This window comes from Chelon labrosus (genome assembly GCF_963514085.1).
Source record: "Chelon labrosus genome assembly, chromosome: 10".
Lineage (NCBI taxonomy): Eukaryota > Metazoa > Chordata > Actinopteri > Mugiliformes > Mugilidae > Chelon > Chelon labrosus.
Window position 1 is genome coordinate 1,869,953 of NC_140360.1, and position 72,089 is coordinate 1,942,041.

Sequence of the window (72,089 nt, forward strand, 5' to 3'; positions counted from 1 at the left end):
TCGTCTCTGGATGAGCACAGAAAGGACCCTGTCTGAGTCCTCGGGCCGGAGACTGAGACTCCTGCTGCAGAGTCCACAGTGACCCAGTGATGCCCAGGCCTCTGGTGACCACAACACCAACAACCTTCCCCCAGGCCGGCCGTGAGTCTGCATTAAAGAGAAAGACACCCAGTCAGTATGAAGGGACAGAGGAGGAGGAAGAGGAGGAGGAGGACAAAGAGCGAATCGAGATTTATAAAACTGAAAAGAGAAAATTAGAGGACAGCAGAGAAAGAAAGAGAATCAGTGAAGATAAAGACTTCGTTGTGACATGGCCTCCAGATGCCCTCTCTCTTTTTCACTCCATTTAATCTTTGGTTCTTCTTTCTTTGACCCCTTATCCTTCTTTCTTTTGTCTCTCTTTTGATCACACGTCATCTCTGTAGCAAAGAACTTCTTCTTCTTTCTTCCTTCATGCTGACAGCAATGTTGAAAACATCTTCTCATCCTTCTCCCTCTTCTTCTTCTTCTCTTCTATTTCCAGTAGATGTGATGCTCCTCTTCATCAGTTCTACACTGACTGATGTTCTGATGTAAACACATTTAGTTTCCATGGAAACGGTTCATCTCTGACCACAGTCACTGATCACTGGTTGGCGACAGACTGACTTTGACTCACCTGTCCTTCTCGCCGCGGCCACCGGATGGCGCTTTAGCTGCTGCACAAGACAACTTGGAGGGATGCTTTTATTATGTGAGGACGGTTTATATCATTTCAGAAGAAGAATATGTTGAATAGAGACTCACAAAGAGAGAGAGAGAGAGGGAGAGAAGGGAAGGAGAGGAAATATAAAACCCTGAATGGATGCTGCAACTGATGCTGCTCTCGACCAATCAGAGTGGTCCGTATCCCCTCCTCCAGCATCCAAGCTCTGTGATTGGCTGGCAGGAGCAGGGATGCAGAGAGCTAGAGAAAGAGAGAGAGAGAGAGAGGAGAATTAAGAAAGAAGAAGAAACTGTCAGATGAGGACAGCTCTGTTCTTCACACCTCTCTCTCTCTTTCTCTTTCTCTCTCTCTCTCTATAGCATCTCTGCCTCACTCGCCCCCTCTCTCTCTCTCTCTCTCTCTCTCTCTTTCTGATTCCTGAACAGAGACAGGAGGAGGGGGGCTAAATGCGATGGACCTGCTGCCCACCGACTGCTGTTGCTGTTTACACCACGGCATCATGGGAGCTGTAGTTCCCTCGGCAGCGCAGGAGGACAGCTGATTAGCCGGGGATTGTGGGTCGTCAGAGTTTGAGAGATGTGAGCTCTGGTGGGCGGACGAGGCTCAACAATCTCTCTCCCCTTTCTATTCTCTCTCTCTCTCTCTCTCTCTTCTGCAGCTCCCTTCCTGTCTTCTAACCTCTCCATCTTCCTTTTCATTATTTCTTTTCCTTCATCATTCCATATATTTTTTTTCTTTCCCTCCCAACTTGAACCCGTTCGAGGAAAAAGGAAGGATGGGTTGCCGTTTCACTCGGACCAAGGTGAGTGAGCTTCTGCAGGTGTGTTTAGGGATGAGGAGAAAGAGAGAGAGAGAGAGAGAGAGAGAGAGAGAGAGGGATGGTGACTAGGATATGGAAGGAAGAGGAGGAAGAGGAGAGGGTGGATGGACGAGATGTGATGGTTGCCAGGATGACCTGCTCCCCGTTAGATCCCTGTAGACATGCAGCATGCACACAAACACACACTCATCCCTAACCCAGATAGTAGCAGAGAACCCGGACGATGGCCGACGGCTAAAAGCTGCTATCTGGTTTAGAGAACACGAGGAAACAGCTGAAAGACAGAAGCTGCAAAGAGACGACGTGTTCACACCTTCACATTCACATCCATCCTGACTGATCTGGTCTCTAGAGTCCAGGTGTGAACACTGATCTGGTGTCAGTCCACATGTGGAGGTGGTCTGGGACACATGTGACCTCCTTCCTTTGGTAGTGTGGACACACAATGAGTTCTGGGTCACATTAAAGACCAGCCAGGGTTCAAATTACAGTCTGAGTTTAGTGGAGGTCTCTAAAATAACTAACGTCTGGACGGAGATCAATAAATAATATCTAGTCAAAGTCATGATGCACACACAGACAAAAATGGCACAGTTCATGGTTCTGAAACAGAGGTAGGTCCAGAGATCCATTGTTGTATGATGCTGATGACAGTTTATTTAGTTTATTTTCATGCAGAGCGTGAAACTGAGATTGGGTAGCTGTAGTCAGAGTCTTGGTTTAGCTTTCCATTGAAGCTCTTCCAGCTTCATTCTTCATCACTAATGGTTCACACAGTCAGCGAGAGGGCGACAAGCTGCATCACATTTTTAATGTCCAGACTTGTGTCGTTACGTGTTTTTGCAAAAAGCGCAACATGTCAACCAGTTGTGGCTTTGACAGGTCTCCCTGAGTATGATGCTGCTGCCACCATGCTTTACTGTAGGGATGCTGTTGTTTGGAGCTTGGTTCATGTCTCAGGAGATCAGAGAATCTTTAAATAACTGTGTTCAGTCCATACAGGCATTGTTGACAGAGGTTCTCTGTCGCTGCACAATCCTCTCTGCTCCACTCTACCATGCCGGGTGTCATTTGAAACTAGAGAAGCTACCCTTTCCATTGATGCTAGCCTCTCAATATTTCATCAAATCCAAAAACAATCCGGAACAAGTACAGCTGATATTGTTTTTATTATCTTCTCTGGTCCTTTAGAGTCTATCCACATGATTCTACATCAGCTATGCACCACATGGTGACTTACCTGACAGAGTCAGAGCACTCTTCCTCAATTTCATGATGATGTGATGATGTCCAGGATAAATAAAATCCAAAGGTTGAATTGTGTGTACATTGTCTCCTGTAGTGGAATCAGTAGGATTTTGTAGCCAGATTCCCTTTCAAGAGGTAAAAACTCAATGTGGAACACTTTGGGTTCTTTGGTTCTCCACATGTCCAAATGGAGAGTGGGCCTGGTTCTATTTTTACTAGAACCTTTGTGGTATTTCTCTAAACTCTGACACCAAAGTCTGACCTATCCATTGAGACCAGGGTCCACAGAGACCAGGGTCAGGGTTCATAGAGACCAGGGTCAGGAACATGGGCCTGATGGTTCAGGAGATAGTCCTGATTTATTTGTTGTTGTTTTTTTCAGGCGAGACTTAGCTGTTGTCACTTCATTTCAAAAACCTTCTTGTCTCTTTCTGAGTCAAATGTCGTATTCTTGATTTAAAGTTACATAAATTAATATCATTTTGACTTCACCTGTGAATCCGTGGTCAGTTATTTGCTGCAGCTGAACATGAAGTGATCCACATCTGAATGTTTCTAGCAGGGTACCGCCCTTAGAGCTATAACAAGTTATTATAAAGATCCAAGGATTCTTCCCTAACCCAAATATCACATCAGCATGTAATTATTGTCCTTCAGCACAAATCATGACACGGAGCTTTGACTCTAATAATATCAGACTTGTTGACTAGTTGTCAGTGGCTCCTATGTCCAGTTTTACTCTGTTTAGTTTAGATACGTTTAAGTTTGGTATTGGACCATCTGAAATTTTTATTGTAATTTCACAAACAAATACAAAATAATTTAGTTTATTTTCTTACATTTATTATTTTAGCTATTTGCCAAAAGTGTGAATATATCTGTCAAACAATACATATAGTTCAACTCTACAGGTTAGTCTTCTTATGTGTCGACTACATCTTCCAGTAGGATCGGCAGTGACTGATGAAAAGACATTATCAGTCGACATTATCAAAGCCATGAGGAGTGCTCCGGCTCCTTCACCTCCACAGATCAGTGCGTCCCTGGGAGTTTTTCTTGGAAAGTGTTTGTCTTGGTAACTGAGCTCTCCTCCTGCCTGTTGTAGCGTGAAGCCACATCTCAGTAATTGCTGTCAGCGTCGAGCTCGTAGCTTTGCCATGTTTTCATTTAGCGCTGCGTCTCCTGGCTGAACGCCTCCTCGATCAAAAGGCCTCGTCGCGCTATTTATCTGAAGCTGAGCGATGGGCAGTGACGACGGTGGCAGCATGGAGGTTTTTCTGGCACATGCTTGTCTCAGTTCTCTGGAGCAGGAGATTATCTGGCTACACGTTGATGCTGTGGCGCATGGAAACGACACTCCTTATCAGATGAGTTTATAGCGAACGGCTCAGTACAAACGAGCAGAGACTAACGCAGGAGGGAGGTCATAACTCGATCTGATGGCTGCTGAGGTGAAGCCACCTCTGGACTCACAGGACATGAAACACAGGACGTCCACGGACAGTCACTGCACATATCAGTCAACACTTCATGTCGAGATGAGAGAGAAAAAACAAAGAAAGAAATCCACGGTCATGGGCTGCATGAGGGAAGAAATTTAACATCCACGCAAAGACAAAAACAAAAGATATTTTGCAGAATATTAGTCTGAATAATAGAAACACACAATCAGGATGTCATGATGAGGAGGTTCTCAACCGATACAGAAAATAAAAAATACCTCTGCATCAACTGGATAGTCTTCCAACCAACCAGAGAGATTCTGTTGTAAACTAATTCAACTTCAGTCCATCACCACATAAAGACTATGTAAAACTGGCTAATTTTCTCGACTAAACAAATACTCCAGGATAATATTTCTGTTCCATGCTTGCTGATGTCGTTGAGTCATTTCTATGCACAGATGTAGAAAATTCTGTCGGAAGTAAAAACTTTTCCACTGTTTTTATCTGCAGGTTTGTTCCAGTCTAGATCAGATGGTTTGTTCCAGATTAGATTAGATGGTTTGTTCCAATCTTGATCAGATGGTTTGTTCCAGACTAGATCAGATGGTTTGTTTCAGATTAGATCAGATGGTTTGTTCCAGTCTAGATCAGATAGTTTGTTCCAGTCTAGATCAGATGGTTTGTTCCAGTCTAGATCAGATAGTTTGTTCCAGTCTAGATTAGATGGTTGTTCAAGATTAGATTAGATGGTTTGTTCCGGATTAGATGAGACGGTTTGTTCCAGATTAGATTGGTTGCTTTGTTCCAGTCTAGATCAGATGGTTTGTTCAAGTCTAGGTCAGCTGGTTTGTTCCAGACTAGATCAGATGGTTTGTTCCAGACTAGATCAGATGGTTTGTTCTAGATTAGATTAGATGGTTTGTTCCAGTCTGTATCAGTTGATTTGTTCCAGTCTAAATCAGTTGGTTTGTTCCAGTCCACATCAGATGGTTTGTTCCAGTCTAGATCAGTTGGTTTGTTCCAGTCTAGATCAGAAGTAGAAAATTCTGAAGGAAGTAAAAACTTTTCTATATCTGCAGGTTGAAGCTGAAGTTTTGTCTCAGAGAGGATCAACAGGGATCTCCTCTCACCGCTGCTGGAGCTGCATGTAAATGTTTGATCTGTCTACACTGACGGCATTTCCACAGAAGAAGTGTTCTTCTCTCTGGGCTCTGCACCGTGCACTTTATTCATAAAGAGAATACATAAAATCCATAAAATAAACCTGGACTTGGATGGAGGATTTCAGACATAGATGCATTAAAATAGAGCAACAGTTCAAATACCAGAACATTCAATCTGACTCTTTCATAAAATCTGATGCTCTTTGTGTGAACAGTACAAAAGAAAATGTGACTAATTTTCCACTTCACTCAAATCACACAGCTCACAATCTCCATCTTCCTCCTGAACGTGTCTTAATGTGTCAGAGGAAGAAGTGGCGTATTTAAGAACGGAGATCTACAGTAAAAATATCCTTCATTTCTGTTTTAACGTCATATTTTCTAAGATTTCTTTTCAGTACATCAAGTTATTTAATCAGATTTCTGGGTTTAACTTGTCAACAAGAAGCAGAACAACACAAGTGTTCATGTTTAACAATGTCAGCTGTTGTTTGACTGAGTGTAAAAGGCTTGAAATAGCAGCAGCCATCTTAATAATCAAGGACAAGACAATCATCAGATGTTGGAGGAGGATTGTGGGGTAATATAATGTCAATTTATAAAGTTCATTCCTTTCATCGTGTCTTTACATTTCCCACATAAAGTTACCCGGTCATTAGCGTGCTAACTGTTAGCCTCGGTGGCTCAACAGTTGCCTCCCAGCGGTGTTCTCATGACTCATGGTTGAAATTACCTCTTGAATACCAAACATTTAGTGTTCACAACTTACCAACCACGAGCTCACGAGTTCAAACCTAGGTCAGTCGGTCTTCCTGTCTGACCACTTGGTTTGTTCCAGTCCAGATCAGATGGCTTGTTCCAATCTAGATCAAATGGTTTGATCCACTCCAGACCAGATGGTTTGATCTAATCTAGACCAGATCAGATGGTGTGTTTCAATCTAGATCAGTTGGTTTGTTCCAATCTAGTTCGGATGGTTTGTTCCAGAGCAGATGGTTTGTTCCAATCTAGACCAAATGGTTTGTTCCAGATCGGTTGGTTTGTTCCAATCTAGATCAAATGGTTTGTTCCAGAGCAGATGGTTTGTTCCAATCTAGATCAGTTGGTTTGTTCCAATCTAGATCAAATGGTTTGTTCCAATCTAGATCAAATGGTTTGTTCCAGTCTAGATCAAATTGGTTTCCCACGCTGTTCGCTGCATCATTTAATGTGACTGATATAATTTTAATTGTCTGTTCTGTGAGTTTGAATCCTTCCTGTGAATCATTTAAAAATTAAAAGAATCTCTAGTTAAAGACAGAGAAAGAGAGAGAGAGAGAGAGAGAGAGTGTCTGTGACATTTTTGATTGACCTGACAGAATCAAATCCAGCTTTCTAGATTTCTTTTTGCGTGCTAAACACGATTTTGTGCTGAGACCTGAGAGTGTCGCATTGTGCAGAGTTTTGCAGTTTGAGACTGAAAATTGAGTCAAAGCATCGCAAACAAAACGAGGGAGAAAGAGGAAGAGAGGGAGAGAGGGGGAGAGGGATGGATGAAGAGAGGGATCAGTGTTGGTTACTGTCAAAGTGCAGTGGAGCGCGACTCACTTCTCCAGGGTACAGCAGCACATCACTCTCCCACCGCTCTCCCTCTCGTTCTTTGTGTGTTGCTGCGTTTGCGTTTGTGTGCGACTGAAGCAGGTTTCCACATGTATGAACCTGTGCGTTAGTGTGTGCACGTTGTTCTAGTCCATCTGTGCTCGTGTCTGTTTGTTCCTCTTTGTGTCAGATGGGCGCCCAGGGCTTCTCCACAGAGAAGAGTGTAAAGACTCCTCTGCTGATCCAGGGGTCACGGAGCGCTGCATCCTGACCTACATGGAGCCTCCTTAACTTCCTGCATCTTCACTTTCACACGTGACGCTGTAACGCCAGCCTCCACCATTATACCGCAGTTGCTGTCATCTCAGGGGACTCAGCAGACCTAATGACTGACTCCCCTCCAGGGCCCGAGCTGTCCTTTTATGTTCAGAGTAGACCGTGGACTTTAGGTGGTCCCTTTGTTTCTGAGCTCTCTAAATGTGAGGGACGAGCCACAAATCAAAACAGGAATCAACCGCTATAAAATAATTCAGCCTCATTAGTTGCATGTTTTCTCTTAAAGCAGAATATTTGCCACTGCTGTTCGTCACATGGGGGCCCCTTAGGGAGGTCTCCAACTGTTAGCAAAAACTCAGCACATTGCTTAAAATCTGTCAGACGAAAGGAACTGTCAGGAAAAGTCTTCTACTGTTCGACACATATCGCCACTGCTGTAGTTTAAAGTTGATCAGCCCTCAGGGGCCCTTTAAGGAGGCCTCCTACTGTCAATAAAAAACACATTGCCACTGGCGTAGTTTAAAGTTTGTTGTGTCAGGTTTGGACCCCTTAAGGAGGTCTACTACTGGCAGTGAAACCTTAGCCTGTTGCCACTGCTGTAGTTTAAAGTTTGTCAGGTGGGGTCCAACAAGGGAGGTCTCCTATTGTCACTGAAAGTTTTGCTTGTTGCCACTGCTGTAGTTTAATTTGATCGGGTGAGGACCCCTTAAAGATGTCTCCTACTGTCAATAAAAACACATTGCCACTGCTGTAGTTTAAAGTTTGTCATGTCAGGTGGGGGCTCCTTAAGGAGGTCTCCTACTGTCAGCTTATTGCCACTGCTGTAGTTTAAAATTTGTCATGTCAGGTGGGGGCTCCTTAAGGAGGTCTCCTACTGTCAGCTTATTGCCACTGCTGTAGTTTAAAATTTGTCAGGTCAAGTAGCAGAATTTATTCTAGGAGTACCCTGGAGGCATCCTCACCAGATGCCCGAGCCACCTCAACTTTAGTCCTCCAAAATATTTTACAAGATTCAATTAAGGAAAGTGGTGTTAATAAGGTCCTATGAGGGTCTCTTCAGCGTCTCCATCACATTTCATGTTTTGTCCTCTGGAGGTAGAACGGCAAAAAAACATCCGTTCATTTTTTATCTATCCAGCATTTTTGTCGGTCTGGTGTTTAATTGTTTAATTAGAACTATGTCAATCTGTAATCTGAGAGCTTGGAGCCACAGAGGGCCATGGCATGGAGATTTTTATTTTTTATCACAGCAGCTGTTTCCACTAATGAACACACCCTCAGCTGGAGGAAATAAATCAGCTGGACCACAAACATGCAGCCTCGTCTCTCCTGGTATCCAATGTTTCTTTAAAAATATTTTTATATAAGGATAGCGTGAATCATATGCCGCGTTACGCAACACAAATTTTAGTCAAGCATGCTAAAAAAAAGTTTGATCCAAAGACCTTGGTTTGGAGAACTCCCCACTTTACCTCTGCACATTTACTCAGTTTGGTTCAAGATTGGTTCTAAAGTTTTTCTTTTCAGCAGGCAAAGACTCATGAACCCACTCACCACCGACATGTCGAGGAGCTGCACTTCGTGGACGAGTATGGCCAGCCGATCACAATGCAGATGGAGGGGAAAAGGGGGCGTGGACACCGGAGGAGGCGGTCCCGGTGCGCGATTGAGTGCAATGCCCCGACAGAAAGGCACTGGGAGGCCCTGAGAGCCATGGGGCTGATGGAGGGTGAGGAAGGCCAGGGAGACGGCTACGGGGCAGGGTAGGTAGCGCTGGATGATGGATGATGGATGATGGGGGTACAATAATAATAATAATAACAATAATTCCACTACTATCACTTTATGGTCTTCACAGGTTCATGCAGGTTCATGCAGGTTTGAGAAAACAAGATTGATCCAGTTAAACAAGATGTTCTTGTTTTACTGTCAAAGGTTTTGAGTCCATGTGTGAATAATGAGTTCATTGCCACTGATGTAGTTTGAAGTCATCACCTCAGATGATGTGTTGTGAGACAAAAAGTAGAATTTAAATTTTGATGTGAAGGGAAAAATTAACTTTTGAGTAAAAACTAAATAGTGTTGCATTTGGGATCAGGTGTAGTGATCCTCAGGTCTATTTGGGCCTGGAGTTCCTCATCAGATTTTGAGTTTCTTGTTTGAAACTTTTCAAAAACAATCAGTTTTCCATGGATCCAACTTGGATGTGATGTTTTTTTCTTCTGTGAATAAATATAAGAGACAAGAAGACCAAAGGATGGTGTTTAAGTTTGAGGTAAGTCTTGTAAGTAGGTTACCAGGTAGAAGTTTGGGAGTTACATAAAACTGTAGGACTCCTCTACTAGACAGAAGTATGGACAGTGGAGTAAAATTGAGACGATGCTTGGAGTTTTGGAATCGGGGGTTAATTTGTAGACATGGTTCAAATGTTAAAGGGTATACATTTGGGACAATGGTGCAATTATATGGGATCTTGGGTAAAAGGTCATCCAGAACTGGACGATTCATCCAAGTCTTCAGTTGTAAGGGACTGGTGGGGGTTAGAGTTTAAATAGGAGGAAACAGGAGCTTAACGTATAGTCAACCTTAGTTGAAGGAAACTGTTTTGATCCCGTTTCCCTTCCTTTCAACGATTCATTCTAAACGACCAGAAGCCAACGTCTCAAATTGTGAAAGGATTTTGGGGACAGGTTCCAGAATCAGATTTATGGTGTAGGAGAAAAAGATTGGGAATATTCCACATCACCATCTGAAGACTTTAAATTTAGAGACCATATTTTGTAATGGACCATTTTTCACTTGAGCATTTGAGGGGAAAGTTTGATTTTCAAGGTGAGTCTCTCCTCATAAATATTCATGAGAAGAGGTTTGTTCTGCTGATGCTGCTGCTGTCACTGCAAAACCTTTAACGATTATGAATGTAGATGAAGATTTATATAAATATTCATTGAGGAACAAATCAGACTCGTCAGACCAGGTTCATGCTCTGTGATCCGAAGACCAATCTTACTAACACGACCTGATCTCTTCCCCTACACAGGCCCTACTATGGTCACATGACCATGTCACCTGACTTATACTCAGCCAATAGTCATATGATGATGTCACCTGACGTGTATCCGCCCAATGGATACCTGCCCAGATTATCCAATGACCAGCACCCGGGGAACAGCTACCTGCCCAGCGTCTCCTACAGCTTAGACCACCTGGACAGGCTGGACTACCAGGTGATTCATGTTGTTGTGTTTACTGCTGCAAGGCTACGAAAGTAATTGATCCACTGCTCTAATCTTTAGTTTCTATAGCAGGGTCCAGACATGTTGCCCTACCAACCAAACTCAGAGAGCTGTCTGATTGGCTGCTACAATTCAGAGGAGGTGGAGCCAAAGAGTTTCCCCAGACAGGTAGCTAGTTTCAGAGTTTCAGCTGCACATTCATCCCCTTTATGCTCTTCTGTCTCTTTCATTGTTACGGTTTAATTATATATGAATATTTTAAATTGTACCACTATAAATGTAGAGCATGTTCTTCTCTTCTAACGTTTAAATGATTTCAGTTCTCTCTAACTTTCTCTTTAGTCCGACTATCGTCCTCACTGGAGGTCCGACCGTCTACTCGGCTACCTTCCCTTGAGTGAGCTTGACAGTGGGTTAGGTTGTGGTCCTGACAGTCCACACCATCGGGTCGCGCTCTCCGAAGCCGAGACAGACGCCATGTCGTCACTGCCGGGCCACACCCCTTCCTCCCAAGGCTCCTCCTCTTCCTCCGAGTCCCTCATCTCCTCTGAACCCAGCGACTCGGGTTTCCACAGCGTCAGCACCGGGGAGCACAGGCGGCTGCACAAGATGCACGGAGGCCACACTCAACGACAAGCCCACCATCTCCGCTCGGGCCACTCCCCTCGAGAGCAGAGAGGACGATGGGATTTGGAGTCCATCCCTGAGACGACGCAGATGACCCACCCTGGAGTGCCACAGGCGTCCCGCTGCACCGTGGGCAACAGCACGACCACAACAGTTCACTTCCACAGAGCCGAGAGGAGCCCCACTTTGCCTCGTCATCATTCGCCACCCTCACCCTCAGTCGGTTAGTAGAAATGATTCGTTAAAGGTCATCGTAAGTGGTTCAACTTGAAGAGATGCCTTCTAGGTATACTCCACCTAGAGGTTTATTCTTTTTCTTGTTTACGACATTTCAGTCCTACAGGCTGCAAATTTATAGAATAGCATCAGTTCACTCATGGTCATCGCGTTCTTTCAAGAGATGATTGGTATTTTGATTGAGGACGTGCACCATTGTATAACAACGACCATCAAGGAGTGGCTTTAGAAATAACTGCCTAACTGAGCGCTACACTCAGTTTGACACATTCAGAACTAATAATGCAGGAAAACACTTCAACAAATGCCATTCAAATGCCGAGTGTTTGAAGTGTGTTTGACACCAACTAGCTGCAGGTCAATTCAGACTTTAAACCTATAAAAACAATGGTCCAGGTGTTTGTTTGTTACTAATTTGAATATTCTGGTTAAAAAAATAAATAAATACAAGGGACAGTCAAAATGGAACCCAACATTACCCACAATGCACTCCGCTCCACTCTGCAATGCTGGGTGAAACCAGAGAAGCTACTCTTTCCATTGATACAGTCACATACCTGGAGCTAACCAGCTAGCCTCGGCTAACAGAGAAAGCCTGCAGCTAAACGTTGAATTTCAGTCAGTGTGTTTGAATTTGAACAAATGCAATTCATATTGTTTTTTATCACTTTTTGTGGTCCTTTTGAGTCTATCTAATTTGAGTCCAATTTCGCCATCAACTATGCACTACTTGGTGACTTGCCGGAAAGAGTCCGATTCCTGTGCATCAATTTCATGCATGGTCCTTTGTCTCCATCTAGTGGACCAGTGGTTGTAGCACAGATGACAAACACAATACAGACATTTTGTGGTGAAAGTTAGCTTAGCACTGATATGTAGCATGCCTTGGTGACTGTGTGAACAACATGGAGGAAATCTCAATCTTCTTCTGGATTGTATAATGTGCACAATGGTACAATGTGATGATGTCCAGGCTAAATAACATGTCCAAAGGTTGAATTGTGTGTACATTGTCTCCTGTAGTGGAATCAGTAGGATTTTGTAGCCAGATTCCCTTTCAAGAGGCAACCAAATGGAGAGTGTGCCTGGTTCTATTTTTACTAGAACCTTTGTAGAATGTGTGTGCTTTGTGGTATTTCTATAAACTCCTGGTCCAGTTCTAGTCAAGGGGTTGCTGAATGAGTTCAAAATGATATCATTGTTATTGCTATGGAGAGAGACCTCACAGCACTGTAGGGACTCAGAACTTTCTTCTGTCTACAGGTTGTCGTACTGAGCCTTGCCAGCGGAGGGCGCTGTGGTTGGAGCAGCAGCAGATCGGAGGCGGGATGATGGAGCCTCCGGGGAGGAGTCAAACAATAACCGATTTGAGTGAAGGACAGCGACGGCGCAGGGCGAGTCACCCCAACATGACAGATCCAAACGCAGTCCAGAACGGTCAGCCAGGTACGACCACCAAGGTGCTGGGGCCGAGGAGCCGGGCCAGTTATCCCAGTAACTGTCACCCCACCAGTCACCTCAGCATAGACAGAACCAGCCTGACCGGTCATCTGAACTCACCAAGGAACAGCCAGAGCTCAATCCGCAGCAGGGAGGAGGACTCCCTCTCCAAGAGTCCCGGTTCTGGATCCAGTGGAACGTCAGACTGGCGTGGCTTTCAGACTCTCGGGAATCACACCGGCAAACCAAAAGGTCCCTGTGTCCCTTTATACAGCACACTGGGGGCCCCGCAACGAAGCCCTCACTCTCCACCCTCTCCCCGCTCCAGACTGTCCAATCAGAAGTCGGTCAGGAATCAGCTGCTCAAAGCCCGAGCTTACCGACTGGCCAGGGAGCGCAGCGAGGTCACGACGGACGAGGAGGTGCGAGGAGACGGAGGGAGGGACGGCGATGAGGACGGCGAGGACGGCCGATGGGCAGGGCGATACTGGAGCCGCACGGAGAGGAGGCGTCATCTGGCGTTGTCACGGCAACACCGGGAGAGGAGAGGAGGGGGAGGAGGGGAGGAGCAAGGCGGGGGAGGTCAGGGGTCGCTGTCGTCTCAGACAGTGCTGGAGCTGAGCCACATGAAGCAGAACCGACTCAGGAACAGCAAGCTGCTCGACGACTGGACGACGGTGGAGGAGCTGCTGACTCACGGGACTCGAGTGGAGAGCGACAGTCAGCTTTGTCCAAGTCCTCTGCTGTCAGTCACCACGGTCTGACGGGAAACACGATCACGGACCGATAGCGTTGGTTACTCAGGCGCAGATTCATCAAAGCTTCACTAAAACGACCGACTCAGAAAGATTGTGTAAAAGATTGGCAGCGATGTGTGGTGTTAACGAAATTCAGCAAGTTGCAGTCGTCACCGCAAGTTAGGTGACAACGATATGAGTTCTCCAAAGGTTTACCCCAAGGAAAACACTGTCCACGACTTCGATTCACCCCCGAAATTCACCGTGCCAATAGTCGGTTGAACCAAGACATGGCAGTGGTGTCGCTGATGGTATTTTCTTTTCAAATAGAAGAAGAGCTCCGTCCACACAAGAGCAATATTCTCATATTCAGCTTGTTTCACTTACAGGAGGGTTAGCTAGGCAACAAGAGCCTTGAACATCCACTTGAGACCAAGGGCGTTTATCAACATGTGTTCTTGTCTGTTATTGTGAAACGGCATCAGTCGCTGTCGTCCCAGAATGAACGTCCTGCATGCTACCGTCCTCCAGAGTCTGTACTTCAGAGTCAAACTTGTCAAGGTCGAAATACCAAGAACGCAAGTCTGATGTTTGTGTACTCTGTATTGATAAACACTGATAGAGGTCGGGGCATTTGTAAGTATGTGTTGTTGCTGCTTACCATACAGCATCCTCCTGTTGGTCAATGTCAGAACTTGACATGATTGATTCCGAAGTACAAACTACAGAGAATGCAAACTTCGGTGCGTCTGTTTCTTTTGAAACCTAATCAGTCTTTGTCCAAGTTCTGTTCAAGTTCAAAGAACCATCCGACCAAGAACAGTCCAAATACCAGGATGTGTTCTTGCCCCGTCCGTTTATTCGAGGGCACATCGGGAGGTAACTTGTGTGGACCTGGTACAGCCAGGTATCCCAGAATGCATTTCATAGGTGTCATTATGTACGCTGCTGTTCCTAATTACCAAATGGCCGTCCTGCGTCCCTCCTGTTCTTCAAAGTCTGTACTCAGAGTCGAACTTGTTTAGAGTTTGTGTTTATTGATAAACGCCCCGACTCTCAGCTACAAATAAATGATCAATAAGAGAATTTCTTTACATATTGACGCTGCTTAACTGCCCAACATCTCTCGGTTCCACAGTATAAAATACTTTCTTTTGGACACGTCTGAGGACAAGACCCAATGTTGGCAACACGACTGTCAGCGACTACTGATTCTCAGTGGGTTTAGGGTTAGGGTTAGACCTCTCTCTGCAGATGGTCATGTGGTCGTAAAGTTTGAAAAAACAAAACAAACCGACCCACAGGGTTGTCAGAAGGTAAAATTGCAGAAGGAACATATATTAATTGGATTTCCACTGCAAAGCTAGTAAATTTGGATATCAGCTGCGTTATTAAGGAGGTGTTAGAGCTCATCGCAAGAACTAAACCATCATGAGCCTGACAATCTCATCAAACTTGAGTCAGCCTGGGTTTCAACCGACGCTTTTTTCATTTCAGTTTTATTTAGAAAGCGCCAGTAACAATCTTACAAACAATCTGAAGACTCTTGAGCCTGAAACCTGCAGTGCTTTTTGCTGAGGAGAAACCTTGAGCAGCTCATACTGGAGCCTCTAATCAACGCCTGCTACAGACAAGACTTTCTGCAGGAGTCTAAGAAGATTTATGAGCTTCAGACTCACTAACTGGACTTCACACACCAGACTGTCTGTGAGTGGCATCGAATATCACACGACTGGTTGTGTTGCCTTTGTGGAAAAGTGTCACCATCCCCCCTTCTGGTCGACTGCCTTTGGTTTGTTTTTTTGTTTTTTGTTTTTTGCGTCTCTGTGCCATGAAATGTCAAAGTCGACTGTGAAATTATATAAAACTGTTTCGGAGGCTCTGCTCGCCATGAGCTCGTTAGAGGATACCTGCACCTTCATGATCAGACGGAGTCTTCTCAGATGTGAGGATTTGTTCATTACAAATAATAATAAATGGACTGTTTGGACGGTCCTGTGAAGGGTTAGAATTGAGAAAACAATAAGCACATTAACCGAGCATTATTTGTAACAGTATTTACCCCATTATACACCGTCGCCTTAAATAATCACAAATGTCTGAAGATCTCTTTAATAGTTATTTTCATCATCAATTAATCAGTTGATAATTTTCTCAAATAATCTTCAAATTGGATGTTTTGAGCAGCCAACAGTATTAAAAAAAGAAAAGAAATTAATTTCCTTTTGAAAAGCAATAAATTCTGACATTTAAAAAGCTGGAATGTAAAAACAGTTGATAATTTAAAAATAATTTATGAATCATCTAAATTTTCTGCTGAACTTTTGCTCTGTCAGGCGACGGTGCCAAATAGTAAACCGGGAACCATAAATCACTACACATTATCTTTAAAGGAACACATACATAGAAAGTAATGTTAGCTTAGCTTAGCATAAAGATTGTAAACAGGGGGAAACCACTAGCCTAGCTTCGTCTAAATGTAAATAAATTACATCTAAATCTCACTTATTAACATCTCGCACAAAAACAAAAAGGTAAATGCTAACTGTCCCCCCATGTTTCCTGTTCTTTTGCTAATCTAAGCTAACATTAACTCTCAGCAAGAGTTAAGCTAACCTTCTCTCAGTTCTAGCTCCAAATTTCGCAAATCTGTTCCCTCAATACGTTTCATTATTAGAGTTAGCTTAGCATAAAGATCATAAACGGGGGTAATAGTTAGCTTAGCTTGGTCTGAAAGTAAATAAATTACGTCTAAAACTTAACACCTAACATATCTCTTACAAAAACAATTTAAAATTCAACAACTTATGGTTTCACAGGGAGTTTTCTGATTGATTTACCAGGCTAACTGTTCCTCCGTTTTGCTAATCTAAGCTAAAAAAATCACTAATCTGTTCCCTTAGTATGTTTTATTTTCTAATATAAAAGTTTGGAAGTCACAACCAAACGAGTCAGGAGTGAAGTCTCTATTACAAAGGGCTGTTACAAGCCAACACGATGACAGACACGTTTGACTGGAGGAGGTGAGAAACGTCAATCAGGGTTAAATGTTATGATGTGTTCATGTGTCACATGATGAAACTGTTCAATGCAATTTTGTTAAATAAGAGAAAATGTCTGTTTATTTTCATATTTGTTTTGTGAGCGCTGGAGGAAGTCCTGTTTCTTATTCTAAACTACTGTAAATGTTTGTGTGTTTACGGGGGAAAGAAAGTTTGATGCTCGTTAGTGGTGATTAGCCAAAGATATTGTGTAACTTTGGGATGTGGACAATCTAGAATAACTATCGATGTAAAAGTATATTTTCTAACCATACTAGTTTTATATATTATATCATTTATTTTGCCTGGAGTCTATTACTTCTGTTCTCCACCAACATCCTGCTATACTAGTGTGTGTAAATAGATATTAGTGTACAATCAACTGTTAGCATAACCAAGCTCCGTTATTACAGTCTAAACCTAGCATGCTAACTACCGATTAGCACAGAACAAGCATTTCAAAGACAAGGCCTGAAGTGTCATTAGTGCGGAAGTCGTCTTGTGTTTCTTTTATTTTGACAAACAGATCTCAGAGGACGGGACGCTCTGCAGCCACATACTAAATGGAAGCATTTAAATGGAACCATTTTTGCTTCATCCTAGCACCAAAGAGAATTCTGAAAAAGGGAAATAGTTTTTTTTTTTTAAAGAAGTTTCATAACTGTGATTTCTTAAAATTTTCTTCTGTTGCTGCCAACTTCAAACAGCTCATCTGTTTCTGCCCCAAAAACCTGTTGCTATCAACGTGGTTGGCCTAGCTTAGTGCGGAGAGACTGGAAGTATTGGAAAGTAACTTGTGCATAATAACAACAACTGATGGGAACTTGTGCACATGATTTTGAAATTAACGAGATGCAATTCCGCAGATGACCAGCAGGGGAAGAAACAACGGTTCCCGTTTATGTTACACAAAAGCCGAAGTTCACAAAGTTCTGTTTTGAGCCCTGACCGCTCACCAATTCCATCCGGAGCTCGAAGACACCAGACGCCATGAATGTTGATAAAATTCAGAGAGTTGTAGTGATGATCGGAGAAAAACAAGACTGTGGAGACGCCGTCCGCCATTTTGGTTCCTATCAACAAATGCACCGTGCTGATGGTTGGGAGAACCCAGATGGAACGACGCTGATGGTATTTTCTTTTCAAATAGAAGAAGAGCTAGCTCCGCCTGTATACTAGCAATATTTTTACATCCGGAAATATACAAGAGGGTTACCCTGGCAACCAGAGCCTGGGACGCCAACTAGACACCAACTGGACATAGCTTCAAGCTAGCACATTATTTAATCCATGCACAGAGGAGCTTGCCGTTGCAGGTTGCCATTTGTTGAGCACAGGTCGACAAGACGCAGTCACATCAGAACAAGAGATAGCTCCAGGAACAAGCTGGTGTGGATTAAAAGGATAAAAAGTACTTCTGTTTAGATCGATATTCAGTTCCTTTTCTGGCTCTCTGAAGAAAAATAATAGTTCCAAGTGTAATGTGACAGTCTAAAATCTAAGTTTACATTTTTTTTTTGTTGTTGTAGCGTTTCTATTCGGGAGCTTCATGTTCTCCAGGTTTGGTGAAGCTGTCTTGTGTCAGGGCTGTGTGCAGTAATCAGAGGTCTGGTTCCCGCTGGGCTGCAGTCTGTCGCAGGTCGGCGTCCTCCTCCACTACGATGTCTCGTGCTCTGGGTGTGTCTCTCCGTGACGACAGGACAGAGTTTGTGTCTGCTGAGCTCATGGTGAGGGAGGGGGTGTCCTGGCTATGTAGGTTTTTTTTTTTTTTGTAATTCAGTTTTCATGCACCCTGTGACCTCACAAATGTAACTGAAAATCTGGATCATGATGTCTGTGAAGCTTAGTGAAAGATTTCCAGAACTCGTGTAAAACAAACGTCAGTAAACTGTGAGATTTTAAAACACTTGTTGTGAGTTTGACTTTCTGTTAAATGAAATTCTAAAGTGCAGCGATCAACATCCATCCTGGGAAATCTGATCTCACCTGTGTCTCCACCTGGTCTTAATATAAATGTGTCTCCACATGCGTCCCCAGCCAGCACTTGAGATCTGATCTCAGTTTGTGTGTCTGTAAATCAGCAGCGCCATCATGTGGTCAGTAGAATATTGTACCAGCTGCTGTCTCTAATGGATCTCTACCTACCGCTGGATCAGAACCATCAACAGCTGCTTGTTGACTTGGAGACATGATCCAGATGTTGGAACAAGATGGAAAGACTCTCACATGTTAAGATTTGATTTACTTAAGAGACAAAGACTCAGATTAGAACTGAACCCTGGAAGCTTCCATCCTCAGAGGAACATCTCTCTTTTTTTTTAAAGTACTAAAGTTTTTTTGGTTCCCATTTAAATAATATTTGGTCAAGAACCTGACATACTTTATGAGGAGCTAGAAAACACTCCAGGTTGCTACAGCGACCTGACTTTGCACAATGAAAATGGATGGATGGATAATTTCTACTGTCATCTCAGAGCTTTCATTCCGTCAGATAACTTCAGGTGTAGCCTTCACTTATTTAAGAACAAATCACATCTGCATTTCTAAGACAAACTGAATGAAACAACACAGTGAAAAAGATAAAAAGATCTGTGTCTGCAACTTGACAAGGTTGACATTTCAGACTCTTTTGTTTCTAGATTTTTTAGACATTCAATCATTTCCCTACAAGTTTAGAGGATTTTCTATGAATATAAATCTGAATAAATTCAAAGGCCATGGAAATAAAAGTTTAATTTCTACATTTGTTCTGTATTTTTTAGCAGATGTGTTGTTGGACTTAGATAGAAGCAGGTGTCAGCTCTTTCCAGGAAACACTGATTCCTCTGACTCAAACAATAGCCGGTGTTTTATTTAGCCTGTATATGTTGTGACTGAGCCGTGCCTCATCACTCTCGTCATCCTCGTCCCAATCATCATCATCATCAACGGTTGCCATGGCAACAGCGACTGACAGCACTCCCAGATTGGACGCGCCACTTTCCTTTTCGACGACCACGATGGCGCCTCAGTGCTGCTCCCTGACCGTTGCCGTGGCAACCGGTGTTCCCACGGCAGCGGATCGCTCAGCTTCTTGGCCTCGTCACCATGGTGATGTTGGAGAGGAGGGGAGGGGGGGGGGGGGGACAGAGGGGGGGTGGTCCAGATGTTTTTCCACAGCGAGGATGAACCGTCAGTGATTAAACTCGTCCTCCACGTCAGACCTGAGGAATCTGAGGAGGCAGCTGCGTCACCACGGCAACAAGAGATATCACCAACCAGCTTCCTCCCACTGGGATGCGATTTATTAGGAGTGATGTGACTGCACACTCAGCTGCCACTTCATTAGGTACACTAGTCCTGCTCTAAATCTGGTCTCCATGAAGGGTCTGGTGTTTGGCTTTAATTTCTAATAACTGAGAAAGATGTCGATTCAACTGTGTTTTCATTTTGTAGAACCACTGAACTGAGAAGTGTTCTTATTATTTTGACATAGTAGTCAGTGGGCTAGGCTAAATAACATAAACACTTAATTTAATCCAGTTAACAGCAACATAATGATCATCCAGCTGAATCTGACGCTGTTTCAACATCAACTCAACTTTAAATCAGAATGACTTCACCAGTGTACATAAGGTCATCATGACTGAGTATTTGTTAGTGGAGCATCACAAATGACATTTAGCTATTTGTGTGATCATTATTGTGAATTAACACTCGTTAAACATGTTTAACACCCAAACTGAGAACGTGCTGAAACGAGGTCATCGTTAACCGTTCATGTGTCATTCAGTGTGAACACTCAGAGTGACAGAACAGTGAGTGAAAACTAGAGAGAACATTTATCAACGATGTTCCAATCAAAACTTTAACTGAGGAGAAAAGTTTACAGACCTCAGAACAGAAATATTACATACATACAGACTAAAATGAGCCAATATTACAATATTACATATCAGAGAGGTGCTAAACCTGATAAAAATCAAGAGTCCATGTGTTCTGAAGTGTTTCCATCAATGTAATGAGACTCAGGTGTGGTTCAGTTCCTGGTTTAGTTTAAATAAATCAGGGATTTGTCTCAGTCTGATCTTCACAATACATGTTTGTGGACAAAGGAGCTTTCTGAGGAGCTCAGAGAAAGAGTTGTTGTTGCTCATCAGGCTGGAAAAGGTTCCAGAACCATCTCTAAAGAGTTTGGAACCCACAAATAATCCACAGTCAGACAGATTGAAGACGACTGTTCCCCTCCACAGGAGTGGTCCACCAACAAAGATCACTCCATAATAGTCTGAGAGGTCCCAAAGGAGCCCAGGGGAACTTCTAAGCAGCTAAAGGCCTCTCTCTCATTGGCTAATATTAATGTTGATGAATCCACTGAACAACCATGGTGTGATGGACAAAGACACTGCTCTCCAAGAAGAACATTTCTAAACATCATGTGGACAAGACAGAAGACTATTGGGACAATGTTTAGTGGACAGATGAGACCAAAGTAGAATAGTTTGGTTTAAATGAGATGATGCATTCCAGCATCAGAACCTCATCCCTCCATCAAACATGGGGGTGCTAATGTCCTGGTTTGGGCCTGTTCTGCTGCATCTGGACCAGGACGGCTTGTCATCATTGATGGACCAATGAATTCTGAATTCTACCAGTGAACTCTAAAAGAAAATGTCAGGACATCTGTCCTTGAGCTGAATGTGAAGAGAAACTGGGTCATGCAGCAAGACAACGAGAACCAAGAACACAAGTGGTTCTACAAAAGAACGGTTAAAGAAGAACATGAATGTTTAGGAACGGCCAAAACTCTACATATAAAAATAATTTCATATGTCAGGCTTCACATGGTTAAAAATAATCAGCTGCAACTCTTTATCTGATGTTTATCACAGCGAACCACGCTACTGTATTTCTGTATCAGTTCCTCAATATGTTCACCAGCTACTCTCCGACCGTTAGAGATGAAAATTATGCAGAGAGAACTGAAACTTTGGGGGAGGGCTCCCTATTCGGGCCCCAACTTCAAGACTGAACAGTGAGATAAGCCAAACAGGTGGTTGTAAAGATTTAGTGTGAAATGTTAAAAAGGAATTACAGCAACAATAACAACATGTTAAACTTTTATTTTTTATAAAACTCCAAAGATGTCTGATTGTCGTCTTCACACTCGTACTGGAATAAAGCCACCGGTCGATCAATTCAAGACAAATAAGCCCGGAACACATCTGGACTTAATCATAACATTTATTCCACAAAATATACTTGTATAAAGCTCTATAAAGCAGCGTTGCTATAAACGTCAAAATCCACATCTTAAAAATACATGGAGTTGCATTTCTGATAAAGGAAGTCAAACCAGAAGACGAGGAAACCAGGTTTGACTGTAGACTGTATAGACTGTATATAAAGATGGACGATGAGTCATCTGTATCACCCCCTAGCAAGTGAAAGCTAATGTAGATGTTATCAGATGTAGGCAGCTGGGAAAAAGATCAGGCTCAGACACAGAAACACTGCAACTAAGAACACTACCAGTGCAGAAAAGTTGTTTACAGTATATGTCGCTGGCTAACTGATTAGTAACTGCTAACTCTCAAGATAGCTAAAGAGCTAGGAGTAAATAATCAGCTAGCAAGCCAGGTACATATAAACAACTTTTTCCCACTGGTTGTGCTCTTTGCTCAAATATTAGCTCAGCTGCCAACATCTGATTAGTAGTTAAATAGCTAGCTAGACGATTAGTATCAGATGGCAGCATCTGCGCTTGAGATTGAGTGAAAAACCAATGCAAAACAGTTGTTAGCTAGCAGATGGGATAAACAATGAGGTAACAGCACCACAAATGTGGCTAAGTCGTTGATATGTAGCTGGCTAGCTGATTAGTAACCGCTAGCTCTCTAGCTAGCAGCTACTAATTAGATGGTGGAAGCTGGGCGATGTAAAGACTGAAGGGTGTGTTTACATTTTAGTGGAACAGGAGAGGCAATCTTCATACGGGACAATGCTGCACAGTCTGGATGTAAATAACTTTAGTTCAAGATGTCAGCCCCTGTCGTTGACAGCCTTGTCTTCATTTTCAACAACTTGCAGTAGTGATGTCTTACTGTCCATCTTTATATACAGTTCATGATAAAAACATTTAAAAACAACACATCTGAGTTCACATTAGGACCTGATTCCCGTAAAACTGAAATGACCACATTTTAAAACAAAAAACTGACAAAAAACAAAATGATTTAGTTCAAATAAAAAAACAGACAAATCTGTCAAATTAATGCATCATTTAGATCCATTTTACATCCCTTTTACTATTTTTACTGTATGCTAGTCCGAAGTTATGATGAGAAATGACTGCAGTAAAAGCTCAGCAGCCGGAAATGAATGAACCAGATGTTCAACACATCGCAAACGGAGTCAGAACATCTTTGTGTCTGAACCTTTCTTTTTTTTTTTTTTTTGCACAGGCTGGATTCATGCCACCAAGGCACCGAAGGTAAAACTAGCAATAAACACCATCACATCACTGAGTCGCCACAGGAGAGGAAAATATATTTATATTATTCTTTCTAATCTCAACCTCAATAAAACTTTCTACAACCCTGTCACCAAGAAATTATGTTTTCCTAAATTACATAAAGGAACTATCTAATCACTGGCTCATTTTTAATGACAGGATAAAGTGCAGGAGGAGGTCGGGCTCGATGGTGGGTGAACAAAACATAACGAAAGCTAACACATTATCTTACTGAAATATATTTGATATCTTTGGTTGTTCAGTTGCATCATTTCTAAAAGACAGGGTTTTATTTTCATTTTCAATTTATTTTTTATTTTTTTTTAAAAATCGACATTTTAAGCTTTTCTAGGCAAGTTATTTCTTTTTATTTATTTATTTCTCAGGCGTCTCAGTGAAGGTGGACTTAATCCATCATGCTTTCAAAAATCTTCACAAGATCTCAAACCACCCGAAGTCGACAAAAAGGTTCAACATGTGTGACTGAGCCACGGTCGCGTAGTCCCGTTAAACCGAGAGACGCCTGGAATAGCCACTCACTTAGCCAAAACATTAGGTACACCAGTGCCAACAGTGCTAAATCCTCCTTCGTGACTGTTCTTTAAGATGTGACACAGCTATATTAAAGTTTGACAAGGGTTGAGGGACAGATCACAGTTTGGCCAATGTTTTCTTGACCCATCCATCCACCCCAACCTACCCAACCCAACCAAATAAAACAGGATGTGATATGTAATACACTCACTTGCCAGTTCATTAGGTACACTAGTGAATGCTTTCTGATCTAAATTCTCCTTCATGACTGATCTGATGTTCTGGTGAAACAGCGTCAGAACGGTGGTGATTCAACTGGATGATCATAGTGGAGGATGGAGTCTGTGGTGCAGTTAAACTGGATTGAATTGTCAAAATAATAGGAACACGTCAGTTCAATAGTTGTACAAAATGAAAACACAGTTGAATCAACATCTCTCTCAGTGACTAGAAACTAAAGCTGAACACCAGATCCTTCATGGAGACGACATTCAGAGCAGGACCGTACCTAATGAATTGGTAAGGGAGTGTATATGTGCTCTAATTACAGGGTTGATGGTTCAACTCCCTGGTGACTGAGTGAGTGCTGAGTGAATGAGGAGCGCAAAGTGCAACAAACATATAACAGAAATCATCACGGACCGAATCTCTGCTGCGAGACTATAAGCAGAATATGTAGAAGAAATGAAACAAGCGTAATGAGCCATAGTTTGCATAATATTGTGCTTGAATAATGATTTTAGTTTAAACCTCCACAGTCGTGACACTGATCGGAGGGAAGTAAACCCTAAAATTAATAATGGAGGCACTGGTGTGACTCCCTCTCAGAGTCATTAATGTGCCGATAACTCGCTCCTCAACTACTCCTCCTCTTGCAGATGTAGATCGAGCTCCTCGCGTCTATTTCTAGTCGTCCACTCCGGGTCGGCGGAACCACTAAAATCACAGGTATCCATAGAAACAACATCCTCAGAGCAGCAGTTTTGTTCTTTTTTTTTTGTTTGTTTGTTTTACCTTGAACCGATTGAATGTGTCTGCTCTGTTCAGTCATGTGTAGGAGGAGGAGGAGGAGGAGGAGGAGGAAGAGGGCTCTGAGTGTTTTGTGGTTACCGCTGATAAAACATCCTTTTCTTTAACCCGCCACAGGCTGCAGGTGAACACAGACAGTCCAGTCACTTTTAAAATAGTGCAACAAAATTCAATTAAATTGGAATCAAAATGTTTAACGGAGTGAGATATCCATCAGATAACCCCGGCCGTGTTCAGAAACGTTTTGAGGAGCGTTTTTAAGCAGCATCAGTCTTTCCCTTACTTTATAACACAGAGTGCTGATTGTCTCACTGCTGGGTTGATTATTGCTGAACAATCTTTAGCTGAAGGTAAAGGCCTCTGTGGAGATTCTGACCTGCAGACAAGTCTATAATGCCCCGACTAAGGCAGAAAACAAAAAGAAGTAAATGCGGAAATTCAGCAAATGGATGTTAGGATCCTCTGGTGCCGTTCAGACTTTACATCAACATCCATCCTGATCTGAATCTGAATCAGTCCTGATCTGGTCTCTAGAGTCCAGGTGTGAACACTGATCTGGTGTCAGTCCACATGTGGAGGTGGTCTGGGACACATGTGACCTCCTTCCTTTGGTAGTGTGAACACACAATGAGTCCTGGGTCACATTAAAGATCACCTACTCAACAGGGCTGATCTGAGGAAGAGGAGTTTAACTCATTCATTCAACCACTATTAGAAATGATCACATGAATCAGTGATGTCTGTTCATTAGTGATGAGCAAACCGAGCATGTTCATGGTCCTGAAACAACAGCAGGTAGCGATAGCTCTTCGGGGTTTGGCCGTCACTATCAAAAAATAAATCAGATCTTAAAAAATCTGGATCATGTCTCCAAGTCAACAAGCAGCTGTTGATGGTTCTGATCCAGCGGTAGGTAGAGATCCATTAGAGACAGCAGCTGCTACAATATTCTACTGACCACATGATGGCGCTGCTGATTTACAGACACACAAACTGAGATCAGATCTCAAGTGCTGGCTGGAGACACATGTGGAGACGCATTTATATGAAGACCAGGTGGAGACACAGGGACTTAGAGATGGACAGGTGAGATCAGATGTTGATGTGAGGACTGAACGGGGACACTTCTGGACATGGCATTCATTGATGTGAATGTTACTTAGACATGTAGCACCCACCCAGACCAGACCAGACACCCCCACCCCATAGCAATGACACTCCCTACAAGGCTACCAGACCCCACAGCATCTGCCCCAGGGCAGCTTTAATTCACAGAGAGACAGTTATTACTGTGAAATATCAAGAATCTAGCGAGTGAATTGAACAGATGTCCGTCCATATCTGTAGAAGTGTAGGTTGAGGATTCCCTTCAGTGGAAGGAGGAGCTGAATCTGCTACAGTTAAACATTTCTGTCATTTCAGTCCTCGGTTTCTTACACGCGATCCACAATCCTCAGTTCCTACAAGAAAAAACCCTTTTAAACTAAAGATGCTAATGTTTTGTTAATTCCCTTTTTTCCCCTCTTTCTTTCTTTACTTGGATTTCATATTGTTTGCGGGAAAAATAATGGCATAACATGTATAAAAGCAGTTCCAAGTGAAGAGCGATGCAACTTTGGGATAAAGAGCTCCGGGTCTGAAGTATCCAAGCTGCAGCCGTCACTGATTTAAGGCGTCAAAAGTAAACGGACAGAGTATTACGGCCACTGTTTGTTTGTTTTGGAGGAAAGAAGTCTTTAGGATTTCTGGATGCAGCTGGAATATTTTCAGTCCAGCGTCCCGGCCCTTTTGGAGGCGACTCTGAAGTCCAACATAGTTTTTGTTTCGACTTCATTAAGAAAACCTGTGACGTGTTCCCAGCGGTCTGTGTCAGTTCTGGTATTTCAAGTTTGGTTTTTCTGTTATTTGATTTTCAGTTTAAAAAAGTCCTAAACAAGTAAATGTACCTTTCATTCTTTAATCTATGAACCAGAAACCAGAAAGAGAAGTAAGGGAGAAACCTGTGATTATTAGAGACATATAAAAGCAGATGTTTTGTAGGTGAAAAAGAAGAAGTTTCCATCCGTGATTTAAAATCATTTCTCTTTGTCTAAACGGAGCATGATCATGACTCTGCAGCAATATTCAGATGTAATTTTAGACTTTCTGACTCAAGGTATCTGGTCATCTGAATTGCTCTCTGAATCTGGAGAAGAACCAGGTTTATTTAGATCTGAGCACAATGATCCATGGACCAGAGAGGTCTGGACCAGTGGTCACCATGGAGACCACTTCCTGGATCAGAGACCTGGACCAGTGGTGACCATGGAGACCACTTCCTGGACCAGTGGTCACCATTGAGATTACTTCCTGGACCAGAGAGACCAGGACCAGTGGAAGTAGTCTCAATGGACACTACTTCCTGGACCATGGAGACCTGGACCAGTGCTCACCATGGAGACTACTTCCTGGACCATGGAGACGCGGACCAGGGTCACCATGGACACTACTTCCTGGACCAGGGAGACCTGGACCAGTGCTCACCATGGAGACTACTTCACAGCTGTTTTTTTTTTTTCTTCGCTTCTGGTTTTAAAAGCAAAGTTGAAATACCAGACAATGAACCGACCTTTCCTCTGTAGCGCCCCCAACTCACATAGTATCGTGTCGATCTAACCGTCGCCGTCGCCGTCGCTCTCCTGCAGGTTATGTTTGACCAGAAACTCTTTGATGGTTGGCTGATTGTCAAGCCGCGCCCTCCGCTCCTCCAGCTGCTGCAGAAGGTCCTCCCACTGCCGCTTGTCTTTACCCGTCTGCCACGACAGCCGAACCACCACTCGCAACAACTGCAGCAGCAGGGGGTGGGGCCTGTTGGTGTTCGAATGTGGCGTTGACGTCTGCTTCTCATGTTGTGGGTCAGTGTCAGTTTGAGGAGTCTCAGCTGGCGTCAGAACACGGAGGGCGAGGTCACAGTGGTCCCGAGCCTCCTCCAGCTGGTCCTCCTCCTGGAAACAGAACGACAGCGCCACCAGGGTGAAGAACCAATGGGTGGAGGCCGGAGGAGGGCCCTGGTTGTCATAGTAACTGGCCCAGCCCAGTTTGAGTTGCAGTCTCTTGGCGTTGAGCAGCGGACCCAAGGCCTCCTGGTACCGTGCCACCCTCAATGAAACAAAACAAACTCAACTCATGACTTTATAAAAACATCATGAAAACCGTCAAGTCTGTGTCAAGAAACAGGAAGAGAGGGATCGGATGGAAGGTCAAAGCTTTAAAGAATATACCATTAAATTATTCTTTATTTTTTTTTACATAGTCATAGACCACATGATTTTATTTGAAGCTTTTAATTAACAACACTAATTGATAATTGATCATTTTGCCTCGGACTTTGAGGAAAAGTCACTTAAAAGTTTTTGCCTCAATGACTCAAAACTTCAAACAATTTTCACACAAGTCCTGAAAGAAGACAAAAAGAAACCAGTCACAACACCTGAAACAGAAATTGCTTCATTCATTCATCTTCTGTAACCGCTTATTCCTGGGAAGTGTCGCAGGGTCTGCTGGAGCCTATCCCAGCTATGAAACAGAAATATTATAGTGTATTTATTTATTTTTGTTTCTGGTAACTGCTGATCAGTGGTCTACAGCAGCTTGGAGGAATTTTAGCCCATTCCTCAGAACAGAACCACTTCAGTTCTGAGATGTTGGTGGGTTTCCTCACATCAACTGCTTGCTTCAGGTCCTTCCACAACATTTCTATTGGATTAAGGTCAGGACTTTGACTTGGCCGTTCCTAAACATTCATCTTGTTCTTCTTTAACCGTTCTTTTGTAGAACCACTTGTGTTCTTGGTTCTCGTTGTCTTGCTGCATGACCCAGTTTCTCTTCACATTCAGCTCATGGACAGATGTCCTGACATTTTCTTTTAGAGTTCACTGGTAGAATTCAGAATTCATTGGTCCATCAATGATGACAAGCCATCCTGGTCCAGATGCAGCAGAACAGGCCCAAACCAGGACATTAGCACCCCCATGTTTGATGGAGGGATGAGGTTCTGATGCTGGAATGATGCAGTGTTGTTTCATCTCATTTAAACCAAACTATTCTACTTTGGTCTCATCTGTCCACTAAACATTGTCCCAATAGTCTTCTGTCTTGTCCACATGATGTTTAGAAATGTTCTTCTTGGAGAGCAGTGTCTTTGTCCATCACACCATGGTTGTTCAGCAGATTCATCAACATTAACGTTAGCCAATGTGAGAGAGGTCTTTAGCTGCTTAGAAGTTCCCCTGGGTTCCTCTGGGACCTCTCAGACTATTATGGAGTGATCTTTGTTGGTGGACCACTCCTGTGGAGGGGAACAGTCGTCTTCAATCTGTCTGACTGTGGATTATTTGTGGGTTCCAAACTCTTTAGAGATGGTTCTGGAACCTTTTCCAGCCTGATGAGCAACAACAACTCTTTCTCTGAGCTCCTCAGAAAGCTCCTTTGTCCACAAACATGTGTTGTGAAGATCAGACTGAGACAAATCCCTGATTTATTGAAACTAAGCCAGGAACTGAACCACACCTGAGTCTCATTACATTGATGGAAACACTTCTGAACACATGGACTCTGATTTAATGCTAGAGGAGAATCACTCTGATATGTAATATTGGTTAATTTTCCTGAACAAACAAATAGTATAACATTTCTTTTCATTTGGTTGATTTGGTTCTTTGTCTACTTTCAGGATCCGAAGGGTTTGTGAGTAATTTTTATGCAGAAATGTAGAAAATTCAGAAGGAAGCAGATACTTTTAAGTGACTCTGTAGCTTATGTCAGAGATTTAAGATACAGGAGATCTCAGGATCGTCTCAGCATCGTTGTATTTTCATTTTTTTTTTTTTGGTAACAACTTTATCCCCACTAAATGACTCAAAAGTCATGTAACAGAAAAACTGCATCTTGTGTTCTGACATGAACTTGATTTCATTCAAACCTAAAAGTCAGTTTATAAAATGTATTTTATAAAAACAAGTTCTATATCGACTGATGTGACGAGATGAGAGGGGGATAAATCAGCGTTTCTACCAGTTTACCTGATGAGCAGCTGTCCAGTCTGCAGGTCAGTCAGGTAGAAGAAGTGGCGGACGCACGGCGCCCCCTTCAGGGCCGACAGGGAGCACAGGTGAGACAGGTACTGTTCAAACGCCCGGCTACGCTTGGCGATCGTCTCCGCCGTGAAGTTACTGCGTAGCTTCTTTCCTGCCAAGATTAAGAGCAGACGAGTTTTAGTGTCTTTAGTGTCTCTTTTTCTATTTATTTATTTATTTTGTCGTGATCTCAACTCACGTGGGAAACAGACGCGCTCCATCTGGTCGCCATGGCTGCGGCGCAGAGTGGCGTGAAGGCGCTGGAAGTCCGAGTAGCGGCGGGTGATGATGGCTGGCGTCTTGTCGCTGCCGCCGGACAGGATCACTTGGATCGTGTAGAGCTGGACAAATAAAAATACAATAAAGGCTCTACATGCTGAAGAAAAGTTTCTGTGCTGCATTTATCCACACATGGCGCCCGTCAGCTACCTGCATCAGTAACATCTGGACTCACCACGTATTTGGAGGAGCCGTCCTGCACCACGCTGGCGTCGGTCACCTCGAACAACAAGCCGTCGGTTTGGCGTCTCACGGAGGGGGCGGGGCTTCCTCCTCCGAGTCCTCGCAGGTTCCTCCAGCTTTCCTGAAGCTGTCGAGTTAGCATGGAGGAGGGGGAGGTGCAAACCGGGGACACGCCCACGGGACTGATGTCTACACAAGGCAGGTGAGAGGAGGGAGGTCAGGTGACCAGATGTTTAGTACAAAAGTGATTATTCTCTTCATCAATTAATCAGTTGACTAATTATTAATCTGGTTCTGGTCGATCAACAAAACAGTTTTCCCTGCGACCAGTTAATTACTGAAGATTGTAGAATTTACGACCTCTACTAGGGCTGCAACAAACCATTATTTTTTTCAATGAATGTTGATCGATTAATAACAGAACTTGATTCAGAATGGTTGAGTGTAATTAGGAGAGGTGTTTTTACTTTATTCTGTCATTAAGTCTGATCAGAACCTTCATGCTGTGATGCTAACCGCTGCTAACGGTTGCTAACGCCCACATAGAGCGGGACGTTCATAGAAGTCTACCTGGTTTAGTTTTAGAGGACGATTTGACCAGAAACAATGGCATTAGCATCAGCATCGCCATTAGCATCGCCATTAGCATCTGCTCTCGAGTCTCTTATTTCGTCAAGAACTACTGATGACGACACAAGGATGACTCCCAGGCTCTGACCACCAACCAACCATCAGACTCTCTGGACTATTCCAGATATTCATGTGTACACTTCATCTTCGTCTTTAAGGATTCTTTTGAACTACTGGTCGTATTTCCTCACTTTTCTAACCTGCACATAAAACATAGGAGGGGTTCAGGAGTCACCTGTGCTGCTGAGCCCCTCCTCCATCGACTCTCCCAGGAAGTCGGAGTCGCTGTCCAGCCCCGACCCGTCGCCGTCGGCTCCATCCTCCAGCCCTCCTCCTCCTCCTCCTCCTCCTCCTTCGCTGTCGAAGCACAGTGTCCCTCCGAGCCGATCGCTCACAGACTCCTCCTCCTCCTCCAGCTCCGCCTCCCAGCGGTCGTCATTAAACCTCTCCTCTTCCTGTCTGACGCCCTCCTCCTGCTCTGGTCCCGCCCCCTGGCCATCCTTAAACAGCGAGCGCTTCAGACGGTCCAGCAGGCGGGATGCCATCACGCCGCCTGACGGGGGGGGGGAGGAGTCTTAGGAACCAGGAAATGATGAGGTTAATTATTGCATTTATACTTATTTTTAAATTATTTTACCTAAATAAATACGTGTACTGTCCATTTTTGCGTCCTTTTATGCAGATGACACCATTTTATAATGCTGTGATAGTCTGCAACTCTGAAACATAAAGATCTGCTATTAGCTGGGAGGCTAGGAAGAGCTGCTATTAGCTGGGAGGCTAGGAAGAGCTGCTATTAGCGGGGAGGCTAGGAAGAGATGCTATTAGCTGGGAGGCTAGGAGGAGCTGCTATTAGCTGGGAGGCTAGGAAGAGCTGCTATTAGCTGGGAGGCTAGGAAGAGCTACTATTAGCGGGGAGGCTAGGAAGAGCTGCTATTAGCGGGGAGGCTAGGAAGAGCTACTATTAGCTGGGAGGCTAGGAAGAGCTACTATTAGCGGGGAGGCTAGGAAGAGCTGCTATTAGCGGGGAGGCTAGGAAGAGATACTATTAGCGGGGAGGCTAGGAAGAGCTACTATTAGCGGGGAGGCTAGGAAGAGCTACTATTAGCTGGGAGGCTAGGAAGAGATACTATTAGCGGGGAGGCTAGGAAGAGCTGCTATTAGCTGGGAGGCTAGGAAGAGCTGCTATTAGCTGGGAGGCTAGGAAGAGCTACTATTAGCTGGGAGGCTAGGAAGAGATACTATTAGCTGGGAGGCTAGGAAGAGCTACTATTAGCGGGGAGGCTAGGAAGAGCTGCTATTAGCTGGGAGGCTAGGAAGAGCTGCTATTAGCTGGGAGGCTAGGAAGAGCTACTATTAGCTGGGAGGCTAGGAAGAGCTACTATTAGCGGGGAGGCTAGGAAGAGCTACTATTAGCTGGGAGGCTAGGAAGAGATACTATTAGCGGGGAGGCTAGGAAGAGCTACTATTAGCGGGGAGGCTAGGAAGGAGCCACATTAAAAATGGGTGTTTAATATTTATTTTTAAAAATACTTTAATGCCGCATTCAGGTACACCTTGTAAGTATTTGATCTATCTCCTTTTAACTAGTACGATAATAATAATAATAATAAAACAAACCATACCAACAACTTAGATTTTGATATTAAAAATACAATAAAAAATTCTAAAAAAATAAACCGTCTTCCGTATGCAGGGCAGCATTAAAATAATGGTTTCTGACAAATACACTTGTTTAACTGGCCTTAAATGAGCACACTCATTTAATGAACTATAAATGTATATAACTGTAATTAGTAATATAACTCACTCTGTGTTTTTTAGCTTTAATATTCACAGTAAGAATCGATCCATTCAGTTACAGACTCCAGATCACTGAAAGACGACTTGAGCTGTACATGAGCCAGGAGGCTGAGCTGGCTCCAGTTACAGAGCTGGCAGCTGCTCTGAATGGAAATCATGTCACACATTAATAATGCAGCGCGCTGCTCAGTCAGCCTGCAGCCAGGAAAACGACGACACGTACACAGACACAGCGAGGCCTCGAGGCCTGGTCCACTTCCTCGGGATGCATCCGCCAGAGATTCAGCATTTACAACACACCAGAAAGTTCCAACATCAGGAAGTTATCAGGGAGGAAATGACAGCAGCAGCGGGTCTGACCCACTAATATCAAGGAATACACCAACAGACACTTTAAATTTAACAAACAAGTTGTCCTCGTCTGACGGGACAAATCGATCTCATGTTTACACTTTTTTTTCTACCCATCAACAACTTTTTGTCCATTTCCTTTACAAAAATATCAGTTATTATGTGAACAACCATAAATGTATGATGGCCCAGTTCAGAGACTTGAATCATTTCTGGAGTTTTTAAAAAATAAAAAATGTGCATGTTGCTGAAATGAAACACAAATGAATACACTTCAGAGTTTGGTCAGTTTCGATATATTCTTGAGATAATTCTGTTTGTCATTGGTACTTTATGAGTAAATCTAAATTGACTGTTTATGGTTCTTTACTTCATTCAACAGATGGAGATGCTGCAAAGTTAATGGATGAACGAAGTCTACCATGAAACACAGAAAAGAAAAGCATTTTTAATTAGTAATCATTTAGTATAATTAATAAAGTATCTGTCAAAGCTTGAAAAAACGAAATTCAAGTTCTATTTTTAATGAGGCTCTCAACGTGGAGAACTTTTCTTATTTCTTGGGAATGTTACGCAAAGCCGTGATTATTATTTAAATTATTATTTTTTATTATTAATCAGTAAGTGAGAAAGATCTAATATTTAAGAGTTGTCCCCGAGTGTCAGGTTCAAAATACGTTTTAACAATTTTTGGCAATAATTGTAATGTTTTATTGTTTTTATTTAAAATCAAACTTGTTAACCTATTATGGTCTTATTAATATTATATATTTTATTTTATTTATTTTATTTACTCTAGTAAAGAGACTGATTTTAAATATTTTAAATCAGGCTCTTTATTATTATGTTTTTTGTTTGTTTTTCCTCTTACTGCTATTATTTTATTTAAAAAAAAATGATCTGGCTGAAAATTCCTACACAAAGTCTGCATTATTATTATTATTATTATTATTATTATTATTATTAACTATAAGAGGCAGACAGACAAAATATTTACAAGGTGACACTGAATGCAGCTTTCAAAATATTTCCACAAAGACACCTAAGGACCTGTATTTATTGTGGCTCTAATGTTTTTATTTTATTGTTTTTTTTATTATTACTTTATTTAAGAAAAAAATGGTTAGAAATGTTACACAAGGTTTGTATTAATATATTTATTTTCAGCATAAAATATTTACGAGGTGTCCCTGAAGGCAGCGTTCTGTTCACATAAATATTAACATACTATAAAAATAAAAGCAATTTGCATGTTTCAGCTAAAAACAGCCTTTGAATGCAGGTGATGTGGAAATAAGATGGTAATAGGGGTTAGCTCACAAGCTAACAAGCTAGCAACTTTACCTGTTTCTGTGGTTAGCGCTGCTAGCCCCGCGGAGGCTGCGAGAACTCAAAGCCGAGCTCGAAGCTAGTTAACTCGGCTCCCCTTAATCCACCTCAGCGGTTAAATTAAACTTTTAATCGTGCAGTTTAAAAGCTTGACAGCCCCGTTTGTGGCTGAATAAAAGCAGGGGTAGAGGATACGGTGCTAACTGCTAACCAGCTGAAGGCTCCTATCCCTGAAAAAGTTAGCAGGGAAGCTAACAACTTTGTTTACAGCGCCTCTGATTCATTTAACAGCTCCAGCTTTGGGATAACTCACCACGGGGATTGAAGCGGACTCTCTCTCTCCGTGCTCCTGCTTAATCCATGCCGGTGAAGTCTAAAGCTCCGCCGCGGTGTGGGTCCCAGAGCTGGTCAGTCCTGTCAGCGGTATCTGGGGTCAAAACACAGCTGACGGACGCTATCCTGATTCCTCAAACCGTCCCCGGCTGCAGCCCGCTGAAGGGGGCGTGTCCGGGCGGATGTGTGGCTGTCACCATATATGGTCATGCGCTGATCCGTTTCGGGCAGCAGGGGGCGACAAAATCCTCACCAACAGGAATCGCAGCATGTGGCGCTCCTCCCCGGCCCAGCCAGGACTTTAATGTTTCATCACTGCAGATTCATCACGTACAAATAAACTAGAACATTTGTTTAATATTAAACTACACATGGAGACTTCTTTATATAATAAAAAAAAAACATGGGCAGAAAAAATATCACCATGTTTGAAGTGTTTAACACAAAAAACTATTTATGCATTGAGTGAAGATTCAAGATGTCAAGATTCAAGATGGCGCCGACGAGGGGAGCCACGGTGTTTTGGTGCGCTCTACCAGAGAATGTCTAATAAGGGGAGAACTTCCACTCTCAGTGAACTTCCGGCTTCTGAACTGGTTGCAGTTCCACTCTGGTTCCATATGAGGGCGCTCCCAGGACGAGTGCAGAATGAATGGAGGTCTATGGAGCAATACCCCTCAAAATCCACTTTTCTCAGGATATAATTTTTTGTGCAGTAATTTTAATATTGTATTTGAAAGGAGATGCAAAGAAATTACACATTGCTGGGTGTTAGATTTTTTAGAGTCACTTATTTGCTTTAAAAAGTATTTTAAAATGTCAATGACGTCACACACATCGTACGACCAGATACTGCTTTACGGCAATCCTTCAGTCACTGCTTTGGTGCTTTTGCGCTCTGCACTTTCTTTTCTCTCGAGGCATGGACAACACAGCTGACACAGGTAAATACACGTGCTAGAAGAGTTTCTGTTTTGAAAAAGTCCGCCTTAACATTCTGGTCCCGCTTCGGATGCCACGATGCCGTCAAGCGGGATCTGGTCGTAATCAGTCCTTCACTGACCAATCAGCGTTCATTAGCACAATGCTAGCGTGTTATGGGCAACAACAACTCAACGTGTAAGAAAACGAAAGGACATAAGTTCTCGTTCATTCAACTTTTGACCTATAACCCATGTTGAACTTGCAAAACCTACAATCAAATCTGAGATTTCTCAACGACAATCGGGTGAAAGAGACACATATAGCCCTTTAGCTCCATAGACTCCCATTCATGTTGCACTCATGGCGATCGCCCCCAGTGGAAATCTGGTGGAACTGCAACCAAAATTCATTACAATGGGACTTAATAGAGAGTGGGAAGGCTCTCCGTAGACGGGCTCTGGCTCTACTTTGCCCAAGCCACCTCCATGAACACATCAAACCCACTACCATCCCACAGTAAATGTTCTGGTGGAATATATATATATATATATATATATATACTGTGTATATATTTTTGTATTTTTTGAATTTTTATATTTTATATATCTGAGAGCAAGTTCTATACTTTCTATATTTTATTTTATTTTATTTTATGCGTAACAACACCAAAGCAAATTCCTTGTATGTACAAACATGCTTGGCAATAAAGTATTTTCTGATTCTGATTCTGATTCTGAGTGTGAGCGTTAAATAACACAAATCAGCCCTAACATTATGACCACACGCCGTGGAGATTTTCTACCAGTCTGTTGTTGCGAGCGCTCTGTGCTTTGCTGTGGTTTGTTGGGGGAGCAGCACCAGCAAAAAGGACATAAGTAGGATCGACAAATTGATCTGAAAGGCTGGTCAAGGTGGTGGCACTGAGTTGGAGACGTTTGTCTCAGTGAGGGACAGGAGGACACTTGACAAACTGCTCTCCATCATGGACAGTCCATCTCATCCACTACACCAGACTATAGAGGGACAGTGGAGCTCATTCTCCAACAGACTGATCCAGCTCCACTCCCACAGTGAACGCTGCAGGACGTCATTCATCCCAAACTCTAGCCAGCTGGACATTAATGGACACTATTGCACCTTACTGTCATTCCTATGTATATAATATGTATTCTTCCAGCTCTATTTCTTGTACATATGCTAATTCCGTACATTTGCTTATACTTTTTTATTATTATTATTTTACTTTATTTAATCTTTCATTTACTTTTGGTTCTTAAGAGTGTTTTTTTTATGTGCAACTAAGCTACTGTGACCAAGCACTTTCTCCTGTGGATCAATAAAGTTTATCCAAGTCTAAATCTAAGGACTCCATGTTGCCTGTTGAGGTATATGACTGATTAGCTTGATGCCACAAGATCAAGCCAAATAACACCAAATAACACTAAATGATCTCAAAGTAAGTATAAAACAGGAGTGCAATTAACGTAAAGTGCACATTCATAAGTAAATATGTGTGTCTTACTGGTTGGAAGAGGTTGTGAGTCTTACAGCTTCTGGAAAGAAGCTTTTTCTAGACTAGATAGTAGAAAACACCCTGATAGCAATGATATCATTCTGAACTCAAACCCCTTAACTAGAATTGGACCGAGAGTTTTGACAAATACCAAAGGTTCTACAAAGGTTCCAGTAAAGATAGAACCAGGCCCAATCTTCATTTGGACATTTGGAGAACCAAAGATCCCAAAGTGTTCCACACTTTGTCCGCAGAGCGATGGAGGAGGAAGAAGAAACTGGAGAAACTGATGCAACAGGTGGATCTATAGCTTCTTGACCGGCAGACCAGGACCAAAACCTTGTTTGAGTGGGTCACCACACTTCAACCCCCCTCACTCTCAACACCGGATCCCCCCGGGGCTGTGTGCTCAGCCCTCTGCTGTGCTGGTTGTACATATATGACTGCAAGGCCACATCGGGCTCCAACGTCATCATCAAGTTGCTGACGACACCGTTCTGTTGTGGGACTAAACTCCCACAAGGGGGTGTCCCCCCCCCCCCCCCCCCCCGTACAATATTTGAATAGTACATGAAAATGGGCTGGATTGATAAGCAACAACGCAGTTACCTTAATACAACTGGACAGTCACCGCATGAAGAGGGTGTGAATGTCAGATCACTGACTTAAAATACTTAGATAATGGGACACACAGACAACCACTATCCAACGTTAGAAGGAAGGTGTCTTTGAAGCTCTCTGAGCATCCAACAACGAGGAGAGACAAAATATGTCCACTTTTAGTCTTTTGCTGTTTAGGGACAAACTAAAGAAAACAAACAGAAGAGAGAAGGATAGAGACGTTTCTTCTCTACATCATGGCTGCATCAGGCAAGTATTTTATAAAATATTGATTTATTTGTCATTCTTCAAGCGTATTAATTGTGGTGTCCCATCAAGTAGTTATACAATAATAGTTATGATCATGATAGTAAAGTTAGTTTACCTCCAAAACAAGACATTATAAAGCTGCTTTTTGTGATAACTAATATTTTTTTATTCCAGGTCTAATCTGTATTCTTGTCTGACGCTGCAGGTCTGTTGTTTATGAACAGAAGACCTGGACTGAAGCTCTGAGATACTGCAGAGATAAATACACTGACCTCTATTGACGACATGGATGATGTGAACGTCTTAACAGGCATGGTGGATTTAAGCAAAATGAGCTACTCCGGTTATAGCCATGTAAGTTCAGTCTTCTTGTTTGAGAATTACAGTGTGTCAGCCACATTTGGCAGTAAATAATGGAAATTATTGAAGTGAGAACAGTTAAAATACAAACAATACCCAACACAAGTTATGGTTAGAAAACATTTTTTCAAGATAACATGGTTGGTATGTGTACACCAAGAAGAAAATATGTGTCCAGACCTCTTCAGGAAATGCTTTGGTTATAGCCTACCAACAGTTCATCACATTATAACATTAAATAACAACTATTAAACCTTGAGTCTGATCCTGCATTGGGAAGAATCTGCTGCTGTTGAGTTGAGACTTGAGTAGGATGTTTGAGGATGAATCCATCAGTCATTTATCTGCAGATTAACACAAGTCTATTAACCAGCTAGAAGACAGGTTTAGTCCATGTAGGAGCTGCTTGGTGTTCGTGGTAATGAGGCGTATTTCTGGTTGTTATTTTCCAGCTAGCCTGGATCGGGTTGTACGATGATGTGAACAGCTGGAGGTGGTCGTTGTCGGACAGAGATTTCTACAGTGATGGCCAGGCTGTGTTCAGGAACTGGCGATCTCCAGGGCCAAGCAATTCAGGCGGTGCTGAACATTGTGTAGAGATATATAGTAATGGAATGTGGAACGATGACAATTGTACCACACCTCTAAAGGCAATCTGCTCTGAAGTCAAAGGTGAGGATCTGGAATTTAAAACAAACAGTTTATGTTCTTGACATGAGTTCTGTTTCTGTTTGACATTTTTCTTCAAATCAAATAAAAATGGTAACATGTACTAACACTGAAACACATGAAACATAACAGATTTGATATTTAAGCATAAACATAAGTAAGACACAAAAAAAGTAGAAGACAACTGAAGACGACTATGTAAATTCATTTTCCCCACCACTTTGTTTTCATATTTAAACTACTATGATGTAACTGATTTATTTGAGATAGAGACAACTCTGTAGATAATTGTTTGTTCTCAGTTTAAACATCTTTAGAGGGTTTTAAAGGGTCATCCTCTGATTTTAGCAGATTTACAGCAACGTATCAGTTCAACCATAAGCATAAAGCACATCTACATGTATGAATTTCCAAATACGTACAGTGTTGCTTTTCTTGTAAATGCTATGTGAGTTTTTGAAATGTCTTGCAGTGTGTTCAGCTGCTCAGCAAACATATTCCAACCTTCACTTAGTTGTAGATTTAATTCTAAACTGATATAAATGTCCAGTATCATTTAAATGTCAAAATGTTTTTTCATTCTGGATTCAGACTGTTTGGTTTTGCACTAACTGTGTTCAGGTGCCTCCTGTTTGCTTGGATTATTCTTGAGTTGTGCTCAGACTTTGACTGGATTCCACCTGTGGAATGACTTGGACATATTAGGAAAGCTCACAGTTTGTGTTTTACCACCACCATCTGACCATGGAAGCACATCACACTTAAAAAAGATGGAACGTTTCAACGCTGGTGTAACTCATTGTGTCCATAGCAACATGACACTTCCTGTTAAAGGTTGGTTAAAGTTGACATCACTTATAATTTTTTAGACTTTTAACAAGACATTTCCCAAAATACCTTGATATTGATCTTCAAGCTCATATTCAAAGGTGTAGCCATTATTGATGAGCGTTAATGTAGCAGTATAAGATTTAAAGTATGAGAACGTATAAGACTATATAAGACTATATGAAAGGCTCTGGATTTTGTCAAGCCTCTTCAGACAATGTGGATTGTTACTGAAGCTGTATAAATAAGACTGAAATTAAATGAACAGTGCATGTGTAGTCTGTTACTGACGTTATGCTTTGCCTGCAGTGTGTCTGTATACTGACGATCTAAAAGGATTTATCATGACTGGGCTTATGCAAAACACCAAAAATGGAGAAAACTGAAATGGACAAATAATAAACCCCTGGAGTTATCTCTCCAGCAACTGAGCAACTACAGTTGAAACCAGATGTTATGTTTACATACACTGTGTTAACTGTGGACATGGACATGTCTCCAAAAATTAAGGTCTTTGTCCCTGTGTGTATTTGCAAACTGTAATCTGGCTTTTTTATGTTACTTTTGGAGTAATGGCTTCTTCCTTACTGAGTGGTCTTTCAGCCCATGTCGGTACAGGACTCGTTTCACCTTGGATAATGACACTCTCTTACCAGCTTCAGCCATCATCTTGACAAGGTCTTTAGCTTTTGTTCTGGGGTTGATTTGCACGTTTCGGACCAAAACATGTTCATCTCTGGGACATAGAACCCGTCTCCTTATACGGAGCAGTATGATGGCCAGACATTCCCATGGTGTCTATACTTGCGTATAATTGTTTGAACAGATGAACGTGGCACCTTCAAGCATCTGGAAATTGTAAGGATGAACCAGACTTATGGAGCTCCACAATTATCTTCCTGATATCTTGGCTGATTTCTTTTGATTTTCCCATGATGTCAAACAAGGAAGCAGTGTGTTTGAGGTGTAGCCTTAAAATGCATCCACAGTTGTGCCTCCAATTAACTCAAATGTTGTCTGTTAACCTATCAGAAGCTTCCAAAGCCATGACATCATCATCAGGGCTTTCCTTCATTGTTTAAAGACATAGTAATCTTTGTGTATGTAAACTTCTGACTTTGAAGAAAGTAATAAACAAGTCTCTAAGAAATTCTCTCACTCATTATTGTGGCATTTAGCAAATAGAAATCATCTTGGTAGTCCTAACTGACCTAAAACAGGAGAGGTTTAGTCTGATTTAACTTCAGACAGTGAGGAAAAAATGTTTATGTGTCTTTTAACACAGTGTAAACATCTGGTTTCAACTGTATGTCTGATTCCTCAGGAGATTTTTTTTTTGCCACATAAGTAACTGAGGGGGAAGTTAGGACCCCAACTTGAAATTCTTGAGACACACCAATGGTTGGGTGATTTAAAAATGATGCTGCTAGATAGTGAACATTTATTGGTGTGGAGGGAAGTCTTTCAACCACAATGGTTCACTTGACGTGACAGGATCCAGGGTGGGACTGACCGAGGATGAGTAATTCTGCAATTGTTGTAGTTTATTGTCCATCACAGACCAGTTCGGGCAAACGTTCAATTCAATTAAATTTTATTTATATGGTGTCAATAACGGAATCCATCCCACGGATGAGGAAGCCATCTGCCTAAGGGCAGCCGGGTAGAGACAGGAAAGAAAGAGCGTTTCGGTGACCTGATCACTCTTTCTAAATAGATATACGCTGATCTAATTATATCCTGAACGAGTGCAAATGAAATAAAAGTGATATTGGTGAGTAAACGATGGTATTTTATGCTAGAAATAAGGTACAGGTTGTAAAAAACAGTAGTTCCCCTTTAAGGACATGATTTGAAACAACAAAACCCATTTCAAAATTTCTTCAAGTCATCAGTCAATAACATAAATTAATTATCACAGGTAATAACGCCACATGTCCTAATAGTCCCCCCTCCCCCCGTTGTTCATTCAGAATTAACATTAAGCATTCCTCAAACGCAACCAGTCCTTAAGTCAAACGTCCCCCTCCAAAGTTTTTGTAAAATCAAATCAAATATTCCCAAGTCCAAACAAAATACCACCCCAAAGTTCAATGTTGATGTGTTATATCTAGCCTAGGCGTGACTGTTGCAAATAGTGCAGCTGACAACTAGGGAAAGACCTAGTGACAGCATGGAAAGACAGCTGACAGGAAGAAACAGTCCGGGGGTACAATGGATTAGCAGCTCATTGTGGCAGTAGCCCAGGCTTTAATAAGCCATGGGCTACACCCCATTTTCGCTACAAATATGAATATGGATAAAATACCCCTAGAGTCAGCGAGAGCAGGGGTGGAAGATGACTCACCTTTGACTGATACGGTTTTTGACTCTGGAACAAATTTGACACTGAGTAGGCAAAGCATGTTATTGGAAGCCACTAGCTCAGATGGAGGTGGGAAGAAGCAGCAAGTTTGTTTGTGTGGCTGGCAAAAGGTAACAACGGTAATGGGCCTCAGAATCCATCAAGGAAGGAAAAAGTGCTTGGCAGAGGGAACACAGGGACCCTGCATTGATGGCTAGTTCCTGAGAAGTGCATTAAGTCAGTTGGTTGAAGTCCAGCGACAGGAAGTAACCCACAGTTCCCAGGACATCAGCACCCCTAACGCTGAGGCAGGTACAAGCACTGAGGCAGACAGAGAGGCCAGCCAGCTAAAGAGGGAGAAAATTAGAGGTCAGAAACCAAGGATCAAGGATTTATGATAGGGGCTACTTATGATGTGCTGCCAACTCCCCAGAACCTAAACCAGTGGGTAGGTGAGGATGCTGCCTGCCCACTGTGCACTTGTGTAGAATCCAGGTCATGTTTTATATATATATATATATATATATATATATAACTGGGATAGGCTCCAGCAGACCCCCGCAACCCTTAACAGGACTAAGCGGGTATAGAAGATGAATGAATGAATGAATAAATATATATAAATTGTATATATAAATACATATATCAAATTTATATATATATATAAAACATCCAGGTCATGCAGCTGAGATAGTCGAGCGGTTAGTGACGTGGACTACCGTCGGGGTTCGAATCCCGGTTGGGGCAATATAATATAATCACTGCCAGTAAGGGGCAACTGCATCCTGCAACCTAATGAGAAATGGGCTACTGGAACAAGACATAGATGGACAAGGGCGGAAAACACAGAACTCTTGGAATGCTACTATATGAACAACCCCAGAGAAAAGGGATACATGCAGCGAATGTGGGACCAATGGTCACTTCAAAACCCACAATCAAGCCTAACAATGAAACAGCTGTTAGCCCAGTGTTCCAACATCAGCAATCGAAAACTCCTATCACAACTAGAGATAGATGAGATACAACAACAATGCTACGGCAAGGGGGTGCCAGGACGACAGGTCAGCGGGGGGATGCCCCCATCACCCCCACAATCAGAGATTGGGTACCAAGCCCCAACAGATACCAGCCTCAGTACAAGAGCTGCTGACCTGAGAAAGAAGATCATGGCACAATTAGAAGCCTGGAACCCCCGTCGAATACCGAAGCTGACTTGTAAAGTACCTTCAGAAGATCTGCTAGTAGATGCAAATGCTGCACTAACAACAATCCCTATGGGAACCATCACTGAGACCAATAAGCTGATACACAGTACAGCAACAATAATCCTAGAAATGCTTGGCTACAAGATGGGCTCAAACCATGACAGGCAGAATCCACCATGGAGAATACGGTTAGAGGCCAAGATAAGGGCAACACGGACAGAGGTTTTAGCCAGTTAACAAAACTACAGAAAGGCAACATGGTGAATAAAGGGACACCCAGGAAGTACACCAAGCTCTCCATACCTGAAACACTCCAAACTGCCAAACAGAGACTAACACCACTGCCCACCCAGCTGAAAAGCTACACCAAGGAGACAGAGGCCAGGAGAATAGATAAATACATGAGAGGGCTCAGAAGGGAATTGGTAGCAACACCAGAGGAGCCAAGCACCAGCTACTGGTCGATAGAGCAGTCGCCGGAGACTGTAAGAGCAGACAGACCAGCCTGTGCACCGCCTGGATCGACTACAAGAAAGCTTACGACTCAATGCCACACATATGGATACTGGAATGTCTGGAACTGTATGAGATACCAAGGAGATGCACCACCACTGCTGTTCTGCATAGGCCTGAACCCCCTCAGTCAGATCATCACAAAGAGTGGTTACGGGTACCAATTCCAAAGTGGAGCCTGCTCTACATGGATGGCATCAAGCTGTACGCCAGGAATGAGCGAGAAATTGACTCACTGATCCACACCACCAGGATCTACAGCAACGACATAGGGATGTCATTCGGATTGGACAAGTGTGGCTGGATGGTCTCAAAGAGAGGCAAGATGAACAGAATTGAAGGGGTTGGCCTACCAGAGGGCAACATAGGTGATATCCAAGACAGCTACAGGTACCTTGGTATCTTACAGGCTAACAGAAACCACGAGAAAGCCGCAAGGAAGTCAACCACAACCAAATACTTCCAGAGAGTGAGGCAGGTCCTGAAAAGTCAGCTGAATGGCAGGAACAAGATCCAACCTGTCACGAGCCATCAACGTGTATGCAATACCAGTCATCAGATACCCCGCTGGGATCATAAGCTGGCCAAAGGAGGAGATAGAAGCCACAGACATCAAGACAAGAAAGCTCCTCACCATGCACGGAGGGTTTCACCCCAAATCCAGCACCCTGAGACTGTACACTAAGCGGAAAGAGGGAGGCCGAGGACCAGTGAGCATCAAGGCCACTATCCAGGATGAAACATCAAATATCCAAGAGTACATCAGAAAAATGGCCACAAAGGATGAACTGCTAAGTGAATGTCTCAGGCAACAGAAACCCGATAAGAGTGCAGAGGAAGAGGAGCAGATCACCTGGAGGGACAAGCCCCTACATGGCATGTACCACCGCCAAATTGAAGAAGTGGCTGATATCGAGAAGACTTACCAATGGCTGGAAAAGCCTGGACTCAGAGACAGCACAGAGGCACTGATCATGGCAGCACAACAACAGGCCTTAGGTACAAGAGCCATAGAGGCCAAGATCTACAAGAGTAGATCAGATCCAAGGTGCACACTATGCTAAGTTGCCTCTGAGACAGTCTAGCACATAGTAGCAGGGTGTAAGATGGTACACCCAAACTGGGGGAGTGGCTCCAACAGATCCAAGGAACAACAGAAGCCTCAGTCCAGAAGAGCGCAGTCCTAGGAACAGCTAAGATACTGCGCAGAACCCTCAAACTCCCAGGCCCTGGTAGAGGACCCGAGCTTGAGGATGACACAGATACCACCCCAAGAGGGTGAGAGGGATGTTTATATATGTATATATGACAAAAAGCAACTGGACTTGCTTGGCCTTCCTTGAACACGTTTCACTATTCATGTGTAAAACCATCAAAATGGCTTCTTCAGAGCTGAAGAAGAAGCAGAAAAACATCTTCTCTTGATCTGCTGTGATGATGGACCTGGTTGTCAAGGGTAACTCAACATTAATTTTTCTCATGAATTCTATTTTTAAATTGATAGGCATCAGTCTTTCCCACAAAGAAACAACAGTTATGTTTCTGTTTTATTCAAATCCATGAAAATTTGGTTTGCAAATTAAATTGAGCTAAAAAGAGAAGTACGATACAGGACTTCTTTCTTTAATCAACACAGCTAAAGAGACTCAACATTAAGCGAGTATGTAAATCCATCCATCCATCCATCTTCTATACCCGTTTAGTCCTGTTAAGGGTCACGGGGGTCTGCTGGAGCCTATCCCAGCTGTCATCGGGCGAGAGGCAGGGGTACACCCTGGACAGGTCGCCAGTCCATCGCAGGGCCACACACAGAGACAGACAACCATTCACACTCACATTCACACCTACCTAATCACCAATTAACCTAATGAGCATGTCTTTGGATGGTGGGAGGAAGCTGGAGTACCCGGAGAGAACCCACGCAGACACAGGGAGAACATGCAAACTCCACACAGAAAGGCCAGCCGGCCCATGGATTCGAACCGGTGACCTTCTTGCTGTGGGGCATCAGTGCTAACCACCTCGCCACTGTGCCGCCCAAGTATGTAAATCTTTCGTTTTAAAAAGTTCCATATACTGTGTGACACAGACAACCACTGTCCAACACCAGACAGTGTTAGAGGGAAGGTGCTTTTGAAACTATCTGAGCATCCAAGTTAGAGAAGTTATTTCAGCAACTGAATATCTACAGTCACAGACTAAAGGAGAAAAACAGGGAACAGACAGAGATGGAGACGTTTCTTCTCTACATCATAGCTGCATCAGGCAAGTGTTTTATAAAGAGAGTTGATTTATTTCTCATTCATTCTTTAAGTGTATTAATTGTGGTGTCCCATCAAGTACTTCTACAGTAGTAGTTATGATCATGATAGTAAAGTTATTTTACCTCTAAAACAAGACATTATAACGCAACTTTTTGTGATAACTAATATTTTTTATTCCAGGTCTAATCTGTATTCTTGTCTGTCGCTGCAGGTCTGTGTGCTGTCTCCTCTAAACCTGAACGTCGTTACCACTTTGTTTATGAACGGAAGACCTGGAATGAAGCTCTGAGATACTGCAGAAATAAATACACTGACCTGGCCTCTATAGACGACATGGACGATGTGAACGTCTTGAACCGCATGGTGAAAGACGGCCATGTAAGTTCAGTCTTCTTGTTTGAGAATTACAGTGTGTCAGCCACATGTGGCAGTAAATAATGGAAATTATTGAAATGAGAACAGTTCAAATCCAACAATACCCAACCCAAGTTATCGTTATAAACATGTTTCAAGATAACATGGTTGGTATGTGTACACCAAGAAGAAAATATGTGTCCAGACTTCTTCAGGAAATGCTTTGGTTATAGCCTACCAACAGTTCATCACATTATAACATTAAATAACAACTATTAAACCTTGAGTCTGATCCTGCATTGGGAAGAATCTGCTGCTGTTGAGTTAAGACTTAAGTAGTGGCGTTTCTGGGGGGGCAACAGGGGCCAGTGCCCCCGTAACACTGAGTCTGGACCCCCCTGTTGTCCCCCCTCCGAACGAAGATTATACAGTAATTATTAAAATTGTGATATTGCGCAGGGCTGTGTGCTGCAGAACTAATACGCGTGGCTCAACATTCTAGTCTGATCCTTTAGTGCGTTACGCCACAGCTTTCAGTTTTGATACCATCCACCCAACGAGAGGCAGCGAAACAATTATAATGTTGTGTTGTTATAAGGTAAGACTTCTGCTCAAGAAATGTTGTTGGCTAACTTTATGAATTATAATAGCAGCCTGCCAGACCAGGCGTTAATGTCAGCTTGAGTTGATTGCATGCTTCTAGCTAACGTTAGTTAAACCTTACCACAACAAAAAAACAAGCCCGCAACAGTAGCCTATTGTAATATATGTTATTTATATTCTGGGCTGCTGAAGTGTTGTGTATAGGGTTACTGACTCCCTGAAAAATAAATAAGGGACACCTCATTGGCAAAGGGACGCGTACTTTTGTTTTGTAAATACGGGACGATTCCGTTTTTTCAAGGGACGGTTGGCAACCCCAGTTGTGTATTTCTCTCCATTTCTTTGTCTATAGTTTTTTATGTATATATAATTGATAATTACGTATAATTGATTATAATTAACTGAGAAACTGAACCAAGGCTGCACCTAACAGTTATTTTCATTATCAATTCATGCTGATTACTTTCTCCAATCAGTCAATACATTCTATGAAATGTTATTATCATTTTTTTTTATATGTACTTGTGTCTCAAATGTTATGTTTTGAATTATTCTATTGGAACTATTGGTTACAATGGTTAATAACTAGTTTTATAATAAGTTTTAAATGAATCAGATAAATAAGAATAAATAAGATTTTGAATCTTTGTCTTTTTTTACCGGGGTTGAATGTGCCCCTCTGACAAAACCCCTGTCCCCAGCCAGGCCCCCTCAGTGAAACTGGTCTTGAACCGCCACTGGACTTGAGTAGGATGTTTGAGGATGAATCCGTCAGTCATTTATCTGCAGATTAACACAAGTCTATTAACCAGCTAGAAGACAGGTTTAGTCCATGTAGGAGCTACTTGGTGTTCGTGGTAATGAGGTGTATTTCTGGTTGTTATTTTCCAGCTAGCCTGGATCGGGTTGTACGATGATGTGAACAGCTGGAGGTGGTCGTTGTCGGACAGAGATTTCTACAGTGATGGCCAGGCTGAGTTCAGGAACTGGGCGTCTTCACAGCCAGGCAATTCAGGCAGTGCTGAACATTGTGTCGAGATATATAGTGATGGATTATGGCACGATGACAATTGCATCACACCTCTAAAGGCAATCTGCTCTGAAGTCAAAGGTGAGGATCTGAAATTTATAACAAACAATTTATATTCTTGACCTGAGTTCTGTTTCTATTTGACACTTTTCTTCAAATCAAATAAAAATGGTAACATGTACTAATACTGAAATGAGTAAAATATAACACCAGAATCTAACAGATTTTATATTTAAGCATAAACATAAGTAAGACACAAGAAAAAGTAGAAGCCAGGCTGAAGAGAATCTTAGGACATCATATATTGTATATTACACTGTACACGTGGAGGCTTCTTAAGAAAAACATCTATCAAAATGACATTTTCTTTGGTCTTTCAAAAATCTTTCTTGACACAATTTCTGGATGTCGAGGTGAATTATATGGTTCTTCACAGCGCTTCACTCTGGTCTGTTTCAGGGTCTGATGTCACTTTTATCTTAACCAACACATTAATGACATGGACTGAGGCCCAGACCTACTGCAGAACACATCACACAGACCTGGCCAGTGTGAGAAACATCACAGAAAACCAGAAGGTGACAGCAAAGGTACCTCCTGGAGGTATTGTCTGGATCGGTCTTTTCAGAGACACATGGAAGTGGACAGATGGACGTAACTCCTCATTCAAGTATTGGTCAACGACAGAGCCTAATAACTTCAATGGCACTAATGAGGACTGTGCACTAGCAAACTTTGGAAACTCTGGACAATGGGAGGACTGGCCCTGTGATTATAAGACAGCATTTATTTGCTACAGTGGTAAGCTATGTTTCAGTTAGCCTTGAGGTTTAGCATTTAGCTTTGTTTTGGAGAAATAACCTATGCTAACAGCTCCATGAGACTTGTGCTTAAACACAGCATAAAGTAACTGTATCGTCCATAACACTGATGAGACTGTTGATGTGCAGTAGAGATCAGTGGGTTGGTCTTGGTGGACCGATGCTGCTCATGTCCATGCTAAGCTAAGCTAAGATTTTCACTAACCATGTGATGTCCATTTTTCTTTCTGTCTTTTATTTTAAAGATGTAACTTCAAAGCAGGTGGTGAAAGTGAGGCTGGTGAAAAACCCTTCTCTGGATCTGAATGACCCTGCTGTGATGGAACACATGCTGCAGCAGGTAATTTATTCCAGCCATCAATCTACAGATTCAGCCTTCTGATCCCAGTTAGTTTGACAGTGGATACAGAGACTAGGTCCTACACTTCAGCTGCTGTTGTCATAAACCGTTTGCTTCTTTCTGATTAGCACTACCAGTGATTATTGGCGTCTACTTTAAATTCTTGGGTCTAGTCTGAACCTTTAATGTACACCCCATCTCTTGGAGCAATTTTACATTCACACACAAATGAAACACATGACTCCTGCTAATGATTATGAATGCGTTCAATTACTATTAGTAACTAGATCAAGGTGATTTCATGGTCATGGCTTTCTAGCTGCAAGAATATAGCATGTTGATCTTATAACGTGATATTTGTGTGATGCAACATGCTCCTATAAACTATATGTTAAATGAAAATGATATAACTGATAGAGACGTTTTTGTGTCTCAGATCAAACAGAAGCTGAAGGACCAGGGAGTGAATGGAGACATCAAACTGAGCTGGAGGAAGCAGTCAGATGGAAAGGTCTTCCACAAGGATGAGGAGGAGACAAAGAAGAGCAACTCCAAAAATACTGAGCTGTAAATATTCAGCCCAGCCCAGTTTCAAATCAGCGTGCCACAGACAGACAGACACACACACACACACACACACAAACTCACCAAATAAGTTAAAAGAAATTCTTGATTTATAGATAGATGATCAAATCACTCATGTTTTGTCTGTACACTGTAAAATAACGTTGAGTCTCCGTTGCCATGGTTACCATCTAGCGTTTGAGCCAGCGCAATAATTTAGAACTGTCATCAGGCAACTGGAAATATTAGAGCGGAGAAAATCTATTTTACCGATATATTTTACATTTCTTATCCAAACAACGTCAAACTTAGCAGTGCACATCTTCGTGCCCGTAGCGAGACACCTGCCCAGTTTCAAATCAATCGGGCCAACGGTTCGCAAGATATGCGTGCCACAGACAGACAGACAGACAGACACACAGACGCTTCTTGATTTATAGATAGATATAGCTGATAGAGACGTTTTTGTGTCTCAGATCAACCAGAAGCTGAAGGACCAGGGAGTGAATGGAGACGTCAAACTGAGCTGGAGGAAGCAGTCAGATGGAAAGGTCTTCCACAAGGATGAGGAGGAGACAAAGAAGAGCAACTCCAAAAATACTGAGCTGTAAATATTGTTAGGAAGTCTTATCCTATAAAAGATTTGCTTCTCCTTTGTCTTTTTAAAATGAAAAACACTTTTGCTGTTGTCTTCATATTCAGTCATTTGTGTGGTTGAGTTAAATAAGAAATTATGGTATGCACATTCACTGAAACCATACACCCTTAGTCTTTTAATCAGTAATAATTAATAGATGTATCTGATTATCATGTCTCATTTATTCACCTGTAATTAGCTTCATTTATCCAGTAGTTTGTGCTAATGTGTTCAGAAATAAAATAACTTCTTTATCTCTAGTGGTGACCTTGCATATTCATTAAAGGCAGAAGACTGAGAATTTACTATTTCTATTACTATTTACTGTTTAATTGAATGTATTCCTCTAATGGTGCTTCATTGACCCCACCGTGAAAAGGACAGTGAATCACAATGAATCAGTTGGACCAGAGACGACTCTAGACATTTTGGTGCTGCCCCCCCCCCCCCCCCCCCCACCTTAGCTAGCCTCTAGTTAGTACAAATTAAAAGTCAAAGAGCATTTTTAATGTTAGAAAAGACGACATATCTCTACACTGAGATCTCTCTTCCACCTCTTCCTTTTTCTGCTTTCTGAAAGCTGCATCTGAGGGCTAGGACGGCCTTTTCATGACCACAGTTTCTTCTCCTTTTCCTTGTTGACGTCTGTCAGTAGGAACGCTACCCAACATGTGCTCTGATAGCTCACCCCATCCCCCTCTTCCACAATGCATGGTGCAGGACAGGTTCAGTGTCAGGTCATAGTTGTTTATATATATTTTTTTATTTTATTATCAAGATGGAGTGCGAGGAAAGGGCGGCATGCAAATTATTACTGAACAACTGTATACTCAGAAAGCTTTAACATGAGTTTAAACAGGAATTATAAACCAGTTAGCCTCTGTGTAGCCGTTCTAGAGGCTATAAGAACTGAGTCTGGTTATTCAAGGCTATATCACCATAACACCAGCTACTGCAACACACAGCAAGCTAGTGGAGCTAGCTGTGAGCTAGTTAGTCAAATGTAACTTTGATCCGAACGTGTTGTTTTTAATCAGCCTTCTCATCAATGTGGACACATGGATTAGACCCAGGCTACACCAGGCTGAAGTAGTCTAGGCTCCTCAAGTCAGCAGAAATTACCAACGCAGATGTTATATTTTCTTTGCCAACAACAAAAACCAAGGCTAAACCCATGACAGTGTGTATACACCAATCAGCCACAACATTATGACCACTGACAGGAGAACTAAATAACATTGACCATCTTGTGACAGTTCAGTGTTCTGCTGGGAAACTTCTGGACCTGGCATTCATTGGTGTGGATGTTACTTAGACATGTAGCACCCACCTAGACCAGACCAGGCACCCCCACCCCATAGCAATGACACTCCTTGATGGCAGCAGCCATCCCCAGCAGGATGCAGCCTGACACAGACACACACACAAAAACACTTTAGGAACAACTAAAAAAAAAAATAAAAAAAAAATAAAAAACATGAAGAACAGCACAAGGTGTTGACCTGGCCTCCAGATTCACTAGATCCCAAACTGATCAAGTATCTGTGGGATGATCCACAGAGGCCCCTCCCCTCAAAGGCCCTAGGACCCATTGTCCATTCTCTGATGAGTCACCAGTGATTTGGAGGCACAAGAGAGACCTCCACAATATTAGGCAGGTGGTCATAATGTTATGTCTGATCAGTGTGTGTATGTATGTGCACACCATACCTATGATAATGGTGAATTGTGTCCCTACATGACATATCCTGATTTTTATTGTGTTTTTATATTTGTATTTGATGTTTATTTTCATGCATCTTCTTTGGTAAAACACTTGCTGTGAAGCACACTGTGTTTCCATCTGGATCAACTATGCTTTAAGAATAAAGGTTTGCTTTGCTCCTTAAAACACACGTGTAAATAAAATGAGCATATTTAAATGCCTACAACAGAGTCATTGAAAGCATCATGTGCAACAAGACATGACTATATTAGGATCAACATCAGGGACATGAAGCCAAATAAAGAGCAGCTTTGAGTTAGATAAGGCTCTAATGTGACAGTATTACTTTGTCTGAATCTGCAGATTCAGCTGATAAATCTGACCAAGGGACAAACTGTTGCTCAGTATTAGCAACACTACCTATCATTCAATCTGATTATTTGCCTGCTAGGTAAATAATTCTTGCCTGTGACATATTTGTATCCATTCAAATGATATTATAGGTTTTGAGCAGTTTTTCCTTTATGTAAAACGTGAGCCCAAAAATATAACAAGAACGCCAAACAGTGATGGACATCATTCTTCTTCTCATTATGGCTGCATCAAGCCAGGACTGCATATGTTGTATTTCTAATTTATTTTCAGGCAAATTTATCAGTTAATTGTTGTGACTTTCAAAGACACACAAACTCTATATGACTTACCTCAGCATAATGATTGATGTACAAGAGAAAACAAGATTTCTTTATATTTTCTTCATGACACTTGGCTGAGTTACGACCTTCATTTCAGGTCTCAATACCTCCTCCACCTGAACAACCAGTTGCACTGAAATGTTTTGTTCACATTTAGTTTGATCACCTGACTATTAATGGTTAAATAATAACTTTAAAACAGAAAAAAAGCTTAAATAAGACTTTTCCTGTTTTTCATTTTTATGAAATATTGGATAGTTTGAGCAGTTACTGAAATGCAGCCATGTGAGACTTTTAGTTGGGGAGACTTCTGCAGTAAATAAAAATGAAATAAATAAATATAAAATAAAATCATATTTTAAAAACGACCTAGTGAATAAATGTGTTAAAAACACATTAAAAGTGTATTGCAATATAAAATGGAAATACATACATGTGCACTTTAGCACAGTACTGTTATTAATGTACTGTCAGTGCTCTAATACTCCACTTTGTTCATGGCCAGAAGAACTGGACTGAATCACTGAGTTACTGTAGAGATAAATCCACTGACCTGGCCTCTACACACAACGTGTTTATTAAAGCAAAATGGTCTACTGAAGACAGCTATGTAAATTCATTTTTTCCCACCACTTTGTTTTCATATGTAAACTACTATGATGTAACTGATTTATTTGAGACTGAGACAACTCTGTAGATAATTGTTTGTTCTCAGTTTAAACATCTTCAGAGGGTTTTATATCAGTTCAACCATAAAGCACTTATGCACATCTACATGTATGAATTTCCACATAAGTACAGTGTTGCTTTTCTTGTAAATGCTATGTGAGTTTTTGAAATGTCTTGCAATGTGTTCAGCTGCTCAGCAAACATATTCCAACCTTCACTTAGTTGTAGATTTAATTCTAAACTGATATAAATGTCCAGTGTCATTTAAATGTCAAAATGTTTTTTCATTCTGGATTCAGACTGTTTGGTTTTGCACTGTGTTCAGGTGCCTCCTGTTTGCTTGGATTATTCTTGAGTTGTGCTCAGACTTTGACTGGATTCCACCTGTGGAATGACTTGGACATATTAGGAAAGCTCACAGTTTGTGTTTTACCGCCACCATCTGACCATGGAAGCACATCACACTCACAAGTTTAAAAATTATGGAAAGTTTCAACGCCTGCTGTAACTCATTGTGTCCATAGCAACATGACACTTCCTGTTTCTGGTTAAAGTTGACATCACTTCTAATTTTTTCGACTTTTAACGAGACATTTCCCAAACTACCTTGATACTGATATTCAAGCTCATATTCAAAGGTGTAGCCATTATTGATAAGCATCAGTGTACCAGTATAAGATTTAAAGTATGACAAAGTATAAAAATATTGACTATATAAAAGGCTCTGGATTTTGTCAAGCCTCTTGAGACAATGTGGATTGTTACTGAAGCTGTATAAATAAGACTGAAATGAAATGAACAGTGCATGTGTAGTCTGTTACTGCAGTTGTACTTTGCCTGCAGTGTGCCTGTACACTGACGATCTAAAAGGATTTATCATGACTGGGCTTATGCAAAACACCAAAAATGGAGAAAACTGGAATGGACAAATAATGAACCCCTAGAGTTATCTCTCCAGCAACTGAGTAACTACAGTTGAAACCAGATGTTTACATACACTGTGTTAAAAGACACATAAATCTTTTTTCCTCACTGTCTGAAGTTAAATCAGAATAAAACCTCTCCTGTCTTAGGTCAGTTAGGAAAGTAATAAACAAGTCTCTAAGAAATTCTCTCTCTCATTATTTTGGCATCTGGCAAATATAAATAATTTTGGAAATCCTAACAGGAGCGGTTTAGTCTGATTTAACTTCAGACAGTGAGGAGAAAAGGTCTATGTGTCTTTTAACACAGTGTAAACATCTGGTTTCAACTGTATTTCTGATTTCTCAGGAGTTTTTTTTTTTATTATTTTTTTTTTTGTCACCTAAGTATCCAAGGGGGAAGTTAGGACCCCAACTTGAAATTCTTGAGAAACACCAGTTATTGGGTAATTTAAAGATGCTGCTGCTACATAGTGAACATTTATTGATGTGAAGGGATGACCAGGGATCAAAAAGTCTTTCAACCACAATGGTTCACTTGACGTGAAAGGATCCAGGATGGGACTGACTACGGCCAGATTTGCTGTTGTGGTCTGAGCCAGAGAAAGTAGTCTATTTCATAGAACTCACTGTCCCGTGGGAAGATAGATAGATCATAATCATGGCAGCCCCAGAACAGGCCCTAGGTACAAGAGCCATAGAGGCCAAGATCTACAAGAGTAGACCAGATCCAAGGTGCAGATATGCAAAGATGCCCCTGAGACAGTCCAGCACATGGTAGCAGGGTGTAAGATGCTAGCCGGGTCAGCGTACATGGAGAGACACAACCAAGTGGCTGGAATAGTGTACAGGAACATCTGTACCCAGTATGGAATAGAAGTACCCAAATCCCAATGGGCCGCACCACAGAAGGTGGCTGAGAACAACAGGGCCAAGATGCTGTGGGACTTCAGCTTCCAGACTGACAAACAGGTCCTGGCTAACCAACCGGACATAGTGGTGGTAGACAAAGAGCAGAAGAAGGCGGTGGTGATAGATGTGGCGATACCAGCAGACGCCAACATCAGAAAGAAGAAACACGAAAAGGTTGAAAAGTACCAAGGGTTGAAAGAGCGTGGTCCCTGTGGTATTAGGAGCACTCGGGGCAGTGACCCCCAAACTGAAGGGAGTGGCTCCAACAGATCCCAGGAACAACATCAGAAGCCTCAGTCCAGAAGAGCGCAGTCCGAGGAACAGCTAAGATACTGCGCAGAACCCTCAAACTCCCAGGCCTCTGGTAGAGGACCCAAGCTTGAGGATGACACAGATACCACCCCAAGAGGGTGAGAGGGACGTTTATATATATATATATGTATATATAACAAAAAGCAACTGGACTTGTTTGACCCTCGTTGAACATGTTTCACTATTCATAATAAAACCATCAAAAAAAAAAAAATCTTCTCTTGATCTGCTGTGATGATGGACCTGGTTGTCAAGGGGAACTCAACATTAATTTTTCTCGTTAATTCTATTTTTAAATTGATAGGCATCAATTTGTCACGCAAAGAAACCACAGTTGTTTTTCTGTTTCATTCAAATCCATGAAAATTTGATTTGCAAATGAAATTGAGCTAAAAAGAGAAGTACGATACAGGAATTTTTTCTTTAAACAACACAGCTAAACAGACTCAACATTAAGTGAGTATGAAAATCTTTCGTTGTAAAAAGTTCCAGATACTGTGTGACATAGACAACCACTGTCCAACACCAGACAGTGTTAGAGGGAAGGTGCTTCTGAAACTATCTGAGCATCCAAGTTAGAGAAGTTATTTCAGCAACTGAATATCTACAGTCACAGACTAAAGGAGAAAAACAGGGAACAGACAGAGATGGAGACGTTTCTTCTCTACATCATAGCTGCATCAGGCAAGTGTTTTATAAAGAGAGTTGATTTATTTCTCATTCATTCTTTAAGTGTATTAATTGTGGTGTCCCATCAAGTACTTGTACAGTAGTAGTTATGATCATGATAGTAAAGTTATTTTACCTCCAAAACAAGACATTATAAAGCTGCTTTTTGTGATGAATAATATTTTTTATTCCAGGTCTAATCTGTATTCTTGTCTGTCGCTGCAGGTCTGTGTGCTGTCTCCTCTAAACCTGAACGTCGTTACCACTTTGTTTATGAACAGAAGACCTGGACTGAAGCTCTGAGATACTGCAGAGATAAATACACTGACCTGGCCTCTATAGACGACATGGATGATGTGAACGTCTTAACAGGCATGGCGGATTTAAGCAAAATGGTCTACACGGACGATGGCTATGTAAGTTCAGTCTTCTTGTTTGAGAATTACAGTGTGTCAGCCACATGTGGAAGTAAATAATGGAAATTATTGAAGTGAGAACAGTTAAAATACAAACAATACCCAACACAAGTTATGGTTAGAAAACATTTTTTCAAGATAACATGGTTGGTATGTGTACACCAAGAAGAAAATATGTGTCCAGACCTCTTCAGGAAATGCTTTGGTTATAGCCAACCAACAGTTCATCACATTAAATAACATTAAATAACAACTATTAAACCTTGAGTCTGACCCTGCATTGGGAAGAATCTGCTGCTGTTGAGTTGAGACTTGAGTAGGATGTTTGAGGATGAATCCATCAGTCATTTATCTGCAGATTAACACAAGTCTATTAACCAGCTAGAAGACAGGTTTAGTCCATGTAGGAGCTACTTGGTGTTCGTGGTAATGAGGCGTATTTCTGGTTGTTATTTTCCAGCTAGCCTGGATCGGGTTGTACGATGATGTGAACAGCTGGAGGTGGTCGTTGTCGGACAGAGATTTCTACAATGATGGCCAGGCTGAGTTCAGGAACTGGGCGTCTTCAGAGCCAAACAATAAACACGGTGTTGAACAGTGTGGACAGATATTTAGTGATGGATTTTGGAACGATGACAATTGTACCACACCTGTAAAGGCAATCTGCTCTGAAGTCAAAGGTGAGGCTCTGGAATATAAAACAAACAGTTTATGTTCTTGACCTGAGTTCTGTTTCTGTTTGACACTTTTCTTCAAATCAAATAAAAATGGTAACATGTACTAATACTGAAATGGGTAAAACATAACACCAGAATCTAACAGATTTTATATTTAAGCACAAACATAAGTAAGACACACAAAAAACGTAGAAGCCAGGCTGAAGAGAATCTTAGGACATTATATATTGTATATTACACTGTACACATGGAGGCTTTTTAAGAAAAACATCTATCAAAATGACATTTTCTTTGGCCTTTCAAAAATCTTTCATGACACAATTTCTGGATGTCGAGGTGAATTATATGGTTCTTCACAGCACTTCACTCTGGTCTGTTTCAGGGTCTAATGTCACTTTTATCTTAACCAACACATTAATGACATGGACTGAGGCCCAGACCTACTGCAGAACACATCACACAGACCTGGCCAGTGTGAGAAACATCACAGAACACCAGAAGGTGATAGCAAAGGTACCTCCTGGAGGTATTGTCTGGATCGGTCTCTTCAGAGACACCTGGAAGTGGACAGATGGACGTAACTCCTCATTCAAGTATTGGTCAGCTACAGAGCCTAAAAACGATGAAGGGAATGAGACCTGTGCACTAGCAAACTTTGGAAACTCTGGACAATGGGAGGACTGGCCCTGTGATTTTAAGACAGCATTTATTTGCTACAGTGGTAAGCGATGTTTCAGTTAGCCTTGAGGTTTAGCATTTAGCTTTGTTTTGGAGAAATAACCTATGCTAACAGCTCCATGAGACATTGATGAGAGTGTTGATGTGCAGTAGAGGTCAGTGGGTTGGTCTTGGGTGACCCATGCTGCTCATGTCCATGCTAAGCTAAGCTAACATTTTCTCTGACCATGTGATGTCCATTTTTCTTTCCGTCTTTTATTTTACAGCTGCAACTTCAAAGCCGGTGGTGAAAGTGAGGCTGGTGAAAAACCCTTCTCTGGATCTGAATGACCCTGCTGTGATGGAACACATGCTGCAGCAGGTAATTTATTCCAGCCATCAATCTACAGATTCAGCCTTCTGATCCCAGTTAGTTTGACAGTGGATACAGAGACTAGGTCCTACACTTCAGCTGCTGTTGTCAAAAACCTTTCTTTCTGATTAGCACGACCAGTGATTATTGGCGTCTACTTTAAATTCTTGGGTCTAGTCTGAACCTTTAATGTACACCCCATCTCTTGGAGCAATTTTACATTCACACACAAATGAAACACATGACTCCTGCTAATGATTATGAATGCGTTAAATTACTATTAGTAACTAGATCAAGGTGATTTCATGGTCATGGCTTTCTAGCTGCAAGAATATAGCATGTTGATCTTATAACGTGATTTTTGTGTGATGCAACATGCTCCTATAAACTATATGTTAAATGAAAATGATATAGCTGATAGAGACGTTTTTGTGTCTCAGATCAAACAGAAGCTGAAGGACCAGGGAGTGAATGGAGACATCAAACTGAGCTGGAGGAAGCAGTCAGATGGAAAGGTCTTCCACAAGGATGAGGAGGAGACAAAGAAGAGCAACTCCAAAAATACTGAGCTGTAAATATTGTTAGGAAGTCTTATCCTATGAAAGATTTGCTTCTCCTTTGTCTTTTTAAAATGAAAAACAGTTTTGCTGTTGTCTTCATATTCAGTCATTTGTGTGGTTGAGTTAAATAAGAAATTATGGTATGCACATTCACTGAAACCATACACCCTTAGTCTTTTAATCAGTAATAATTAATAGATGTATCTGATTATCATGTCTCATTTATTCACCTGTAATTAGCTTCATTTATCCAGTAGTTTGTGCTAATGTGTTCAGAAATAAAATAACTTCTTTATCTCTAGTGGTGACCTTGCATATTCATTAAAGGCAGAAGACTGAGAATTTACTATTTCTATTACTATTTACTATTGCATCTGAGGGCTAGGACGGCCTTTTCATGACCACAGTTTCTTCTCCTTTTCCTTGTTGACGTCTGTCAGTAGGAACGCTACCCAACATGTGCTCTGATAGCTCACCCCACCCCCCTCTTCCACAATGGATGGTGCAGGACAGGTTCAGTGTCAGATCATAGTTTTTTTTTTAATTTTATTATCAAGATGCCGCTTGAGGAGAGGGCGCCAGTCGGCATTCAAATTATTACTGTTAATTTATTCCTTTATTTTTTTGAGGGCTATATGTTAGAGTCGGCTCTAAGTTGGACTGCAGCAACACTGCCGACCACAACATTTGAGCTTTCCTGATTTGTCCAAGTAACAATTGTAACAATTAATAATTAACCAAGTAACAATCCACACTGTCTCAAGAGGCTTGACAAAATCCAGAGCCTTTTATGTCGTCAATATTTTTATACTCTGTCATACTTTAAATCTTATACTGGTACTTTGATGCTCATCAATAATGCTATACCTTTGAACATGAGCTTGAATATCAATATCAAGGTATTTTGGGAAATGTCTTGTTAAAAGTCGAAAAACTTAGAAGTGATGTCAACTTTAACCAGAAACAGGAAGTGTCATGTTGCTATGGACACAATGAGTTACACCAGGCATTGAAACATTCCATCTTTTTTAAGTGTGATGTGCTTCCATGGTCAGATGGTGGTGGTAAAACACAAACTGTGAGCTTTCCTAATATGTCCAAGTCATTCCACAGGTGGAATCCAGTCAAAGTCTGAGCACAACTCAAGAATAATCCAAGCAAACAGGAGGCACCTGAACACAGTTAGTGCAAAACCAAACAGTCTGAATCCAGAATGAAAAAACATTTTGACATTTAAATGACACTGGACATTTATATCAGTTTAGAATTAAATCTACAACTAAGTGAAGGTTGGAATATGTTTGCTGAGCAGCTGAACACACTGCAAGACATTTCAAAAAACTCACACGTACAAGTAAAACAACACTGTACTGTGCTTTATGGTTTAACTGATATGTTCCCTTGGTCAGATTTATCAGCTGAATCTGCAGATTCAGACAAAGTAATACTGTCACATTAGAGCCTTATCTAACTCAAAGCTGCTCTTCATTTGGCTTCATGTCCCTGATGTTGATCCTAATATAGTCATGTCTTGTTGCACATGATGCTTTCAATGACTCTGTTGTAGGTGTGTAAATATGCTGATTTTATTTACACATGTGTGTTAAGGAGCAAAGCAAACCTTTATTGTTAAAGCATAGTTGATCCAGATGGAAACACAGTGTGCTTCACAGAAAGAGTTTTACCAAAGAAGATGCATGAAAATAAGCATCAAATACAAATATAAAAACACAATAAAAATCAGGATATGTCATGTAGGGACACAATTCACCATTATCATAGGTATGGTGTGGACATACACACACACTGATCAGACATAACATTATGACCACCTGCCTAATATTGTGGAGGTCTCTCTTGTGCCTCCAAATCACTGGTGACTCATCAGAGAATGGACAATGGGTCCTAGGACCTTTGATGGGAGGGGCCTCTGTGGATCATCCCACAGATACTTGATCAGTTTGGGATCTAGTGAATCTGGAGGCCAGGTCAACACCTTGTGCTGTTCTTCATGTTTTTTTTCTTTAGTTGTTCCTAAAGTGTTTTTGTGTGTGTGTCTGTGTCAGGCTGCATCCTGCTGGGGATGGCTGCTGCCATCAAGGAGTGTCATTGTTATGGGGTGGGGGTGCCTGGCAGTGGCGGTTCAACATTGAATTACGCCCTAACCCGGGCAAGACCCCATCCGAGCGCCCCCCCGCGCGAAAAGAACATTCATGAATTGCAAATTTAAATAAACATGCCCTTACATGCTGAGTGTCTGTCATTAGACGCTACATTAATCTATCTTTCAGGGAGGAACAATTAGCTCCTTCGTTACTGCCTCCAATTCTATGCTTGGTACACTTTTAGTTCTGACTGGTTAAACTATGTTATGACACAAAATAGAGTTGTAGCAAATGTTCATCTTTGAAACTACCTACAGATATGAAAATTCCGTTGGCTAATTACAGGACCCAACGTGATGGAAATAAATAATAACTGAACTTGTAACAGTTTTGTTGCAAAGCACAATCTTACGGTGAATTTAGATCTGGTGTTTGTTAAGACAAATTACTGTTGTATAAGCATTGCAAGCATCATAGCATAAAGGCTAACAAACGTATACCACCAATTAACATTAGCCCTTCATTCATGACATGGATACTGTAACCATACAGAGAGACCATAGCAGACCTTTATCTTTTCTTTTTTTCCTAAACTGGTCACCTGATGGCTTTGACCTTTTTCTGTCCATCTCTGTTTATTTAACACTCGACAATCAACACATTTCCGTCCTCCAACGCTGTCACTCACGACCAGAAGTCAAGACTAAACCAATTCACCTTGGTGACCACATAATCGTTTTGTATTAACTATTTTTATTTGGCCATTTCACACAATTCATGAGTACAAAAACGTGCAGTTATAGGACTGTATTTATAATATTATGAATGAAATGTGCGTTATAAGGAAGAAAGTCAAGGTGTGACTGACTTTAGCTCTTTTACACAGTGGACCCCCCGTCCATTCAATTTGGGAGAGACCCAGAGGTGAACTGTCCCCCGTGCCCCCCTCCCCTTTCTCACACACACCTTCTATGCACAGCACCTTCTCAGCAAGCAGGGGCATCTGCAGCTGCAGGGGGCGACAATTTGCCAATTGCCTACACAGATATGACAGACAATAGAAAACCATGTAGCTGTGCAGATTTATTTGTTTATTTTTTTTCAAGTGCCCATGCCGCCCCCCTTGTGTCATGAAAAAATGCTGCCCTGGGCGACTGCCCGGTTCGCCCGTACCTAAAACCGCTACTGGTGCCTGGTCTGGTCTAGGTGGGTGCTACATGTCTAAGTAACATCCAAACCAATGAATGCCAGGTCCAGAAGTTTCCCAGCAGAACACTGAACTGTCACAAGATGGTCAATGTTATTTAGTTCTCTTGTCAGTGATCATAATGTTGTGGCTGATCGGTGTATACACACTATTAAGGGTTTAGCCTTGGTTTTTGTTGTTAGCAAAGTTAATATAACATCTGCTTTGGTAATTTCTGCTGACTTGAGGAGCCTAGACTACTTCAGCCTGGTGTAGCCTGGGTCTAATCCATGTGTCCACATTTATGAGAAGGCTGATTAAAAACAACACATTTGGGTCAAAGTTACATTCAGCGTTAACTAGCTCACAGCTAGCTCAACTAGCTTGCTGTGTGTTGCAGTAGCTGGTGTTATGGTGATATAGCCTTGAATAACCAGACTCAGTTCTTATAGCCTCTAGAACGGCTACACAGAGGCTTGTTCTAGAGGCTAACTGGTTTATAATTCCTGTTTAAACTCATGTTAAAGCTTTTTGAGTATACAGTTGTTCAGGATTCAAAACATGGAATGCAAAAACGCTGCTCATTCATATGTTGTTGCTGCAGTCCAACTTAGAGCCGACTCAAAACAGGTGATACAGCACTCAAAAAAATAAAGAAAAATAATAATAATAATTTGCATGCTGACCTTTCCTCGCGCTCTGTCTTGACAAAGCACATCACACTCACAAGTTTAAAAAAGATGGAATGTTTCAACCCTGGTGTAACTCACTGTGCCCATAGTAACATGGCACTTCCTGTTTCTGGTTAAAGTTGACATCACTTCTAACTTTTTTTCATCATTAATTCTATTTTTAAATTGTCAGCTATCAATCTTTCACGCAAATAAACCACAGTTGTTTTTCTGTTTTATTCAAAACCATGAAAATTTGATTTGCAAATGAAATGAGATGTACAATACAGTACTTCTTTATTTAATCAATACAGCTAAACAGACTCAACATTGAGTATGAAAATCTTTCGTTTTAAAAAGTTCCAGGTACTGTGTGACACAGACAACCACTGTCCAACACCAGACAGTGTTAGAGGGAAGGTGCTTCTGAAACTATCTGAGCATCCAAGTTAGAGAAGTTATTTCAGCAACTGAATATCTACAGTCACAGACTAAAGGAGAAAAACAGGGAACAGACAGAGATGGAGACGTTTCTTCTCTACATCATAGCTGCATCAGGCAAGTGTTTTATAAAGATAGTTGATTTATTTCTCATTCATTCTTTAAGTGTATTAATTGTGGTGTCCCATCAACTACTTGTACAGTAGTAGTTATGATCATGATAGTACAGTTATTTTAGCTCCAAAACAAGACATTATAAAGCTGCTTTTTGTGATAACTAATATTTTTTATTCCAGGTCTAATCTGTATTCTTGTCTATCGCTGCAGGTCTGTGTGCTGTCTCCTCTAAACCTGAACGTCGTTACCACTTTGTTTATGAACAGAAGACCTGGACTGAAGCTCTGAGATACTGCAGAGATAAATACACTGACCTGGCCTCTATAGACGACATGGATGATGTGAACGTCTTAACAGGCATGGCGGATTTAAGCAAAATGAGCTACTCCGGTTATAGCCATGTAAGTTCAGTCTTCTTGTTTGAGAATTACAGTGTGTCAGCCACATGTGGCAGTAAATAATGGAAATTATTGAAATGAGAACAGTTAAAATCCAAACAATACCCAACACAAGTTATGGTTATAAAACATGTTTCAAGATAACATCTTTCTTTCTTTCTTTTACCTTTATTTAAACTCGTTAGTACACTGAGGCGAGCCTCATTTACAGTGCAGACGAGAGTACAGAGCAAAACAAACAAAATACACAACAGATATTCACAATAAAATACCATAAAGAACAGAATGAAAAAAAGGATCAGAGGAAACAATTGCAAACGGTGGACAGGGAATTAGTAATTAATGATTTGAAGTGATTGAATGGGACGAGTGAGTTTAACTTAAGAGTTAGCTGTAGATGATTCCAGATGTGTGGGGCATAAGCTGAGAGGGCAGACCTCCCCAGCTCAGTCCGAATTTTGGGAATATACAATTGCAACCAGTTGCTAGAGCGGGTATTGTAAGTGATTGTGGACTCAACAAGTAATGAAGAGATGTAGATGGGAAGTTTGCCGATGAGGGCTTTATAAATGAACAGAAACATGTGGGAGTCACGTCTTTGAGCCAGGGAGGTCCACCCTACTAAGCCATACAAAGTACAGTGATGGGTGGAGTAGGTGGCACCAGTAATGAATCTAAGGGCAGAATGGTAAATGGTATCTAGGGGTTTAAGAGTGGAGGCAGAGGCATGCATGTAAATGATGTCACCATAGTCTAAAACGGACATGGAAACAGCTTCAACTAATTTCTTTCTGCATGCCAATGGAAAATTAGATTTGTTTCGATAAAGGAAACCAATTTTTTGACCTAGTTTTTTTACAAGATGATCGATATGAGAGTTGAATGTAACTTTATCATCAATCCAAATGCCAAGATATTTATACACAGAGACTCTTTCTATATGGGAACCATGTTGAGTGCGGATGTGAAGATTAGAGCATGTGTTGTTAGAATTTGAAAAGAACATCCATTTAGTTTTTTGTGCATTCAGGGTAAGTTTAAGATTAAAAAATGCTGTCTGTAGAATATTGAAGGAAGTTTGCAGATTTTTTATGGCTATTTCAGGTGAGTTTGCGATGCAGTATAAGATTGTATCATCTGCGTATAAATGAGTATAGCAGTTTGATAATGATGAAGATATGTTATTTATGTATAATGTGAAGAGGACTGGGCCCAGAATTGATCCTTGCGGCACACCCTTAGTAATGGGTAAGAGGTGGGAATGAGTAGAGCCAAGTGAAACAAACTGTTGTCGATCTGATAGATAATTTTTGAACCAGGTGCAAGTCACACCAAGAAGAAAATATGTGTCCAGACCTCTTCAGGAAATGCTTTGGTTATAGCCTACCAACAGTTCATCACATTATAACATTAAATAACAACTATTAAACCTTGAGTCTGATCCTGCATTGGGAAGAATCTGCTGCTGTTGAGTTGAGACTTGAGTAGGATGTTTGAGGATGAATCCATCAGTCATTTATCTGCAGATTAACACAAGTCTATTAACCAGCTAGAAGACAGGTTTAGTCCATGTAGGAGCTGCTTGGTGTTCGTGGTAATGAGGCGTATTTCTGGTTGTTATTTTCCAGCGAGCCTGGATCGGGTTGTACGATGATGTGAACAGCTGGAGGTGGTCGTTGTCGGACAGAGATTTCTACAGTGATGGCCAGGCTGAGTTCAGGAACTGGGCGTCTTCAGAGCCAAGCAATGAATACGGTGTTGAACATTGTGGAGAGATATTTAGTGATGGATTATGGAACGACGTATATTGTACCAAACCTCAAAAGGCAATCTGCTCTGAAGTCAAAGGTGAGGATCTGAAATTTAACCCCTTAACACCTAGTGTCGCGAATTCACGACGCACTGTTTCTGCTCAGACTGCAGCCGAAATAACGCATGTAATACTCCAATGTCAGTTTGTGCACATTCAAAAAACTCCTAGGAACCTTTTGCACGCACTAGTTTCTCGTTGGACCGGTCGGAGTGGTAAGCAGTAATTAATTTCTTTATATAATTGAAGAAATCAATTCAGGCGTTAAGGGGTTAAAACAAACAGTTTATGTTCTTGACCTGAGTTCTGTTTCTGTTTGACATTTTTCTTTAAATCAAATAAAAATGGTAACATGTACTAATACTGAAATGGGTAAAACATAACACCAGAATCTAACAGATTTTATATTTAAGCATAAACATAAGTAAGACACAAAAAAACGTAGAAGCCAGGCTGAAGAGAATCTTGGGACATTATATATTGTATATTACACTGTACACGTGGAGGCTTCTTAAGAAAAACATCTATCAAAATGACGTTTTCTTTGGTCTTTCAAAAATCTTTCATGACACAATTTCTGGATGTCGAGGTGAATTATATGGTTCTTCACAGCGCTTCACTCTGGTCTGTTTCAGGGTCTAATGTCACTTTTATCTTAACCAACACATTAATGACATGGACTGGGGCCCAGACCTACTGCAGAACACATCACACAGACCTGGCCAGTGTGAGAAACATCATAGAAAACCAGAAGGTGACAGCAAAGGTACCTCCTGGAGGTAGAGCCTGGATCGGTCTCTTCAGAGACACCTGGAAGTGGACAGATGGACGTAACTCCTCATTTAAGTATTGGTCAACTGAAGATCCTAAAAACTTAAATGGCAATAATGAGACCTGTGCACTAGCAAACTTTGGAATCTCTGGACAATGGGAGGACTGGCCCTGTCACTTTAAGACAGCATTTATTTGCTACAGTGGTAAGCTATGTTTCAGTTAGCCTTGAGGTTTAGCATTTAGCTTTGTTTTGGAGAAATAACCTATGCTAACAGCTCCATGAGACTTGTGCTTAAACACAGCATAAAGTAACTGTATCGTCCATAACATTGATGAGACTGTTGATGTGCAGTAGAGATCAGTGGGTTGGTCTTGGTAGACCGATGCTGCTCATGTCCATGCTAAGCTAAGATTTTCTCTAACCATGTGATGTCCATTTTTTTTTTCTGTCTTTTATTTTAAAGCTGCAACTTCGAAGCAGAATCAGAATCAGAATCAGAAAAAGCAGGTGGTGAAAGTGAGGCTGGTGAAAAACCCTTCTCTGGATCTGAATGACCCTGCTGTGATGGAACACATGCTGCAGCAGGTAATTTATTCCAGCCATCAATCTACAGATTCAACCTTCTGATCCCAGTTAGTTTGACAGTGGATACAGAGACTAGGTCCTACACTTCAGCTGCTGTTGTCAAAAACCGTTTGCTTCTTTCTGATTAGCACGACCAGTGATTATTGGCGTCTACTTTAAATTCTTGGGTCTAGTCTGAACCTTTAATGTACACCCCATCTCTCTGGGCAATTTTACATTCACACACAAATGAAACACATGACTCCTGCTAATGATTATGAACACATTAAATTACTATTAGTAACTAGATCAAGGTGATTTCATGGTCATGGCTTTCTAGCTGCAAGAATATAGCATGTTGATCTTATAACGTGATATTTGTGTGATGCAACATGCTCCTATAAACTATATGTTAAATGAAAATGATATAGCTGATAGAGACATTTTTGTGTCTCAGATCAAACAGAAGCTGAAGGACCAGGGAGTGAATGGAGATATCAAACTGAGCTGGAGGAAGCAGTCAGATGGAAAGGTCTTCCACAAGGATGAGAAGGAGACAAAGAAGAGCAACTCCAAAAATACTGAGCTGTAAATATTGTTAGGAAGTCTTATCCTATGAAAGATTTGCTTCTCCTTTGTCTTTTTAAAATGAAAAACAGTTTTGCTGTTGTCTTCATATTCAGTCATTTGTGTGGTTGAGTTAAATAAGAAATTATGGTATGCACATTCACTGAAACCATACACCCTTAGTCTTTTAATCAGTAATAATTAATAGATGTATCTGATTATCATGTCTCATTTATTCACCTGTAATTAGCTTCATTTATCCAGTAGTTTGTGCTAATGTGTTCAGAAATAAAATAACTTCTTTATCTCTAGTGGTGACCTTGCATATTCATTAAAGGCAGAAGACTGATAATTTAATATTTCTATTACTATTTACTATTGCATCTGAGGGCTAGGACGGCCTTTTCATGACCACAGTTTCTTCTCCTTTTCCTTGTTGACGTCTGTCAGCAGGAACGCTACCCAACATGTGCTCTGACAGCTCACCCCACCCCCCTCTTCCACAATGGATGGTGCAGGACAGGTTCAGTGTCAGGTCATAGTTGTTTATATACTTTTTTTAATTTTATTATCAAGACAGAGCGCGAGGAAAGGTCAGCATGCAAATTATTACTGTTTATTTATTTGTTCATTTATTTTTTTGAGGGCTATATCGCCTATGTTAGAGTCGGCTCTAAGTTGGACTGCAGCAACGCTGCCGACCACAACATTTGAATGAGCAGCGTTTTTGCATTCCATGTTTTGAATCCTGAACAACTGTATACTCAAAAAGCTTTAACATGAGTTTAAACAGGAATTATAAACCAGTTAGCCTCTAGAACACATGTGTCAAACTGATCCGTGAAAGGGCCACTGTGGCTGCAGGTTTTCATTCTAACCATGCAGCAGCACACCTGACTTGGCTTAATCAATAAACTGAACTGCCTTCACAAAGTCATTTCAGGTGTCCTCTTGCTTGATTGGAACAAAAACTTGCCAGCCACACCCACTGCATGGGTGCTGCATGGTTGGAATGAAAACCTGCAGCCACAGTGGCCCTTTCACGGATCAGTTTGACACCTCTGCTCTAGAACAAGCCTCTGTGTAGCCGTTCTCGATGCTATAAGAACTGAGTCTGGTTATTCAAGGCTATATCACCATAACACCAGCTACTGCAACACACAGCAAGCTAGTGGAGCTAGCTGTGAGCTAGTTAACGTTGAATGTAACTTTGATCCGAATGTTTTTAATCAGCCTTCTCATAAATGTGGACACATGGATTCGACCCAGGCTACACCAGACTGAAGTAGTCTAGGCTCCTCAAGTCAGCAGAAATTACCAAAGCAGATGTTATATTTTCTTTGACCTTTGAGGACCCCTCCCCTCAAAGGTCCTAGGACCCATTGTCCAGTCACCAGTGATTTAGAGGCACAAGAGAGACCTCCACAATATTAGGCAGGTGGTCATAATGTTATGTCTGATCAGTGTGTGTATGTATGTGCACACCATACCTATGATAATGGTGAATTGTGTCCCTACATGACATATCCTGATTTTTATTGTGTTTTTATATTTGTATTTGATGTTTATTTTCATGCATCTTCTTTGGTAAAACACTTTCTGTGAAGCACACTGTGTTTCCATCTGGATCAACTATGCTTTAAGAATAAAGGTTTGCTTTGCTCCTTAACACACACGTGTAAATAAAATGAGCACATTTACACACCTACAACAGAGTCATTGAAAGCATCATGTGCAACAAGACATGACTATATTAGGATCAACATCAGGGACATGAAGCCAAATAAAGAGCAGCTTTGAGTTAGATAAGGCTCTAATGTGACAGTATTACTTTGTCTGAATCTGCAGATTCAGCTGATAAATCTGACCAAGGGACAAACTGTTGCTCAGTATTAGCAACGCTACCTATCATTCAATCTGATTATTTGCCTGCTAGGTAAATAATTCTTGCCTGTGACATATTTGTATCCATTCAAATGATACTATAGGTTCTGAGCAGTTTTTCCTTTATGTAAAACGTGAGCCCAAAAATATAACAAGAACGCCAAACAGTGATGGACATCGTTCTTCTTCTCATTATGGCTGCATCAAGCCAGGACTGCATATGTTGTATTTCTAATTTATTTTCAGGCAAATTTATCAGTTAATTGTTGTGACTTTCAAAGACACACAAGCTCTATATGACTTACCTCAGCATAATGATTGATGTACAAGAGAAAACAAGATTTCTTTATATTTTCTTCATGACACTTGGCTGAGTTACGACCTTCATTTCAGGTCTCAATACCTCCTCCACCTGAACAACCAGTTGCACTGAAATGTTTTGTTCACATTTAGTTTGATCACCTGACTATTAATGGTTAAATAATAACTTTAAAACAGAAAAAAAGCTTAAATAAGACTTTTCCTGTTTTTCATTTTTATGAAATATTGGATAGTTTGAGCAGTTACTGAAATGCAGCCATGTGAGACTTTTAGTTGGGGAGACTTCTGCAGTAAATAAAAATGAAATAAATAAATATAAAATAAAATCATATTTTACAAACGACCTAGTGAATAAATGTGTTAAAAACACATTAAAAGTGTATTGCAATATAAAATGGAAATACATACATTTGCACTTTAGCACAGTACTGTTATTAATGTACTGTCAGTGCTCTAATTCTCCACTTTGTTCATGGCCAGAAGAACTGGACTGAATCACTGAGTTACTGTAGAGATAAATCCACTGACCTGGCCTCTACACACAACGTGTTTATTAAAGCAAAATGGTTTAGTGAAGACAGCTATGTAAATTCATTTTTTCCCACCACTTTGTTTTCATATTTAAACTACTATGATGTAACTGATTTATTTGAGACTGAGACAACTCTGTAGATAATTGTTTGTTCTCAGTTTAAACATCTTTAGAGGGTTTTAAATTAAAGTCATCCTCTGATTTCAGCAGATTTACAGCAACATATCAGTTAAACCATAAAGCACTTACGCACCTCTACATGTATGAATTTCCAAATAAGTACAGTGTTGCTTTTCTTGTAAATGCTATGTGATTTTTTTGAAATGTCTTGCAGTGTGTTCAGCTGCTCAGCAAACATATTCCAACCTTCACTTAGTTGTAGATTTAATTCTAAACTGATATAAATGTCCAGTGTCATTTAAATGTCAAAATGTTTTTTCATTCTGTTTGGTTTTGCACTAACTGTGTTCAGGTGCCTCCTGTTTGCTTGGATTATTCTTGAGTTGTGCTCAGACTTTGACTGGATTCCACCTGTGGAATGACTTGGACATATTAGGAAAGCTCACAGTTTGTGTTTTACCACCACCATCTGACCATGGAAGCACATCACACTTAAAAAAGATGGAATGTTTCAACGCCTGGTGTAACTCATTGTGTCCATAGCAACATGACACTTCCTGTTTCTGGTTAAAGTTGACATCACTTCTAAGTTTTTCGACTTTTAACAAGACATTTCCCAAAATACCTTGATATTGATATTCCAGTAGCCATTATTGATGAGCACTGTTCTGTAATAATAATAATAATCTTTCCTGATAATAATAGGAAATTATAATCACTGTCAGTCATGGAAATAAATAGATGGTTAGTTTATTGATCTTGAAGAAAATTCAGCATCCAGTAACTTCAGAACAGCAACAGTGAAAAACACAAATCAGCATTAATGTACCAGTATGAGATTTAAAGTACAACAAAGTATAAAAACATAGACTATACAAAAGGCTCTGGATTTTGTCAAGCCTCTTCAGACAATGTGGATTGTTACCGATGCTGAATAAATAAGACTGAGACTTAAATGAGCAGTGCAGTTGCACATGTCAGGGCAACCGAAATACAGTAAAATCTTAAGGACATGATTTGAAACAACAAAACCCATTTCAAAATTTCTTCAAGTCATCAGTCAATAACATGAATTAATTATCACAGGTAATGACCCCTCATGTGCTAATAGCCCCCCCCCCCCCCACCCCACATTGTTCATTCAAAATTAACATTAAGCGTTCCTCCAACGCAACCAGTCCTTAAATCAAACATCCCCGTCGAAAAATCAAATAAAATATTCCAAAACAAAATACCAACCCAAAGTTCAGTATTGCTGTGTAATGTTTGTATCAAATAAGGTAAGGGTATTTGAGAAAGATAATGTGAAGAATAAGGAGAAGAAGAGATGGTAATGGGAGAACTTGCAGCTTGGAGAGCTGTTGTCAGGAACAGGAGGTTAACAATGCTCAGACTGGAGGGTAGTCCTGGTATCAGAAGACTTCAGTACCCCGCATGCAGAAGATTTCACTGTAGCTGCTTTAGGATTTCAGTGTTCCATATATAGGTTACCGGTTCCGGGTCGGGAAGCGGGCCAGGAAAATCACCACAGACCCCTCACACCCTGGTCACAACCT

General features: G+C 41.5%; 1 protein-coding gene across 2 annotated transcripts; it reads right to left on the bottom strand.

Moving 5' to 3' along the window:
* Window positions 1–20,963: 20,963 nt before the first annotated feature.
* Window positions 20,964–34,788, bottom strand: snx21 (sorting nexin family member 21). 2 transcript variants are annotated; one of them, XM_084552993.1, is made up of 7 exons: window positions 34,613–34,788; window positions 31,052–31,390; window positions 30,179–30,375; window positions 29,924–30,065; window positions 29,671–29,836; window positions 27,246–27,748; window positions 20,966–24,728 (listed from the first exon to the last, which is right to left on the bottom strand). In XM_084552993.1, the coding sequence occupies exons 2-6, from the start codon at window positions 31,359–31,361 to the stop codon at window positions 27,262–27,264; spliced, it is 1,302 nt and encodes a 433-aa protein (XP_084409119.1). In that variant the 5' UTR covers window positions 31,362–31,390; window positions 34,613–34,788; the 3' UTR covers window positions 20,966–24,728; window positions 27,246–27,261. The 2 variants fall into 2 exon arrangements, with proteins under 2 accessions (XP_084409118.1, XP_084409119.1); XM_084552992.1 differs by having other exon boundaries at window positions 20,964–27,748.
* Between the last annotated feature and the right edge of the window lie 37,301 nt (window positions 34,789–72,089).

What these genes read in the sequence shown, in the direction of transcription:
- snx21 (XM_084552992.1), bottom strand. Translation starts at nt 31,361, where the DNA reads ATGGCATCCCGCCTGCTGGACCGTCTGAAGCGCTCGCTGTTTAAGGAT. An exon ending in ACGGCTCCTCCAAATACGTG is followed by an intron (nt 30,066 to 30,178) that starts GTGAGTCCAGAT and finishes TTATTTGTCCAG; the next exon opens with CTCTACACGATCCAAGTGAT. An exon ending in GGAGCGCGTCTGTTTCCCAC is followed by an intron (nt 29,837 to 29,923) that starts GTGAGTTGAGAT and finishes TAATCTTGGCAG; the next exon opens with GAAAGAAGCTACGCAGTAAC.